Source organism: Piliocolobus tephrosceles, chromosome 1 (assembly GCF_002776525.5).
Source record: "Piliocolobus tephrosceles isolate RC106 chromosome 1, ASM277652v3, whole genome shotgun sequence".
Taxonomy (NCBI): domain Eukaryota; kingdom Metazoa; phylum Chordata; class Mammalia; order Primates; family Cercopithecidae; genus Piliocolobus; species Piliocolobus tephrosceles.
The window spans coordinates 212,765,798-212,816,971 of NC_045434.1; the positions used below are offsets into that span (position 1 = coordinate 212,765,798).

Consider the following 51,174-nt stretch of genomic DNA (forward strand, 5'->3'; position numbering starts at 1 on the left):
CTTCCTTCCTTCCTTCCTTCCTTCCTTCCTTCCTTCCTTCCTTCCTTCCTCCCTTCCTTCCTTCTCTTCCCTTCCTTCCATCCCTCCTTTCTTTTTTCCTTCCTTCCCTCTCCTTCCTTCTTCTCTCCCTCCCTCCTGTCTTCCATCCTTCCTTCCCTTCTCCCTCTCCCTCCTTCCTTCCTTTTTTCCTCCCTTTTAACTTTTTGTTATGAAAAATTTCAAGCATACAAAAGTATATGAACCCCACAGAGAGCCATCAGCGACTGCAGTGATCGTCTCGGGACCCAAGTCATTTCTGCATCCACCTGGGAGCTCTCTAAAGATACAGATGCCTGCCCTGCCCTATATGGGCGATCAGAGCCTTAAAGTTGACAGAGCTCCCCGGCTGTTTGGGAACCACTGTCACAGCCTGGCCCCTGTCACACCAGACCCCTAGTGACCACGCATGGGCTTCCAGCAGCCATTCCCACACACATGAGCGTCTGCCCATGTCTGCCCCAAGCCCTGGGCTCACACTCCTGTTCTCTTGCTCAGGCGCCACAGGAATTGGGAACAGTTGACTCCTGTTCCCTGTGCAGCCTCTTCCTGTGACTCTGAAAGCCAGAGTGAAGTAACACCCATCAGCCTTGCCCTTGAGCAAGCAACCACAGCCACGTTTTGCTGGCACCAGGCTCATAGTGTGGCCTCTTCCTGTGATGGAGGGCAGGCCCTGGGTTGGCAGTGTCTCTGCATTTAAGACTGAAAGACATTGTCAAGCTATTAAAGCTTGGTTCTGAGTGTCCAGAAAGATCCCTGTTATGAGCTGACTTGTCCCCCACCCCCATCTTTTTTTTTTTTTTTGAGACGGAGTCCCGCTCTGTCGCCCAGGCTGGAGTGCAGTGGTGCAATCTCAGCTCACTGCAACCTCCCACAGTGATTACAGGCACCCACCATCATGCCCAGCTAATTTTTTATATTTTTAGTAGAGATGGGGTTTCGCCATGTTGGCCAGGTTGTTCTCTCATTAGTCCGGCTCCTCTTCACCCAGGCAGCTAGGAACTGCAGGGCAGTGGTCACGCCGGGAGCTGCTGCAGTGGAAGAGCTGCCAGGACCAGGCTCTTTCTTTTTTTTTTGAGACGGAGTCTCGCTCTGTAGCCCAGGCTGGAATGCAGTGGCCGGATCTCAGCTCACTGCAAGCTCCGCCTCCCGGGTTCACACCATTCTCCTGCCTCAGCCTCCCGAGTAGCTGGGACTACAGGCGCCCGCCACTTTGCCCGGCTAATTTTTTTGTAGTTTTAGTAGAGACGGGGTTTCACCGTGTCAGCCAGGATGGTCTCCATCTCCTGACCTCGTGATCCGCCTGGGCCTCCCAAAGTACTGGGATTACAGGCGTGAGCCACCGTGCCCGACCAGGACCAGGCTCTTTCTAAGGTGTGTGCAGGTCAGAGGGCCGGGTGCACAGCAAGCGGGGGCAGCAGCCTTCAGTGTTGGGGTAGGGAGGGGCAAGGCTCAAGGTGATCAGGGAGAGGTTAAACACATCCCACTGAGACCAGAGGGCTCCTGGAGGAAAATACACCCACAAGATGGGGTCCCTTGAAGAGGAGGCTCCTGACTCCAGCAACAGTGCTGGCCAGGCTTGCCCTATTCTTTATCTGTGTGGCCCAATGATCACGTGAACATTCCCAGGGGTTGCAGGGCCTCCTTGGGGATGCTGGAGGTTCACCGTTGCTCTCTGTGATGGTTAATATTGAATGATAACTTGATCGAAGGATGGAAAGTATTGTTCCTGGGTGTGTCTGTGAGGGTGTTGCCAAAGGAGATTAACATCTCAGTTAGTGGGGTGGGAGATGCAGACCCACCCTCAACCTGGGGGGCACCATCTAATCAGCTATCAGCTCAGCCAGAATAAAAGCAAGTAGAAGAACATGGAGAAGGCCAGGCAAGGTGGCTCACACCTATAATCCCAGCCCTTTGATGCAGGTGGATCACCTGAGGTCAGGAGTTCCAGACCACCCTGGCCAACATGGTGAAACCCTGTCTCTACCAAAAATGCAAGAATTGCCGGACACAGTGGTGTGACTGCACTCCAGACTGGGCGACAGCAGGAGACTCCATCTCAAAAAAAAAAAAAAAAGAAGAAGAAGAACGTGGAGAGGTTAGACCAGCTTAGCCTCCCAGCCTACATCTTTCTTCCTTGCCAGATGCTTCCTGCTCTCAAACATCGAACTCCAAGTTCTTCAGCTTTGGGATGCAGACTGGCTTCCTTGCTCCTCAGCTTGCAGACGGCCTGTTGTGGGACCTTGTGACTGTGTGAGTTAAAACTCCTTGGCTGGGCACGGTGGCTCACGCCTATAATCCCAGCACTTTGGGAGGCCGAGGCAGGTGAATCACAAGGTCAGGAGATCAAGACCATCCTGGCTAACATGGTGAAACCCCGTCTCTTCTAAAAATACAAAAAAAAAATTGGCTGGGTTTGGTGGTGGGCACCTGTAGTCCCAGCTACTCAGGAGGCTGAGGCAGGAGAATGGCATGAACCCGGGAGGTGAGCTTGCAGTGAGCGGAGATCACGTCACTGCACTCCAGCCTGGGTGGCAGAGTAAGACTCTGCCAAAAAAAAAAAAAAAAAAAACTCCTTAATAAACTCCCCTTGGCTGGGCGTGGTGGCTCACGCCTGTAATCCCAACACTTTGGGAGGACGAGACAGGTGGATCATCTGAGGACAGGAGTTCAAGACCAGTGTCCAACATGGAGAAACCCTATCTCTACTAAAAATACAAAAATTAGCCGGGTGTGGTGGCGTGTACCTGTAGGCCCAGCTACTCAGGAGGCTGAGACAGGAGTATCACTTGAACCCAGGAGGCGGAGGTCACAGTGAGCTGCGATTGTACCACCACACTCTAGCCTAGGCAATGGAGCGAGACTCCATCTCAAAAAAACAAAAAACAAAAAACAAAAACCTCCCCTTTATATTTACATCTATGCTATTAGTTCGGTCGCTCTAGAGAGCCCTGACTAAGACACTCACCATGGTCCCCAGGCAGGAAGGAGCAGCATGAGTTCCCTCCCTTCATGATTCAGGCAGTGATCAGTGGCAGAGCCTGTACCACACTCACCTTTCAAACAGGGAAATGAGGAAGGTGGCTAGCCCAAGCTGAAAGTCCCTCTTCTGTTCCAGTTTTAAAACTACATTTGTGGCTTGTGACTTACGTTGGAGTTGACCTCAGAAAAATCATTTCAGATTCCTCCAAATGAGAGACACCAAACTGTCACCTCTATTGTACTTGTCAGAGGAGAATCTTGTGCCAGTTCCTGGGGTGAGAGGAGGAGGAGGAGAAAATCACCCAAAAACTAGCTTTCTCCGGGGGCTGCTCGCCACTGTGATGGGGCCTTTCTGGGTCTGGGCCCTAGCTCTGCAGCCAGACAAGTGGGGTGAAACGAGGTTGTGATGATGTGTGAGGACATGGGACACGGACCCCTTGGATGCTGGACATGGAGCGGCAGACAACTGCCAGCTGGCTTGGCACAGCTACTAGAGAAACAACTCAGGGCCCAAAGAAGATGCATCTGGGTTTCTTACCAATTCCCCCAAAGATGAGGCAGGAGAGGGGGTCCTGAAAGACCGGAAACTGAAAATGTGGCTAATGGGACATCCCACACCGTCTGGGGCAGGGATCATCAGAGACAGCTCAGAGCCTGGGGTTTCTCTAGGCTTATTCTTCTCAGTCAGACCTCCCCAGAGTCCCCCAAGGAGGAGCGGAGCCCCAGGAGCTCTGAGAGTCCCAGGGTCAGGAACCCCAAACTCCCTTTAGTGGAGACCATGCTGGGCTACTTGAGATCCCAACTGCGATGGGAGTCACAGTTCCCACCTCCTGATAAATGCCTGGACCCATCTAGACAACGTCCATGACCCTGGACAGTGTAAAATTAGCTTCACACTTAAATCTAAGCAATTTGAAGCTATATCATTGCACGTCTTTCACAGTTTTTCCCTAGGTGTAGGAAGTATGAAAGTTCTTTGAATGTTGTTTTCCAGTGCAAAGAAAGTCAAGCAATTTCCTGATGAAAATGGTCTATAAGCGAGGGTGGGAAGTGGGGGAAAAAACATAAAAATAAATGCTTGTAAAACAGCCAGCTGCTCACCTGGAGATTTAGGCAAAGCACTTCAATCTCAATAAAGCAGGAAAGATCTAGTCAAAATTGATCTGCTGACAAAGCAGGTTGCTACAAGACCTCTCCTGTGCCCCATCTCCTCCCCGCTCCTCCAGATACTCCAAGGATTAAAGGACCGAGCTCTGGGGAGGCAGAATGCATTCCAGACTCTTGTCTTGCCATAGTCCAAAGCCCCAGGCTGATTGCAAAAGCCAAACTTAAAGCTATTTCCATCAGTGAAAAGCTGAGAGGCTTCGTTGACAGAACTCTCAGCCAGGTTCTGTTTATGGTCTGGGGTCCTCTCAGGAGGAGGTCAGGGATCTTTTGAATGATCACAAGTGACTTGGAAGGAAAGCAGCCGCTCTTAGCTCTCTGCAGAACAAACTCCACAAATATGTTTGCTCGCACTGCTGAGAACTGTGTGTAGTAGCATTTTTTCTGATTAAAAAATAATCTATGCTTATTCCAGCATTGCTTATAATAGCCAAAACCTGGAAACAACCCAAATGTCCAAAAACAATAGAATGGATAAATATATAATTATTTATACAATGGAATTATTTATACAGTGGAATACTATACAGTAGCGAAAATGAGTGAATTGCATGTAGCAAATAGTAAGAGGTTGGAGGACTCTGACAAAAATAATGTTGAACAAAATACAGAAAACACAAAAGGGAACAGAGAGTATGATTCTGCTTACATAAAGCTCAATGACAGGCAAACTGCACTGTTTTGTTCAGGGATGCGTACATGGATGGGTAAGAGCAAGAGCCTCCAGTGGTGGCTTCTACCTGTAGTCCCAGCTACTTAGGAGGCTGAGGCCAGAGGATCCTTTGAGCCCAGAGTTAAAGACCAGCCTGGGAAAAAAAAAAAAAAAAAAAAAAAAAGCAAGGAAATGACTGAGGGGGAAGGGGTTTGGGAGAGGTTTGTGGTATGCTGGTAATGTTATATTTCTTGCTCTGGATGGCTGTTTATAATTATCTAATAAATTGTACATTTGTATTTTAGGCACTTTTCAATATGCATATTTCATAAAACAATTTTTAAATTTTTATTTATTTATTTTTTTGAGACAGAGTTTCACTCTTATTGCCCAGGCTGGAGTGCAATGGTGCAATCTCGGCTCACTGCAACCTCTGCCTCCCAGGTTCAAGCGATTATCCTGCCTCAGGTTCCAAAGAGCTGGGATTACGCCCTGCAACCATGCCCAACTAATTTTGTATTTTTAGTTGGGATGGGGTTTCGTCATGTTGGTCAGGCTGGTCTCGGAACTCCTGATCTCAGGTGATCTGCCTGCCTCGGCCTCCCAAAGTGCTGGGATTATAGGCGTGAGCCACCATGCCTGGCCTTTATTTTATTTTTGTATGAGATGGAGTCTCACTAAGTCGTCTAGGCTGGTCTTAAACTCCTGGCCTCTCAAGTGATTCTCCCATCTTAGCCTCCCAAAGAGCTGGGATTACAGGCCACTGCACCCGGCCAAAACACTTTTTTTAAAGTTAGATATACAAAGATAACCTTTGCTTTCTATGAACCAAACGCGAGATCAAACCTAATGTACACCAAAAACTATAAGACATCACTGAAGGAAGTTAAAGAAAAGCTAAATAAATGGAAAGACATTCTTGGTCCATGGATAAGGAGATCTCATATTATTAATATAGCATTATTCTCCACTTTTATCTACAGATTCAAAGCGATCTCTATCAATCTTTTCCATTTCTTTTGCAGAAATGGAAAAACTGATTCTCAAATTAATAGGGAATTGCAAGGGGCATCAGATAGCCAAAACAATATTGGAAAAGAAAAAAAAATGTTGAAGGGTGGGGCACGGTGGCTCAAGCCTGTGATCCCAGCACTTTGGGAGGTTGAGGCGGGCAGATCACTTGAGGTCAGGAGTTCGAGAACAGCCTGAGCAACATAGTGAAACCCTGCCTCCACTAAAAATACAAAAATTAGCCAGGTGTGGTAGTGGGCGCCTGTAGTCCCAGCTACTCGGGAGGCTGAGGCAGGAGAATCATTTGAACCTGAGAGGCGGAGGTTGCAGTGAGCTGAGATCCAACCACTGCACTCCAGTCTGGGCAACAGAGTGAGACTCCATCTCAAAAAAAAGAAAAAATAATCTTGAAGGACTCACTTCCCAATTTCAAAACTTACTACAAAGCTACAGTAACCATAACAGTGAGGTGCTGGAAAGAAACAAAACAGAGATGCAAACCTTCATGAGTTTGGCATAGGCAATGGTTTCTTAGACGTGACAACAAAAGCACAAGCAACCAAAGAAGAAAATGGACAAATTGGACATCCTCAAAAACCACTTTTTTCCTTTGAAGTACACTATCAAGAAAGTGAAAAGACAACCCACAAAATGCGAGAAAATATTTGCAAATCACATAGCTGGTAAGAGTGTAATAACTAGAATACATAAAGAACTCTTGCAGCTCAACAATGAAAAGACAAACCAATTTAAAAATAAGAAAGAAAATTGGCCAGGTGTGGTGGCTCACGCCTGTAATCCCAGCACTTTGAGAGGCTGAGGTGGGTGGATCACTTGAAGTCAGGAGTTTGTGACCAGCCTGATCAACACGGTGAAATCCCGTCTCTACTAAAAATAGGAAAATTAGCTGCGTGTAGTGGCTGGCGCCTGTAATCCCAGCTACTTGGGAGGCTGAGGCAGGAGAACTGCTTGAACCTGGGAGGTGGAGGTTGCAGTGAGCCGAGATCACGCCACTGCACTCCAGCCAGGGTGACAGTGTGAGACTCAGTCAAAAAAAAAAAAAAAAAAAAAAGAAAGAAAGAGAGAGAGAGAAAGAAAAGAGAAAGTTAGTTGAATAGACATTTCTCCAAAGAGGATATGCAAATGTCCAATACACACATGGAAAGATGTTTGAGGTCATTATTCATCAGAGAAATGCAAATCAAAACCACAATGAGGAACAACTGCACACCCACTATGATGGCTATTATCACAAAGATAATAAAAAATGTTGGAAGGCTGGGTGAGGTGGCCTCACACCTGTAATCCCAGCACTTTGGGAGGTCAAGGCAGGAGTTTGAGACCAGCCTGGGCAACATAGTGAGACCCCATCTCCAAAAAAAAATTTAGTAGGGGCTGGGCAAGGTGGTTCACACCTGTCATCCCAGCACTTTGGGAGGCCAAGACGGGCAGATCACCTGAGGTCTGTAATCGCAGCACATTGCAAGGCCAAGGTGGGTGGATCACCTGAGGTCAGGAGTTTGAGACCAGCCTGGCCAACATGGTGAAACCCTGTCTCTACTAAAAATACAAAAATTAGCAGGGCGTGGTGGTGCACACCTGTAATCCCAGCTACTCGGGAGGCTGAGGCAGGAGAATTGCTTGAACCTGGGAGGCAGAGGTTGCAGTGAGCCTAGATCGCACCATTGCACTCCAACCTGGGCAACAAGAGCAAGACTCAGTCTTAAAAAAAAAATCAGTAGGGCATGGTGACATGCACCTGAAGTCTTAACTACTGGGGAGGTCAATTTGGGAGGACTGCTTGAGTCCAGTAATTTGAGGCTGCAGTGAGCTGTGGTTGTGCCTGCACTCCAGCCTCGGTGACAGAGACCCTGTCTCAAAAAAAGTGTTGGAAGAATGTAGAGAAACTGTGACCTTCATACATTGCTGGTGCAAATTTAAATGAAATGTACAATCACTTTGAAAAACACCTTGGCAGTTCCTCACAAGGTGAAATATAAAGTTGCGTATGGCCCAGCAACTCCATTCCTAGGTATACACATAGGAGAACTGAAAACATACATCACAAAAAACTTGTATGCAAATTTTCATAGTGGTATTATTCATAATAGTTAAAAAGTGTTAACAACCCAAATGTCCATCGGCTGATAAATAATAGCTAAGTAAAATGTGGTACATCCTGCTGAGCACGGTGGCTCATGCCTGTAATCCTAGCACTTTGGGAGGCCAAGGCAGGCAGACTGCTTGAGCTCAGGAGTTCAAGACCAGCCTGGGCAACACGGTGAAACCCCATCTCTACTAAAATAGAAAAGAAATTAGCCGGGTGAGGCGGCATATGCCTGTAGTCCCAGCTACTCGCGAGGCTGAGGCAGGAGAATTGCTTGAAGCTGGGAGGCGGAGGTTGCAGTGAGCCGAGATCATGCCACTGCACTCCAGCCCGGGCGACAGAGGGAGACTTGGTCTATAGAAAAAAAAAAAAAAAAAAGTGGTATATCCATATAATGGAATATGATTGGGCAGTAAAAGGAATGAAGCACTGCTATATGCTATGATTGATTTGTTTTTCTAAGACCACCAGAGTGGGCACAAAAGAACCAGCGAGTAGGCAAGGCTAAAAGCAAAACTGCAAATTTATTCTTTGGTCATCTAGCTTCAGGGACCGGAGCTGGGTTGGGAGGAGTTTCTAATACAGTCCCGACAAGAGTGGGGGCTGAGAAAGCCCGCCCTGGGCGCATCTGCTGGGAGTGACTTTTCTAGGAGTGGAAGGGCAATAGGCGGGGCACGGGCATGTCGGGGGAGGGGGGCTCCGCAGGTGCCACCAGGTAAATCTTGGTCTCCTCGGATTGACATCACCTGGTGCATGCCTGATTAATCTTCACCTTCCCGGGCGTCAGCTGCATTCTCGCACACACGGGAAGAGTTGGTGGTGAAGAAGAACCCGGAAGTGAACCATCCTGCCTCCGTTCGTCCAAACAATGATGAACCTCGGAAACGTGCTAAGTGAAAAAAGTCAGACATAAAGGCCACAGAGCATATAATTTTATTTATAGGAAATGTACAGAACAAGCAAATCCACGGTAAAAGAGTGGTTGCCAGGGCTGTAGGGGAGAATGACTAAGAGCTAACAGCTAAGGGATAAGGATTTCTTTTTGGGGTGATGACAATGTTGTAGAATTAGATAATAATGATAATAGCGATGGTTGCACAAACTTGTGAACATACTACTGAATTGTTTAGTTAAAAGGGCCAATTTTGCGGTATGTGAACTACATCTTAATTAAAAGGTATGAAAAATTTAAACAACAAAAAGCCACGCCTGGCCTAGCATTTCATTTTTAAAAAATCACACCTAGTTAGCTATTTTTTTAAAAACAGCATGTTTATTTTAAGAAAAGTTGGAAACACCGGCTTCCCCAAGTCACCACCACCAACTTGTGAACACGTCGGGATCACGGCTTAAGGAATGAGGATCACACCCGCGAGTTACTTCTGTTACTAGTGGAAAGAACGCCTCTGATCCTCATGCCCTTCCACTCACAACACACACAGAAGCTGGCTGAAAAGAGGGGAAGTAATATGAGCCCTAAAAAGGCCAGTCCTTCCTCTCACAGGACTGGACGTCCCAGACACCTGGCAAGAGCAAGGGGGGGCCTGGCAGAGTGTGGAGGGACAGGTGCTGGGACCTGGGGGGCCCGGGGATTGGGCTTAGTGGCTTAGGGGCTTAGGGACGTGGTGTGAGGACGTGGGCGGGGCTCAGGAGCCTCGGGCACCGGGTGGAGCTTGGAGGCCGCAGGGGCGTGGAGGGGGCGGGGCTCAGGGCCCGGGGAAACGGGACGAGGAGGGGCACCTGGGCGGGGCTCAGACCGGGATATAGGGTCGTGGGCGGGGCTCAGGGCCCAGAGCCCAGATGGGCGGGGAGCGGCCGGGCGCGGGCGGGGCGGGCGCCTAGACGCGAGCCTCGGGCGTCTCGCTGCCCAGACGGCGGCGGCGGTGGCCGCACGCGCGGCCCCGGTTCTGCCCTCGCGGCGCTCTGGCTCTTGGTCCCCACGCCATGCCTCAGGCCCTGCCGCCCACCGAGCTGGTGCCGTCGGAGCGCGCCGTGGTGCTGCTGTCGTGCGCGCTCTCCGCGCTCGGCTCGGGCCTGCTGGTGGCCACGCACGCCCTGTGGCCCGACCTGCGCAGCCGGGCACGGCGCCTGCTGCTCTTCCTGTCGCTGGCCGACCTGCTCTCGGCCGCCTCCTACTTCTACGGAGTGCTGCAGGACTTCGCGGGCCCGTCGTGGGACTGCGTGCTGCAGGGCGCGCTGTCCACCTTCGCCAACACCAGCTCCTTCTTCTGGACCGTGGCCATTGCGTTCTACCTGTATCTCAGCATCGTCCGCGCCTCGCGCGGGCCCCGCACAGACCGCCTGTTTTGGGCCTTCCATGTCGTCAGGTGGGTGGCGGTGGCGCTGCTTTTCCAGTAGTCCCCGACACAGGCCGACCCCTCCCGGTCTTGCCTTCCCAGAGGCCGCATCTAGTTTGGACCCCCTACCCGCAGGGAGCAGCGTCTGCTCGCGCCCCCAGGGCAGCCCTGGGCCAGCGGGAGGAGGCCAGACGCACCCGAGATTCGCTCCCGAGGGAGCTCCTCTGTGCCTGCCCCAGGGCACAGCCCCTTGGGGTAGTGGGGTCAGAGTTTGCCCCCAGAGCCGGGCCCTGTTTCCGTGGACGGGGCTGGGGAGGACACTCTGAGTGCGTTGTGACCTGCTTCATTATGTCCTGGCCGTCTCTGCTGCCCATGGGGAAACAGGCTGGGAGACGAGTTGGGTAACTGTCCCGCGCTGGAGAGCCGGCAACTCCTAATCCCACGCCACTACCCCACCCCAAACCACAGTGAGCCTGGTGCACTCCGCCACTCCCGAGCTGCCCTGTCTCTGCTGTACAGTTTACGAAGGACTGTCCTTTTTATTCTGTCTTTGGTCGTTTCTAAACTCAGGCCCCAGCCCCTTGTATTTCTGTTCTTGGTGATCTTGACTTTCCAGAGTTCAGTTATTCTGAGATTGAGGTCACGGGCGGAGGGCTGCTCTGGGAGTCTAGGAGTCCTGGAGGCTCTCTGAGAGTGGGGAAAAGCCAAGACCTTCCTCTGCGGTTCAAGCATCTTTCACATAAGCCTCGCTGAAGAGGGTCGGCCCTTCCCTGGGGAATGTCAGGTTTTGAAAATCTCCTGGCGTCCTGTGCTGAACTGTGGGCAGGAATCCTAGGGGCTGTTTTCCTTTTCTCCTTCTCCCAGATCAGAGCACCAGATACTGCCCTAATTATAGGTCCTTTCTATTAAAAACTTCAGTGCCTTCCAAGGACTGCGAGCACAGTCAGCACTTTGGCAGAGACAGGTCACCTGGGTGTCACACGGTGAGGCTACAGGGCTGTAAGAGTCGCTTGACCTTCAGTTGTGCACTGAGGCCAGCTGGTTCTTGAGAAACGAAGTGACCTGCTTCTCAGCTGTGCAAGTAAAAACTCTTCGGAACACATCATTCAAACTGTGGCTCAAATGCTGCAGGGCCCCACGGAATAGAGCCCCGCCTTGCTTTCCCGGCAGCATCCCGTCTGACCCTGTCTGGGTCCCGTGATGACTTGGCTGGGTGTGGGCAGCGAGTACTTGGGAGATCGTGTGTACCTGAAAGGAGTCGAGGCTGTACCTATCTTTGCGAGAACCTGTTCTCTTTCCCTTCTTGTCTTTAAAAATATTTTTTAAAAGATAACAGAACCTGTTCCAGCTTCTGTGGAAAAGAAGGATTGCCCAGAAAACCTGAGTTGGGGGTTTTTCTGTTTGGTTCTCGTTAGGGACCCTGTAGGGGGGTTTTCTGTGTTGTTCAGGATGGGCTTCTTTGATGAAGAAGTAGGCCCAATGTGGTGGCTTGTACCCGTAATCCCAACACTTTGCGAGGCTGAGACAGGAGGATCGCTTGAGCCCAAGAGTTCAACTGGCCAACATAGTGAGGCTTTGTCTCTACTAAAAATTTAAAAATTAGCTGGGCTTGGTGACACTTGCCTGTAGTTCCAGCTACTTGTGAGGCTGAGGTGGGAGGATCGCTTGAGCCTGGGAGGTCGAGGCTATAGTGAGCTATGACTGCAGACAGAGCAACACCCTGTCTCAAACAAGAAAGAAAATAAAGAAAGAGAAAAAATAAAAGAAAAAACAAGCAACTTATTCATCTTGTCTGTTGAATGTGACCTGCCTGCCTCTTAAAAGAAAATAAAATTACCTGTATCCAAGCTAGAGAGGGAGTTTGACAATTTATTCTCTGGAGTTCTCAGCATTCAGACTTCGCTAGTCTAAGGGAACTGGTTAAACTTGTCTAACAGGTTCATCTGTTGACCTAGATCTTCGTAGACTGTATTGCCAATGACCTTACTAAGGAGTCTCCAATGTATTTGCAGTAAAATTTCTTTGGAATACTAGTTTATTGTTTGCAGGATCTATTGATGTGAGAAATACCACCTTCAGGCATAGACTACGTGACTATCCACTTTGTAACCATTTCATACTGCTGGAATTCAGTCTCTTCAAAGCTTTCCGTTTTGGAAAGTATTTTAAAATATGACAACACAAAAGTTGATATCCCTATTCTAATGTGCGTTTAGGAATTCAATTTTTTTAAACCCACAAATATCCTGAAAAATGGACAAATGACATACTCAAGCAAAATAGTAATAGCAGTTGATAAATATATATCATATACCATTAATACTCAAAGCAATGCAAGTTATAACACTAAGGTACCATTTCCTCATTTAATTAGGAGGAAAAAAATAGTAAGGCAGGGCTGGGCGTGGTGGCTCATGCCTGTAAATCCCAGCACTTTGAGAGACCAAAGTGGGTGGATCATTTGAGGTCAGGAGTTTGAGACCAGCCTGGCTAACATGGTGAAACCCCGTCTCTACTAAAATTGCAAAAATTAGCCAGGCATGGTGATGCATGCCTGTAGTCCCAACTACTCAGGAAGCTGAGGCAGGAGAGTCGCTTGAACCTGGGAAGTGGAGGTTGCAGTGAGCCACAGTCGTGCCACTGCACTCCAGCCTGGGTAGTAGAGCGAGTCTCCATATCAAAAAAAAAAAAAAAAAAAAAAGTAAGGCAGAATACAAACATGATAAATGCCAGTTTCACTGGCATTTTTCTACAGTATTATTGATGGTGTGAATTGAAACAGTCTTTGTAGAAGGTATTCGGTTCATACACCTTGATCCAGTAATCCTATTTACCAGAGCCTAGTCTAAGGAGATAATCTAAAATACAAAGCTTTGTACAAAGCTTTATGTACAAAGCTGCTTGTGAGGCACTTATCATGGTTTGGAAGTAACCTCCATGTCCAGAGAATTTGGAAGTAACCTCCATGTCCAGCAGTGGGGGAACAGGAAGTTAAGAGTCTACCCTCCCCTTCTGAAATGGTGTGCATCTCTTAGATAACTGGTTTTGAATTCTGTAAGTCTTTTTTTTTAATGATATGATACAATGCGAAGTGACAGAAACCATCACTAAAACTGATTACAGTCACATAAAGGCAGGAGGTTAGAGAGAATCCTGCACACGCACAAGTTCCTAGGAGAGCACCTGCGTGGCCGCCTGGGGCCCCATCATTATACCTACCATGGCCCCCTTTCCAGAGAGAGGAGGCAGTTTAGACCTCATCCTCAGGAAATCATATTTCAGCATGAGCTGTGTCTGGCCCCTGATGTTTGCAGAGTGCTGTTCCATTCATTAGCCCACTAATCACCAATAACCCAACAGGGCCAGGGGCGGTAGGTCACACCTGTAATCCTAGCACTTTGGGAGGCTGAGGCAGGAGGATCACTTGAGCCCAGGAGGTTGAGGCTGCAGTGAGCTGAGACCACCACTGCACTCCAGCTGGAGTGACAGAGTGAGACCCTGTCTCAAAAAAAAAGAAAAGAAAAAAAGAAAAAAAAAGTAACCCAACAGAATGGATGGGTGGGGCGATTACCCTCATAGTAGATGTGATGGCCCAGAGCTACATAGCTAGTAAGGGAGAGGCTCAGGGTTAGAATCTACTTCTGACCCAGCCCAGGACTCCTTTTAGGAGTCTGTGTTGTCTTTTGGCTGTAACAGTTTTTAAAAACTGAAATACAATTTCAACAATAATTTATTTTTAGGCTGGGCGCGGTGGCTCACGCCAGTAGTCCCAGCAGTTTGGGAGGCCAAGGTGGACGGATTAGTTGAGCCCAGGAATTTGAGACCAGCCTGGGCAACATGGCAAAATCCTGTCTCTACATAAAAATTTTAAAAATTAGCCGAGCGTGGTAGTGTGCGGCTGTAGTCTCAGCTTCTCAGGAGGCTGAGATGAGAGGATCGCTTGAGTCCAGGAGGCAGAGGTTGCAGTGAGCTGAGATTGTGCCACTGTACTCCAGCCTGGGCGACAGAGCAAGACCCTATCTCAAAAAAGTTAAAAAATTATTTTTAGTTTTCTAGATTTCCTAAATGTTAACATTTTACCATATCAGCTTTATCCTCTCCAGTTACTTTTTTCTGAAACCATTTAAGAGTAAGTGACAGGGCCTGGGTGCAGTGGTTTAATCCCAGCATTTTGGGAGCCCAAGGTGGGAGGATCACTTGAGGCCAGGAGACCAGCCTGGCCAGCATACTGAGACCTTGCCTCTACAAAAAAAAGAGAGAGAGAGAGAAAAAATTTAAACATAGAATAAGAGTGACATACTCAATACTTCAGTATGTATTTCCAGAAGCACAATTTCTTACTGAACCGCATGCATCTACCCAAGCAGGAAATTAATACTGAATTAATACTATTACCCGATTGGTGGACTTTATTGATATATGTGTGTGTGTGTGTGTGTGTGTGTGTGTATGTATATATATATTTTTTTCCCCACTCGAGACGGAGTTTCACTCTTGTTGCCCAGGCTGGAGTACAATGGCACAATCTCTCGGCTCACTGCAACCTCCACCTCCCACGTTCAAGTGATTCTCCTGCCTCAGCCTTCCAGGTAGCTGGGACTACAGGCATGTGCCACCATGCCTGGCTAATTCGGTATATTTAGTAGAGATGGGGTTTCACCATATTGCCCAGGCTGATCTCAAACTCCTGACCTCAAGTGATCCACCCACCTCAGCCTCCCAAAGTGCTGGGATTACAGGCGTGAGCCACTATGGCTGGCCTTTGTTGAGGTTTTTGTCCATGGACTAACAGTATCCCTGATAGCAAAGGAAAATCTTGGCTTGTATGTTGACTTAATTTTAATATACCTTTATTTTCCTTACATCTGAAACACTCCTCCCACCTTTCTTGGTGTTTTATGATTTTGACATTTTTGAAGAGTACAGGCCCGTTATTTTATAGAATGCCTCTCAATTCAGGTTTGTCTGGTGCTTCCTCATAATGGGTTCAGGTTCTGCATTTTTGGCAGGATATCCCAGAAACATGTTTTTCTTGTCGCTTTCTACCTGGTGGCCAACAACTTGGACGTATTCCCTTACTGGTGATGTTAACTCTGATCACTGGGCTAAGGCAATATCTGCCAAGTTCCTGCACTGCAAGTTACTAGTTTTCCTTTTGTAGTTAAGAAGTGTTGTAGTTAAGAAGTGTCTTGCTGAGAGACGCTGGTGACTCGAAACAGCCTATCACATCTCCAGCTTTCACCCAAGGTTTTCGTGTCCGTTGATTCTGACAGCATTTTGAATTTTTTGGTGGCAGTTGCTTTTTTTTTTTTGGCCAGGCTGGTCTCGAGACAGAGTCTCACCCTGTTGCCCAGGCTAGAGTGCAGTGGCACAGTCTCGGCTCATTGCAAGCTCTGCAACCTGGGTTTCTGCGATTCTCCTGCCTCAGCTTCCCGAGTAGGTGGGACTACAGGCGCCCGCAACCACGCCCGGCTAATTTTTTTTTTTTTTTCGTATTTTTAGTAGAGATGGGGTTTCACCGTGTTAGCCAGGATGGTCTTGATCTCCTGACCTTGTGATCCGCCTGTCTTGGCCTCCCAAAGTGCTGGGATTACAGGCGTGAGCCACTGCGCCTGGCCAGCAGTTGCTTTTTTAAGGTTGTGTGAGATACTCAGTGTTCAGGGGAAGTCCCTGTGTTTGAGAAGTCCCTTTCTACTGTGTCTTAGCTGGTGAGGCGGCTGCCACAGACGTCCCATCTTTGACTTTCATGTGGTGTGCCTGAGTGGCTGTGTGTTTACCACGCCCACCTGAGGGAGGCCAGAGCTGTGGGAAGGGGTCACTTCTCTGCCTCCCATATAAGGGGACCTCCTTTCCAAGAGCGGCGCAGCCCTTCCTCCCCACACGGTGGTGGGCGCCTGCGTGATGCCAGATCAGGGTCAGCAGGGGCGAGGTGACCACCCCCTCCCCAGGACCTCCATGGTGCCAGGCATCAGCTGTGTGACCTGTGAGCATGGGGGGGCAGCTAAAGGGTCGGGGCAGCTCATTTGGGGGTCAGAAGGAAGGGTCCTGGCTGACCCGGTTTTCCTCGGGCATCTCTGAGTTTCTTCTGGCCCCACTGAGCTAAAGGCGGGTGTGGGTATGACTCCAGCAGGGTCCAGCCCCCGTGCCTCTCACACACATGTTCATCCACCCTTTGGAGTTTGCTTAGGGTTACAGAGGAAGCAAGAGTCTGTGACCCCCATGTTTACCATAAAAACCCTGCTCTGGGGGGAGTGGGAAGTCCCAATATAGCAAAAAGGGGAAACCTGGGCCTGGAGCTGGAAGGTTCTCGGAATTCTCTAATTTGTTTTTTGTTTGTTTTGAGATGGAGTCTAGCTCTGTCACCCAGGCTGGAGTGAAGTGGCGCGATCTCGGCTCACTGCAACGTCCACTTCCCGAGTTAAGCCATTCTCCTGCCTCAGCCTCCCAACTAGCTGGGAATACAGGCACACACTACCATGTCTGTCTAATTTTTTTGTATTTTTAGTAGAGATGGGGTTTCACCATGTTGGCCAGGCTGGTCTCGAACTCCTGACCTCAAATGATCCACTTGCCTCGGCCTCCCAGAGTGCTGGGATTCCAGGTATGAGCCACCACACCTGGCCCGTTTGTTTTGTTTTTTTTTTTTTTTGAGACAGAGTCGCACTCTGTCGCGTAGACTGGAGTGCAGTGGTGTGATCTCTACTCACAACAGCCTCTACCTCCCAGGTTCAAGCGATTCTTCTGCTTCAGCCTCCCAAGTATCACAGGCGTGCACCATCACACCTGGCTAATTTTTGTATTTTTAGTAAAAACGGGATTTCACCATGTTGGCCAGGCTGGTCTCGAACCCCTGACCTCCCGTGATCTACCCGCCTCGGCCTCCCAAAGTGCTGGGATTATTTCTCACGCCTATAATCCCAGCTACACCTGGCCTGAGCTCTCTAATTTGAAATGAACTCACCGTGGCACTGCAAGGACGAGCCAGTGGCAGAGCTGGCCCATCTCCCCAGGCAGTGGCGTCTGAATGAGGGATGGATGCAGTGGCCACATGAATAGTACCCCATGTTGGCCACTAGTCCCAAAAATAACAATCATTGAACTGGTTTCGTTTATTCCCCATAAGTTTTCCGAGGTGACTGGTGAAGGTGGCAGTGCTGCATCCCTGTGTGCAGCAGGAAGCCCACGGCAGGGGGCTGAGCACCAGCAACTTGGCAGGAGGTATGAGAGCTCAGGCTGCCCCTTAACCTTCAGCTGAGCAGCCCATCCCTGAGCTGAGGGCTACAGACAGTAGCACTAGGGCATGAGTGTGTATCTGAGAGTTCCTTTAGACATTCCTCTCCCCTTCTGCAGAGTGACCTTGTAGTGGCCTGGCCCAGTGGCTGACTCCCTGAACTTCTCCCAAGTCCCTGACCCTCTGCCCCTGGAGCTGGACAATAAGTGTCCATTGTTCTCAGGGAAGAAACCTCCTCCACGCAGCCTCTCACCAGGCCTCACTCCCTGCGGCTGGGCTTCCCCCAGCCCTGCTGTGTCCTGAGGTTTTTAAATTGGCATATTGTTGCACAAGAGTTTGGTTCTCAAAGCATTTTCTGAGTTATGTTAACATCCCCAGGCCTCATGGTACCTACACCAGGCGTGGTATGTTTGGCCCAGAGAAGAGGCCTGCTTGTTTTCCCCCAGCAGGTGCCAGTCCCCAGAGATCTGTAGGAAGGATGAGGTTTGGGGTGGGGAAAAGGTACAGGAATCCCAGGGTTGGAGCTGGTGATTGAGCAGACCCTGCCTTGAGCCCGCTTCAGTCTGACCTCTGACCCCTTCCTGGCAGCGGGAATGGCGTTCTAAGGGTCTTTGCAAACCAGTGGGCCGCTTTCCAGTGTAACTGTCCATTTGTGTGTGAAGTGGAAGTGTGTCTCCCTCTCTGCAGGTGTCCCCACCCTGACTCCGCTGGGGACAGGTTCCAGAACCACACAACTGAAGATCCCCAGTTGGGCAGGGCTGGGAACTCCCAAGGACCCGCTCTGAAGGGCAGGGAAACCGAGAGCATTGCTGTCCTGGGGACAAGTGGCCCGGTCTGACTGACACTCGGCCAGCCGGGGCAGGTGGTTTTTTCACTGCTTGGCTAATCCCCGGCAGTACTTCCACTTCCTTTCTCTGGAGGACATTTAAAAACAGAAGGTGTCGAGTTCCAAAAAGGGCTGAGGTCCTGACGAGTATGAATGGCTTTTTGTCAGTTTCTCCTCCATGAGCTGGTGGAGGGTCCTGGCCCAGCTTTGCCAATCTGGGCATTGTGGGGGTAGGGAGTTTCCAAGTCATCCGTGACCTGTAAGACTGCGGGCCCTAGGAGCTGGGATAGTACCTGCTGCCGGGACACGTGTCTCTCCTGTCTAGTCTGTAAAAAACCTCTGCAATATTTACTCAGGCTTCCCTAACAAAGTACCACAGCCTGGGGGCTTAGCCAACAGAAATTTATTTTCTCCCAGTTTTGGAGGCTGAAGTGCAAGGTCCAGGTGAGGGCAGGACTGGTTCTTCCTGAGGCCTCTCTCCTTGGCGTGTATATGGCCATCTTCTCCCTGGCTCTTCCATTGGTCTTCCCTCTGTAAAGATCTGTGTGCTCATCACTTCTTGTTTTTGTTGCTGTTATTTGTTTTTTTTTTGTTTTAAGACAGTCATGGCCAGGCATTGTGGCTCATGTCTGTAATCCCAGCACTTTGGGAGGCTGAGGTGGGCGGATCACCTGAGGTCAGGAGTACAAGACCAGCCTGGCCAACATGGTGAAACCCTGTCTCTACTAAAAATACAAAAATTAGCTGGGTATAATGGTGGGTGCCTGTGATCCCAGCTATTTGGGAGGCTGAGGCAGGAGAATCGCCTGAACCTGGGAGGCGGAGGTTGCAGTGAGCTGAGATCACACCACTGCACTCCAGCCTGGAGACAGAGTGACATTCTATCTCAAAAGAAAAGAAAAGAAAAGACAGGGTCTCACTCTCACCCAGTCTAGAGTGCAGTGGCACAGTCATGGCTCACTACAGCCTCAACCTCCTGGGTTCAAGCAGTTCTCCCGCCTCAGCCTCCTGAGTAGCTGGGATTTCAGGTGTGTGCCACCACACCCGGCTAATTTCTATGTTTTTTTTTTGTAGAGACAGGGTCTCGCTTTGTTGCCCAGGCTGGTCTCAAATTCCTGGGCTCAAGCGATCCTTTGGTCTCTCAGAGTGCTGGGATTACGGGTGTGAGCCACCATGCCTGGCCTTTCCACTTACAAGTTATGACAGCAGAGTCGCGTTAGGTTAGGTTCCACTCTGATGACTGCATTTTAACTTAATCACCTCTTGAAAGACTCTGTCTCTCAAATACACTCACATTCTGAGGTTCTGGGGATTAGGACTTCAACAGATGAAATTTGTGGGGGACACAATTGAACCCTTAACAGCCTCTGAGTGGGGAGGAAGCCGACTTGGAGTCTGGCTTTTGTTTCTAGGCAAATACAAGTTGGAGCTGGGGCCTGGACACCTCTGGGAGAAGCTTGTAGGGCCCCTGCTACATCAGAGTTACACTCAAGTTACAGAGTTACCTTCTTCCATCCAGGCAGGCTCAGCCTGGCCTCCTCCTAGCCTCAGAGTCACAGGTTTAGAGAGGAGGGGCCTTATCGGTCACCTGCTCTAACCCACATCCCCACCTTGCACCCCCACCCAGCACCTGTCACGGTACCCCCTAAACATGGGTACTCACCTTCTCTTGGTGGAAGCTGCCTGTTCAGTCCCCGGGTTTAGGATTGGGCAGGACCCCGCCCATTCCTCCGGCATCTAACCACTTCTCCACCACCAGGTCCTCTTCAAGACTTTTTAACCATTTGAGGATCGCTTAAGGCCCAGCGTCTCTTCACATGCTCCTGAGGTGCCCTGGCACTGGTGCCAGCCTGCCCGTCTCAGGTTTAGAATGTGGGCTGCATATGGCCCCTCACAGGCAGACAGCACCAGCCATTGGCTGTTCTGAGCCACCCACATCTGAGCAGCAGCACGACCCCTCCAACCACATGAATTTCTAGGTTGTAATCAACTAAATCCCTTGGTCTTTTCCATGTGTGCAGTTATTAAGCCCTGTGTTACTTGTTCTGGCTTTATTTTTGGGGGGTGGTGGCTTCCCTTGTGAAGGAGGGAAAAACTGTTAGGTGTTACATGTCAGAACTGTGGGTTTTTTTGTTTTTTTGAGACGGAGTCCCACTCTGTCACCCAGGCTGGAGTACAGTGGCATGATCTTGGCTCACTGCAACCTCCACTTCCCAGGTTCAAGTGATTCTCCTGTCTCAGCCTCCCCAGTAGCTGGGATTACAGGTGCCCGCCACCACTGCCGGCTAATTTTTTGTATTTTTAGTAGAGATGGGGTTTCATCATGTTGGCCAGGCTGGTCTCAAACTTCTGACTTCAGGTGACCTGCCCACCTCGGCCTCCCAAAGTGCTGGGATTACAGGCATGAGCCACCGTGCGCGGCTACATGTCAGAACTGCAATACGCATTTCTAGAAAGCAGGATTTATGCCACACGTGTTTGTGGAGCACCTATCAGATTTAGACTACCTGCAGCTCGGAATGGCCTCCTGGCTGGAGAACTGCTCTGTTTATCCTTCTGAGAGTTCCAGAAACACCAACTTTCTCCTTACCCTGTAGTCGGGAACCTGGAGCACTGTCAGCTCCTTATCATTTTTATCCTGTGTCTGATGGTGTTGTGGAGCCAGCTTGAGAGACACGATTGTTACATTTTAGGGAATTTTGTGAGCTGATTGTTAGATACGACCAGTATTAAAAACTAGATTATATTAAAAACAAAGCTGGGCCTGGGGCTCCTGTCTGTAGTCCTAGCTCCTTGGGAGGCTGAGACGGGAAGATCACTTGAGAAAACATAGTGAGATCCCATCTTAAAAAATAATAGACCGGGCATGACGGCTCATGTCTGTAATCCCAGCACTTTGAAAGGCCAGGGTGAGATCACTTGAAGCCAGGAGTTCAAGACCAGCCTGGGCAATAAAGCAAGACTTTATCTCTACAGAAAGCAAAAAATAAGCCGGGCATGGTGGCATGTGTCTGTAGTACCCCCTACTCCAGAGGTTGAGGTGAGAGGATTACTTGAGCCCGAGATTTGGAGGCTGCAGTGAGCCATGACTGTGCCACTGCACTCCAGTCTGGGCAACAGAGTAAGACCTTGTCTCTGTCTCTAAAATAATAATACTTTTTTTTTTTTTCTGAGACGGAATCTCACTCTGTCACCCAGGCTGGAGTGCAGTGGCGCGATCTCAGCTCACTGCAACCTTCACCTCCCTGGTTCAATCGATTCTCCTGCCTTAGCCTCCTGAGTAGCTTGGATTACAGGCGTGCGCCACTATGCCCAGATCATTTTTTGGATTTTCAGTAGAGACGGGGTTTCACCATGTTGGTCAGAGTGGTCTTGAACTCCTGACATCGTGATCCGCCCGTCTAGGCCTCCCAAAGTGCTGGGAATAATAAAATAAAAATTAAAAAGCCATAAATATTCAAAGCTCATTGTGTCATAGCTATTTTGCTCTTTACACACTTGAGGTTGTTGCATCTATCAAATCTGTGTGAAGTAAGTGTTTTCAGCTTTTTGGGCCATGCAGCCTCAGTTGTAACTGCTCAACTCTGCCTGAAAGCAGCAGTAGACAATCTGTAAATGATTGAGTGTGGCTGTGTTGCAATAAAACTTTATCTAAAAAAAAAACAAACAGTGGGCCAGATTTGGCCTGAGAGCCATAGTTTGCTGGACCCCTGATCTAGACTTAAAAAAGTCATGGAGAAGACATTAAAGGTATAGATTAAACTTAAGTGTTACTCATCCCTGAGCTTAAGAAGAGATGGCAGCTGTTTTGGGGCAGGCAGAAAACCCAGTATGGAAAGAAGAGATGAGAAGAGACAGGATCATGGAGCAGAAAAAAATTGAGGAAACACTCTCCTAGTGTTGGGGGAAGAAAACTCATACCTGATTCAGCCAAGAAGTTGCTCGTGTCACTGGTTGGTGACAACATATGTCTTGTTTTCTATGTCTTCCTTATTTCATTTTCATCTTGTTAAGGGAAATGAAAGCATCAATTAACTTCATGCCACGGAGCTCTCTCATTTGCTGATTGCATCCACAGGTTGGCAAAATCCAGGGTTTGGCTGAAATCAACAAAAGCATTCTGTGAGCATCAGGTGGCTGCATGGAATGGACGATAAAGAAGGAGTATTATTATTATTTATAAATTGTATGCTTCACATCCTGCGGGTGAAATTTATACATTTATATGTGTTTGTGTAAACATGCATACATGCACCCCTGCATACGTCTACATTTTTCTGGAGAGCCAGTTGTGAAATGTTCCCAACACACCATTGTCCATGCCTGTACATGAGTCAGTCTGGCCCAGCCTGCTTTGCAGGATCATTGGACCATTCCACTCTCTTCATTCCCACCGGCTCCCTGATTCTACCTCTTACCGCCTCTCACTTCAATACCATTCCCGCCCCGGCAGCTTCTGGCCCTCACACAGCTGCTCCTTCTGTGTGTTCAAACAACCCCTCCCTGTTGATCAGGCCCACATTCTTATATTCTTTTCTTTTTTTTTTAGACGGAGTCTCGCTCTGTCACCCAGGCTGGAGTGCAGTGGCACAATCTCAGCTCACTGCAACCCCTGCCTCCCAGGTTCAAATGATTCTCTTGCCTCAGCCTCCTGAGTAGCTGGGATTACAGGTGTGCATTACCACACCCAGCTAATTTAAACCCATATTCTTAACCCTTTCAGAACCCTCTGCCTATTTGACCTTCCCTTTGGTTATTTCCCAGCACAAACTCAGTATCACAGAAGAAATCTACCGCTGTGTAGCTTTAGTATTGCAACCCTAAAGTTACAGAGTGCGGGTCTGTGTGGTCCCCCGGTTTCCCATAAGGCTTGTTGGGAGTGTAGAGGGAGCCCAAAGGAGTGCTGTGCCGACTGTGACCCTCCCATGCCCAACTCAGAGGGGAATCCCCTATTTGAGTGACCCCAGCTCCAGACCAGCCCCCTGCAGGGAGACTGTTCCTACATACAGTGCTCACCCCCTTCCCAGAATTCCTTAGCGGAATCCTGCAACTGTAAAGTAATGAGGAACAGCACATTATGACTGGAGGATTGGCTTGGTGGCACTTTAAAAGCCACTCGCTTTTTTTTTTTTTTTTTTTTTGAGACAGAGTCTCACTGCAACCTCCACCTCCTGGATTCAAGGGATTCTCGTGCCTCAGCCTCCCACTAAGCTGGGATTACAGGGATGCACTACCACACCCGGCTAAGTTTTGTATTTTTGGTAGAGATGAGTTTCACCATGTTGGCCAGGCTGGTCTTGAACTCCTGACCTCAGGTGGTCCACCCATCTCAACCTCCCAAAGTCCCAAAGTCCTGGGATTCAGTCATGAGCCACCTCGCCCCGCCCGTCATGAGTTTTAAAACAACACTTTCTTATCTTTTATGGGTGGGGTTTTTTTTTTTTTTTGAGATAGGGTCTTGCTCTATCGCCCAGGCTGGAGTGCAGTGGCATGATCTCGGCTCACCGTAACCTCTGCCTCGCAGGTTCAAGCGATTCTCCTGCCTCAGGCTCCCAAGTAGCTGGGATTACAGGCATGTGCCACCATGCCCAGCTGATTTTTGTACTTTTAGTAGAGATGGGGTTTCACTATGTTGGCCAGGCTGGTCTCTAACTCCTGACCCCAAGTGTTCTGCCCACCTTGGCCTCCCAAAGTGTTGGGATTACAGGCGTGAGCTACCGCGCCTGGCCTTTTGTGGTCTTTTTGCTCCAGTATCTTTGTGACTTCCAACAGGACACGCTGCCTCCTGCCACCGAGGCCACTGAGGGCGACGTGACTCTGCCATCAGCACTCCTGCCCCTCCCTACAGAGGCCAGTGGCGACTGGAGAACGCTGCAGAGGGGACGGTTGGCCAGAGCCCCTCTGTTCTGGAAGCATCCTGCATGAGGCCTTCCCAGTCTCAGGGAACTGACTTTTCCCTCTCATCTTCGTCCCTGCCCGGCCTCCTCTGCCAGCCCTGCAGCATTTGGGAGAACCCCTTGAAGCACAATTCTCCTGGCCTCATTCTGGCCTCAGATTCACATTGAATTTTGATCTCATAGTTATCATAGTATCATTCCTGTTTACCTAAGGCTTTGCCCTTCAGGCACCTGACTTAGGACAGGGGTACTGTGCCTTCTTCCCCGGACAAATCAGACGGGCCCCACGCAGCACCAGTGTCTGCACACAGGCCTGAACCCTGGGACAGCAGAACGTGACTCACAACACTCATGACAGCAGCAAACACTCACATACCTGCTTGGCCATGTGCTCTGTACACACATGTATTTATTCTCGTAACGACCCTACGATGACACCCTGCAGTCACTGTCGTCATCCACACTTTGCAGAGAACCTGGCATGTTGAGGCTAAATAACTTCCCTGAGCAGGGGCAGAGCTGGGACTTGGATCCAGCCCACTACACTGAAATCCAAGCTCTTAACTACCCCACTGGCTGCCTCTCTCAGGAGCCCTGTAGCCTTTGTGTGCTCCATTGCTGTGTAAGGAACAGTCTGGTTCAGAGACTGCAGGGAAGGGGCCTACCCCTGGCTGTGTGGCTGGCTGTGGGAGAGCACTCAGGAAACTGAGCCTGGGCCGGACATGGTGGCTCACGCCTATAATCCCAGAACTTTGGGAGGCTGAGGCAGGTGGATCACCTAAGGTCAGGAGTTCGAGACCAGGCTGGCCAACATGGTGAAACCCTGTCTCTACTAGAAATACAAAAATTAGCTGGGCGTGGTGGTGCACGCCTGTAATCTCAGCTACTTGGGAGGCTGAGGCAAGAGAATCGCTTGAACCCAGGAGGTGGAGGTTGCAGTGAACTGAGATTGTGCCACTGCACTCCAGCCTGGGTGACAGAGAGAGACTCCATCTCAAAAAAAGAAAAGAGAAAACTGAGCCCAACACTGCCCTTGGAGGGGCCCCTACCTGAGCTTTATGCTTTCAGAGGTCCCCGTTGACCCTTGCCAGGTTCCATTCCCCGCCATTGCATAAGACGTCCTCAAGGCCGAAGGGACGTGCTGCTCAAAGCCACGTTCCCCCTCCTAGAGCCGGCCGAAGGTAAGCAGAACCCTGGAATTCCCCACCCAGGCAACCCTAAGCCCCTGACGTGTGCACCCCAGACCCAAGGGCTGACCAAGGGGTGCTGATCGTTTGTGGCACATTTGCACGAGCGTGGACAGGTGTTCACACGCTGGTGTCCAAGGCTTCCCGGACCAGAAACCAGACAGGCCCTACCCAACACCAGTGTCTGCACCAAAGGCCTGAACCCTGGGACAGCAGGACGTGACTCAACAGCAGTCATGACAGCAGCAAACACACACATACCTGCCTGGCCATGTGCTCAGTACACACATGTATACAAAACTTTTTTCTTTTTTTGAGATGGAGTCTCGCTCTGTCGCCCAGGCTGGAGCGCAATGGCACAATCTCAGCTCATTGCAACCTCTACCTCCTGGGTTCAAAAGATTCTCGTGCCTCAGCCTCCCAAGTAGCTGAGATGACAGGCAGGCACCACCACGCCTGGCTAATTTTTGTATTTCTAGTAGAGACGGTTTCACCATGTTGGCCTGCCTCGTCTCGAACTCTGTACACACGTGTATGCAAAAGCAGCTGGGCACACGCTGGGAGCTGGCTGGCCCACGTCACTCCATTCTAATGCCAGTCCCTGAAGAATTCTAAAGTAGAGCCAGGCTCCTGGGGCAACACCTATCCCTTATTTTCCAGGGCCACTGTGCCATCCAGGCTCCGGAGAGCACCATTCCCTTTCTGAAGGGCGTCCTCTGTCATTTTTGTGAGGGCTGACATTGCTGGGAGCCATGGCCTGGCCCCAATGCCTCTTTCTCTCCTTCTTCTTCAGCTGGGGGGTCCCGCTGGTCATCACTGTGGCAGCCGTCGCCCTGAAGAAGATTGGCTATGATGCCTCGGACGTGTCTGTGGGCTGGTGCTGGATTGACCTAGAGGCCAAGGACCACGTCCTGTGGATGCTGCTGACGGGGAAGCTGTGGGAGATGCTGGCATACATATTGCTGCCCCTGCTGTACCTCCTGGTCCGGAAGCACATCAACAGAGCGGTAGGCGCTGCCCTCAGAACTCAGGGCCCTCCTCATGGCCTCTATGCCCAGGTGCAAGGCCTGGTGTTGAGTTTGACCACCCGAGGGGACAGGCTGCGTCTCTGGGGACAGAACCAGTGATGGGCCGGAGGGGACCAGGCACTTACTGTGCACCAGACACCATGCGACGTGCTGTATTACACGGATCGTGCATCGGTTCCCGCTGCCCCATTAGGAGCTGGGTCCTTTTGCTCCTTGGTAGATAAGGAAAGGGAGGCCTAGCCGATTAAGGGCCTGCCGATTAAGGGCCTGCCGGGGCGCAGGGCTCCTGCGGACAGAGCTGCCATGTCCTCAGTCACGGCCCTCTCCTGCCCCCTGGTGGACGGCCTGTGGTGGCTGCTTAAACTTGAGAAATTTAGCTAAAAGGGGAGGATGGACCCAAGACCCGGCTGCCCCAGGGAAGGGAGGACTGTGGAATTTCACAATGATGCAAATAACTCACCTAACTTTGCTTAGTGATTTATTATATCCTAAATGGCAGGGTTTTCCGGAATTCAGAAATCAGTAGGCTGGGCTGGCTGGAGAGCCTAGGAAAGCATGGCTTTCCTCTGACACCTTGGCCCAGTTCCTCCTTGTTCCTGCCTCCCAGTCTGCATATGTGAACTAGGGGCTTCCTCTTGGCTGCAAGCAAACGCCTGCAAAAGGCCACAGATAACCTATTCATTGATCCACTCGACTACTCATTCCGTATGTTATTTTAGTTTTGTTTGTTTATTTTTTGACAGGGTCTCGCTCTGTCGCCCAGGTTGGAGTACAGTGGCGCAATCTTGGCTCACTGCAACCTCTGCCTCCCAGGTTCAAGTGATTCTCCTGCCTCAGTCTCCTGAGTAGCTGGGATTATAGGCACGTGCCACTATGCCCAGCTAATTTTTGTACTTTTAGTAGAGGCAGGGTTTCACCATGTTGGCCAGGCTGGTCTCGAACACTTGACCTCAAGTGAGCTGCCTGCCTCAGCCTCCCAAAGTGCTGGGATTACAGGTGTGAGCCACTGTGCCCAGCCTCATTCAGTATGTTTTTACTGAGCATCTACTAGCACCGAACTGTGTATAGCATGGGGGTTTATCTTGAGGACTCAGACATGGATCTCACCCTTCTGGAGTGAGGCAGAAGTGCAGGTAACTGTGGGCAGAGATTCTATGTGAGGAGTGGCTGGGGCAGTAAGATAGGTCCAGAGGAAATGCTCTAAATTCAGACTTCCGGGTTCATCCTGCAGGCTTGCTGGTGTGAGTCCCTGTGTTGCTTTTTGCCCTCTGAGTTTTCAGGGCTGGAATTGTAGGAGGGTGTGTACCCATCTTGTAGGCCATTCTGTCCACCCAGCAGCCATTTCTGAGCCAGGATGCACCTTGCGGCTGTGGCCATCTGGACGCCTAATCTCCGCCCTCCACTCCCATTGTGTCTTCTTGCATCAAGACCTCTAGTTTTCTCTTCTTTTTACTTGGAAATTTAGCCAGTTCTCACCCGCCCTAGACCCCTCTTCTGCCTCAGTTGGACTCCTTGCTGGGGATGGCTGTGGGACTTCCCAATTGGTCTGAAATCCTTTTTGGACTGGGCACGGTGGCTCATGCCCATGATCCCAACACCAGTGTGGCCAACATAGCGAAACCTCATCTCTACCAAAAATACAAAAATTAGCTGGATATGGTGGCACACGCCTGTAGTCCCAGCTACTCAGGAGACTGAAGTGGCAGAATCGCTTGAACCCAAGAGATGGAGGTTGCAGTGAGCCGAGATTGCGCCTCTGTACTCCAGCCTGGGCGACAGAGTGAGACTCCACTTCAAAAAAAAAACTTAAAATTAAAATTAAGGCTGGGCGCAGTGGCTCACACCTATAATCCCAGCACTTTGGGAGGCCGAGGCGGGTGGATCACCTGAGGTCAGGAATTCGAGACCAGCCTGGCCAACATGGTGAAACCCCGTCTATAATAAAAATATAAAAGTTAGCCAGGCATGGTGGCAGGTGCCTGTATTCCTAGCTACTCATGAGGCTGAGGCAGGAGAATCACTTGAATCCAGCAGGCAGAGGTTGCAGTTTGAGCCGAGATTGTAGCATTGTACACCAGCCTGGGCGACAGAGCAAGACTCCATCTCAAAAAAATAAATAAATAAATAAATTAGCTGGTATGCTAGTGCATGCCTATAGTCCTGGCTACTTGAGAGGCTGAGACAGTGAGGCAGGAGGATCGCTTGAGCCTGGGAGTTCACTGTATTCCAGCCTGGGTGGCAGAGTGATTCCCTGTCTCAAAAAAAAAAAAAAAAAAGAAATTCTCTTTTGTCTTCTTATAGCCTTTTATTAACTGTTGGTCTCCTGCCTGGGTGATGGATGCCCTTCTCACCTCCTCTTCTTCTCCACTGTCCTGGGAAGTTTCCGGGACCCCGATGAAGGCTCCCAGGCACTGCACCAGGCCCTGCCCGGGACTCTCCTCTACAGATGCCCTTTGTGTGTCTTTCTTTCTGCCTTTCCTTTGGCAGGGCAGGAAGCCTGCAGGGCTGAGGCCGACCCCTGCGGGTGACAATGGGTCCTCTTTTCCAAATCAGCAAGTGTTTCAGAAAAACGGGGTAGCAGTGGGCAGGGAGCTGAGCATGTGCTAGTTGCCTCTAGCTAGGAAAGTGCCAAGAGTCGGTGAGCTGGGACAGGCACCGCCAGGAGCAGACTGCAGCCAAGCTAGTGGGCAGTTCGTGCAGCAGTCCCACCCTGGAGCTCCCCTACTTGTTTCGGAGGGGTGCAGTGGGAAGTCCAGCTCCCTGGGCTGCTGCTAAAAGCCATAGGAGCAGGAAAAGGAGGAGGAGGAGGAAGGCTCTGAGCAGGTGAGTTGCAGAGGCTTGGAGGCTAGAGATGCCACGGTGCACCAGTGACTCCACAGGACACCAGGTGTTGGCAGAAAACCTTGGGCACTTCCCCTCCCCTGGGCCTTCAGCGTCCCAGGCACAGGACCAGCTCAAAAATGCATTTTTTTGTTTTTGAGGCAGGGTCTCACTGTGTTGCCCAGGCTGAAGTGCAGTGGCGCGATCTTGGCTCACTGCAGCCTCCACCCCTGGATTTAAGCTGTTCTTCCACCTCAGCCTCCCGAGTAGTTGGGACTACAGGTGTGTGCCACCACGCCCAGCTAATTCTGTTTTTGTTTTTAAGGCAGAGTCTTGCTCTGTTGCCCAGGTTGGAGTGTAGTGGCAAATCTCAGCTCACTGTAACCTCTGCCTCCCGGGCTCAAGCAATCCTCATGCCTCAGCCTCCCAAGTAGCTGGAACCACAGGCATGCGCCACCACGCCTGGCTAATTTTTTTGTATTTTTAGTAGAGACAGATTTCACCATTTTGGCCAGCTTGGTCTTGAACTCCTGGCCTCAAGTGATCCACCTACCTTGGCCTCCCAAAGTGCTGGGATTACAGGCGTGAGCCACCGTGCCTAGCCTAGTTTTGTATTTTTAGTAGAGACGGGGTTTCACCATGTTGGCCAGGCTGGTCTTGAACACCTGGCCTCAAGTGATCTGCCCACCTCAGCCTCGCAAAGTGCTGGGACTACAGGCATGAGCCACTGCTCCTGGTCAATGCCCAGCTAATTTTTAAATTTTTTGTGGAGACAGTGTCTCACTCTGCTGCCCAGGTTACTCTCAAATTTCTGGGCTCAAGCGATCCTCCTGCCTTGACCTCCAAGAGTGCTGTGATTTCAGGCATGAGCCACCACTCCCGGCCAAAAAAAGCACATCTTCATTATGAGTGGTTTCATCTGTTTTTACAAATTCAGCTTTGATCTGGAAGGAATCTCCTCCTTCCTCTCATGAAAGACGTTCTCCAGGAGGAGGAAAGCCAAGACTGGCTCAAGATCACGTTTTTGTTCTCCTCCTGGAGAGGTGGGTGGGCTGGGGGCACAGCAGGCCTCCCTGTGCAGGGAGGAGGCTTGCATTCTGGAGGGGAGGACGATGATAAGCAATAAGCCCGAGGAACAAGGATGAATGATGTCCTGGGACTGAGGGTGAGACAAACTGTGGGAAACAGACTAAAATAAAGAGCGGAACGTGAGGATGGGACGATCTAGGAAGTGCCTGTGTAGTTATTATTTATTTATTTATTTTCTTACTTATTTTTGAGCTGGAGTTTTGCTGTTGCCCAGGCTGGAGCACAGTGGCGTGATCTTGGCTCACTGCAACCTCCATCTTCCAGGTTCAAGCGATTCTCCTGCCTCAGCCTCCCAAGTAGCTGGGATTACAGGCATGTGCCACCACGCCCAGCTAATTTTTATATTTTTAGTGCAGATGGGGTTTCACCATGTTGTCCAGACTGGTCTCGAACTCCTGACTTCAAGCAATTTGCCCGCCTCGGCCTTCCAAAGTGCTGGGATTCCAGGCATGAGCCTTCGTGCCCGGCCTCTCTGCAGTTTAAATAGGGGCATCGGGCCTTATCCAGAAGGTGCTGCTTGAGCAAAGTCTTGAAGTGGGCAAGGGGGGAGCCCCAGGGACAGATGGAAATGGGCATTCCAGAGCAAGGGAGCAGCCGGCGTGGAGCCCTGGGGTGTGGGTGCTGTGTGTCTGCAGTATAACAAGGGAGTCGGTGTGGCTGCAGGGTTGACCTCGCTGTGACCATAAGGGTTGGCCCCGCTGTGACCATAAGGAGCGTGTGGAGTGGGGAGCGCTGAAGAGCTCTGAGTGGAGGACTCGCTGGGGCAGACGGGTTTTCAAGCAGCCCTGCTGCTTCTGTGTTCAGAATGGACCGCAGTGGGGAGCACAAGGGAGTGGCAGGGGCGGAGGAGGGAGCCCATCCAGAGAAGTGGTGACACAGCCTGGACACGGGGGCAGTGGCAGAAGGTGGCAGAGGTACCCAGAGTCTGGATCTGTTTTGAAGTTAGAAGTCGGCACGGTGGCGGCTCATACCTGTAATCCCAGCACTTTGCGAGGCTGAGGCAGGAGGATTGCTTGAGTTCAGGAGTTTGAGATCAGCCTGGGCAACATAGTGAGACCCTGTATCTATTTTAAACAAACAAAGAGGGCCGCAGGACTTGCTGGGGTCGGATGTGGGCTATGGGATAAAGAAAGGGCTCAAAGCAGAGCCCCAGGGCTTTGGCGTAGGCAGCTGGAAAGCTGTTGTTTCCATGAGCTGAGACCAGGAAGGGAGCATTGGCCTCAGGGATCAAGATCTGTCTTCTGTCTTGGACCTGAGCTGTGTCAGATGACTTTGAGACCTCCACATGGAGATGGGGACTGGGTGGAGGATCTAGCAGTCAGGGTTCAGGAAAAGGATCCGGGCTCCACCACACATCTCCCCTACCTCCCTGAGCTAGTTCAGGTCCCTGGGAAGACCTGGGGAGCCTGGGTGGATGTAGCGGGAGGGTGCCCATCTGCTCAAGTCTGCCCTTGCTGTCCCCACACAGCACACGGCGCTCTCTGAGTACCGGCCCATCCTCTCCGAGGAGCACCGCCTGCCGCGCCGCTGCTCCGTGGCGGACAAGAAGCTGGTGCTCATCCCGCTCATCTTCATCTGCCTCCGGGTCTGGAGCACCGTGCGGTTCGTGCTGACCCTCTGTAACTCCCCCGTGGTGCGGACTCCGGTGCTGGTCGTTCTGCATGTAGGTCGTTCTGCCCTCCCTGGCCCTTGTTGTCATCCCTGCCCCCAGAGGAGGCACAGCCTGATTCCTTCCCGCAGCACAGTGGCTGCACCCCAGTGTCGGCCAAGGCACAGCTGCAGGGAGCTCCCTCCTGTGGTGTGCCTTCCTCTCTGCCCGAGACAGGGCCTGGAAGAGAGGAGACAGAGTGGGATCAGTGTGGTCCGGGGTGGGGAGGTGCTTACCAGTGGTCTAGGAGGAGCCCCAGGAGAGTTGACTGTTCCTGGGTCCTTCCCAGCCCAGAAGACCTGGAGCCCTGCTGGAGGCCCACTGCCAAGGTCATCCCAGATCAGCCATGGCGGGGAGGATGGGGGGAGGTGCTGGGGTACACAGCACTTCCCAGCCACCCCATGTGTGTGCATGTATGCGTGTGTGTATGCGTGTGTGTGTGTGTGTGTGTGTGTTTCTCAGCCATTTCTCTTTTTTGGGGGGGGCGCAGGGACAGAGTCTGGCTCTGTCACCCAGGTTGGAGTGCGGTGGTGGGATCTCGGCTCACTGCAATTTCCACCTCCTGGGTTCAAGCGATTCTCCTGTGTCAGCCTCCTTGTCGCTGGGACTACAGGTGCACACCACCACGCCCAGCTAATTTTTGTATTTTCAGTAGAGACAGGGTTTCACCGTGTTGGCCAGGCTGGTCTTCAACTCCTGACCTCAAGTGATCTGCCTGCCTCAGCCTCCCAAAGGGCTGGGATTACAGGCGTGAGCCACCTTAAGAGAACGTGTGTTTCTGAGACCAACTCCAGCCCCATGCTCACAGCTCCTTTTCTCCTGACAGGGTATCGGGAACACGTTTCAGGGAGGTGCCAACTGCATCATGTTCGTCCTCTGCACCCGTGCCGTCCGAACCCGGCTCTTCTCTCTCTGTTGCTGCTGCTGCTCTTCTCAGCCTCCCACCAAGAGCCCAGCCGGCACTCCCAAAGCTCCTGCGCCCTCCAAGCCAGGAGAATCTCAGGAATTCCAAGGGACCCCAGGGGAACTTCCAAGCACCTGAGCTTTTGTCCTTTCTAGTTCTGTGCATAGGTGCTGCCTTCCTGGGGGTGGTCGCTTCTGTGAGTGCCTGCTGCAGGGGCAGAAGTGCATGTCTGCTGCACCGGAAGCCCCGGGTATTGATCCTCTCAGCTCCACTGGGAGAGCAGCCGCCAACTCAGCTTCTTCTACCTCCTAGATTCTCAGGCAGCAAGTTCCACCTGTACCAGTGTCCTGGCGCACTGGGGTGGGTGTTCATCTGCATAAGGGTAGCAGTGAGATTCAGGGAAACCAGTGGTCCACGATTGCAGCCACGGTGCCTCCACCCAGTGGACCTTGGTGTCCTGAGGGCCACACAGCACTGTTTACAATTTGAGGGATCCACACCTGTGCACCTGTCTTCCGTGTGATTAAATAAGCTGTCGGGGGCCCCAGAGATGTGTCCCCATCCAGACATCATGGTGTTGAGACATCACGGTCCAGGTGTTGAGATTCTCTAGAGAGCCCAGCTTTCCTTGGAAAGTTTGCTCAACAGAGGAACCAGCTGCCATTCAGCAGGTTGAAGGTTCCCCTGAGGCTGCATGGTGATCACCAGGGATGAGCACAGCCCAGCACGGCTGCTTAGGGACAGCAGACTCCCCGCGCCTCCTGGCCTCTCCCGCTGTGGGCTGCTAACCCTTGCTGTAGCTTGGGTTTGAGTGTCAAGCACAGGCCAGAATCCACACTCCTGCCCCCACCTGTCAATCACTTCAGACACAGGTTCCCTCCTTCCAATTCCAAGGCTGGAACAAGGGCAGGAAGAGGCATCTCAGGGAACCCCTGAAGACCCCACTGTCTCCCCAGCTCCTTTCTGATAATCCTCCTGTTCTTGGGGAGACCAAAGTGGGTGAACAGGGAGGGATTCTGGCTTATTTACTTCTTAGTTTAGTTTTTTGTAAGTTAAAGTGGCCAGAGAGATAAGTAATCCAAATACAATTCCCCAGGCCAGGCACAGTGACTCACACCTGTAATCCCAGCACTTTGGGAGGCCGAGGTGGGCAGATCACCTGAGGTCAGGAGTTCGAGACCAACCTGGCCAACATGGTGAAACCCACTCTTTACTAAAAATACAAAAATTGGCCGGGCTTGGTGATGTGCACCTGTAATACCAGGTACTTGGGAGGCTGAGGCAGGAGAATCGCTTAAATCCGGGAGGTGGAGGTTGCGGTAAGCCAAGACCGCACCATTGCACTCCAGCCTGGGCAACAAGAGTGAAACTCGTTCTCAAACACATTCCTCCCTAAAGGTGAAGGTTTTAAGATTGAGATTCAGCTTTTTGTTTTGTTTTGTTTTTTGAGAAGGAGCCTCATTCTTTCGCCTAGAGCTTGTGTGGTGGTGCGCGCCTGTAGTCCCCACTCCCACTACTCAGGAGGCTGAGGCGGGAGGATCCCTTGAGCCCAGGAGTTTGAGGCTTCAGTGAGCTGGGATGGCACCACTGCCACTCTGCTGTTTCCTGCCTGGGAAACAGCGGGACACTGTCTCTAAAAAAAAAAAAAAGGATTCAAAACGATTCGGCTGTTTTGGTATTCAGTTGGGGTAAGTGGCGGCATGGATCATGGAGCAATTATTTACATTTAAAAGAAAATAATTGAAAGTAAGCATTTGTATCTCTATTTTTATTCTGTGGCTCTTCCACAAACGCTTTCATCTTATTTCAGAAGAAGCTTCTCTGTTCAGTCACAGGAGCCATTGGCAAAGAATGGGAAGTGGAGATGCTACCTCCAGGCGCTTGGCGAGAGAAAGTACAGCTTTACCTGTGATAGGTGATTTCCCTTGGAATCCATGGGAACTTGACAAAGCATGCTTTTCTGAGCTTAGTAAAATGGTTCTGGATCAAAACCAAAGTCACGTTGTGCTGTTGATCCTTGTTTGACTCTCAAAACCAAAATCTGTATCAGGAAAGGAATAATCATTTAGCGGACTGAGTCCAAAATGCTGATTTTTGGTTTCCTGTGAAAATGGATTTCTGTTTCTTTTTTTTTTTTTTTTTGAGATGGAGTTTCACTGTGTTGCCCAGGCTGGAGTGCAGTGGTGTGATTTTGACTCACTGCAACCACCGCCTCCAGGGTTCAAGCAATTCTCCTGCCTCTTAATTCCAAGCTGCTGGGATTACAGGCACCTGTCACCATGCTTGGCTAATTTTTTGTGTTTTTAGTAGAGACGGGTTTTCACCATGTTGGTCAGGGTGGTCTCGAACTCCTGACTTCGGGTGATCCACCTCAGCCTCCCAAAGTGCTGAGATTGCAGGCATGAGCCACTGTGCCTGTCCGAGAAAACAGATTTCTTGATGGAAATTAGCGAGACAGACATCCCCTTAGGATTGAAAGAGAGCTCTGGGCTGCTCCAGGGACAGCCACTTGGCAGAGATAGCCTCTGTGAGTGAGTTCTGGACTCCCCTAAAGACATTACAGCAAATCTCTGGGTATGTCTCCGGTAAAGACCCTCACTTGAGCTTCTAGAAGGGAGCAAAAATTCAGGAATTTGCTTGCGGCAAAAGAGAACATGATTTACAGATAAAAGAGAAAAGACAATACTAGGACACAGAGGAATAGTGTTAGAATCAACCCTGCTCAGCAGGGGCCTCCAGAGCCCTCCCTGCTCTGGGAGGGAGCAGGGCTGAGACGTGACTCCCCAAACGGGCTGGCCGTGGTCAGGAAAGGCCTGTAGAGGGAGCTGAGGGCTCAGAAAACACCTGCTCTGGGTGCCTGGGCTCAAGTTCTCATTCCATTTCTTTGATGCCACTGGCCACTCTATCTGCTTCTGTAAAAACCTCCAAGAAGTTACACGTCGGGTATCTAATTCAGCTTCCTCCGCTGCCCACCTCTTGCCACACAGATGAATGATCACTGTGAATGGTGGTGACCAGGTGGGCAGGGCAGGGGCTTGTCTGAGTGCCTTAGCCCAGGCCTCTGGCCCACCGACCTTGAAAACAGCAATATCGCCTCCTTCTTAGATCCAGTTACCAAGTCAGTCTAGCTGGGTGGGTAGTGCTCAGACAGAAAGACTGGATGGGAAGGAAGTCACATCCTAAAAGTCCAGGAGGGGGCCAGGCCCAGTGGCTCATGCCTGTAATCCCAGCACTTTAGGAGACCAAGGTAGGGGATCACCTGAGGTCAGGAGTTCGAGACCAGCCTGGCCAACATGGTGAAACCTTGTTTCTACTAAAAATACAAAAAAAAAAAAAAAAAAAAAAAAAAAAGCCAGATGTGGTTGCGTGTGCCTGTAGTGCCAGCTACTTGGGAGGCTGAGGCAGGAGAATTGCTCGAACCCAGGAGGCAGAGGTTGCAGTGAGCCGAGATCGCACCACTGTACTCCAGCCTGGGTGACAGAGTGAGACTCCATCTCAAAAAATAAAACAAGTCCAGGAGGGGATGTTACTTCTGTTACTTCTTTTTAATGTATTTCTTTTTGTGAGGCAGGGTTTTGCTCTCTGGAGCACCACACCCAGGCTGGAATGCAGTGATGCAGTCATGGCTCACTGTAGCCTCCACCTCCCAGACTCAAGCGATCCTTCCACGTCAGCTCCCTGAATAGCTGGGACCACAGGGCTGGCTAAATTTTGATTTTTTGTAGAGGCAAGGTTTTGCCATGTTACCTAGACAGATCTCGAACTCCTGGGCTCAAGCAAAGGGCTGTTGTTACCTCTGATCAGGGCAAAAGGGGCTGTGCTCCTTGGACACTTTGCACAGCCCCAGTGGGCTTCTTTCTCCTCTGTTAGTGTGGTTAATGTTTATCTGCGTGCATCCCCCAGTCACCCAAGTGTAACCTCAGCCATAACACGTTCTGCAGCCGGAACAGTGTCCTCAGCTCAGCGTCCCTCTCCCGTGTACTTTCTGAACTTTGGTCTTTTAACCAGGTTTACCAGCTGCTTTCTGCCTCTGTGCTTTTGAGGTTTTTTTGGTTTGTTTGTTCTGTTTTGTTTTTAAATAAAGATTATTATTTGACCCAGGCTGAAGGTACAAACAGAACTCTTCACGTGTCCACAATAAGAAAAATTGTTTTTACAAACTTCTAGTCGTGGCATCAAAAGTGTGAGTTTTTGCATCTGCAGAATTGTAACACAAGCCCTGATGGGGTGGAAGCTGAAGTCTTGCTGTTTTAAATTAAATAAATAAATTATTTTTCTCCTATATGTTCGGTAAACTGATTGCCTGCTGCTGTGTTGTGCAGGGCGGGGAGGGGGCGGTTGCTGCACAGGTGGTTCACATTGGCCTGTGTTGCTGCGGTTCCAGAGCCTACCGTGAGGCTGAGATCTGGAGAAGACAGCTCTGCCCTTCTCTCTTGGCAAATGTAGCTAAAGAGGCAGCCGCCCTGTTGGCATAGCCAGCTTCCCCTGAGTTTGCCTAATAAACACCATGGGGGTGGAGAGATAGGGAGAGGGTGTTAGAATACAGATTCCTGGGCTCTGTCCACAAAGCTGGTGCTTACCAGGGGAATGAAAGGCACTCCTATAGCAGGGTCCTAGTGTAACCGCCCAGTGGGTTCACCTTGCCTGCTGCCTACATAGAGCCGATGAGGGTCAACAGGTCCAAGTTCCACGCACCCATGACTTGGGGCTGAACTTGAGTAAGAGAGATGCTCCAGGGCTGAGCTGCCAACCCCTTCACCCTTCATGCATAGTTGTATCACGCACATGGTGACCCACTGCAGCTGCAGCTGCAGGCTTCCTGGTGGTCAGGGGCTGCTGGGACACCAGGGGCTCTTCTTGGAAGGGAGCAGCCTTCCAAACGCATCTATCGGAGGTGGCTGCCTTGCTTTGTGACTTGCAGGTCTGCACTGGCCATGCAGCCCCACCTCGCGGTCATATTTTTCTTTAAACTGCTCCACCTGGGGAATTTTGCTGCCAAAAGCTCCTAAACTTTCTTCCACTTTCTGGATTTTGTGCAGTTAAAACTGCGTTGAGGAGAATGGCTTGAACCCGGGAGGCAGAGATTGCAGTGAGCTGAGATCATGTCACTGCACTCCAGCCTGGGTGACAGAGCGAGACTCCGTCTAAAAAAACAAAACAACAACAAAAAACTGCATTGATGCCCCTAGAAGATGCCCCTAGAAGTGGCATCTTGAATTTGGTTATTAAGGTACAATATACACAAACTTAAGTAATGCTAGAACGGCAGTGCCTGGTCCTGCTTCTTCGAGGCGACCATCCTGAGGTTTGTTAAGTATTCTCTCCTGTCTTTGTCGTTGTGTCTCTAAACGTGATGCTATGTGCTTCTCTGGGAGAAAATGGAAGCATCCCCTCCCAGCCCTCTCCTGTGACCCTCCCCTCATTAACCGCCATGCGCCTTTCCCTTTCCATCTGTCTCCCCTCAGTGACCTTTTGTCACCTCTCCCCTGACCTCTTTTCCAGAGTTCTCTTCACCTTCCTCACCCCAGCAAACGCAGCATGCATTCAGAATCCAGGCTCCATGTTCCATACTGTTCCACACTGTTCCCTCTTGCCTGGCCTCCTGCTTCTGCCTGTATGCAGCCCACACCCCACAGGGTCACCTCCTTCTGCTCCTATAACCTGCTAAGCGGGTCTTTGGGATGCCAAGGTCTCTGCAGAGATCGTAAGTTCCAGGGACCACTCTACCAGGTATTTTCCCCAGAGCCTGCGAGGCTCCTGGCACAGAGGCTGTATCCAAGGGTCAGCTCAGCACGCAGCTGAGGCTTAGGCCTTGCACATAGGAAAAGCTATAGCAGAGGAAGGTTGGGGGAAAGATGGACCACTTTCTGAATGAAGCACGTGGGTCTAGAAACAATTACTCACTTGTTGGAGGAGAGTCCAGAATCTAGGCTCCATGAGGAAAAGGATTTGCCAGATGTGGTGGGGTTAGGACATTGTTACTAGCTAATAGCTGGCATTTCCTGAGTGCTTACCCTGTGCCAGGCCAGATATGAAGTTGCCCTTCTGTGGGCAGGATGCTGGAACCTGCACGGGTCACAGGCCCATGGAGTTGGCACTGCCTGTACACAAGACAAAGGTGGTGCTTATCAGGGGAGTGAAAGGCACTGCTATTGCAGGGCCCTAGTGTAACCACCCGGTGGGTTCACCTTGCCTGCTGCCTAGACAGAGCCCATTTTTCAAGACAGGGGAATTGCAGTAGAGAAAGAGTAGTTCACATACAGCCAGCTGTGTGGGAGACCGGTGTTTTATTATTATTCCAATTGGTCTCCCCGAGCATTTGGGGATAGTCCAGTGAGTCAGGAGTGCTGATTGGCTGGGTCAGAGATGAAATCACAGGGAATCAAAGCTGTCCTCTTGTGCTGAGTCAGTTCCTGGGTGGGGGCCACAAGATGAGATGAGCCAGTTTATCTGGGTGGTGCCAGCTGATCCATCAGGTGTGGGGTCTGCAAATATCTCAGGCACTGACCTTAGGTTTTACAACAGTGATGTTATGCCTAGGAGCAGTTTGGGGAGGGTCAGAATCTTGACTCCTCAGCTGCATGACTGCTCAACCATAATTTCTAATCTTTTGGCTAACAAGAAGGGGGCCTACTTTGAGAAAAGGACTGTTACCTTCTTTTTTCTAAACTATAAACTGTAAGTTCCTCCCCAAGTTAGTTCAAAGCCCATGCCCAGGAATGAACAAGAACAGCTTGGAGGTCAGAAGGGAAGATGGAGTTGGTTAGGTCAGATCTCTTTCACCATCTCAGTCATAATTTTGCAGTGGCGGTTTCACTAGCAGGGTCTCAGAGAAGCAGAGAACAACATTGGGGTATTTATTCTTTTTGTTTGTTTGTTTTTTGATACAGAGTCTCGCTCGGTCGCCCAGGCTGGAGTACAGTGGCACGATCTCAGCTCATCATAACCTCCAACTCCCAGGTTCAAGCAATTCTCCTGCCTTGGCCTCCCCAGTAGCTGGGATTACATGCATGCGCCACCACACCTGACTAATTTTTGTATTTTTAGTAGAGACAGGGTTCAACCATGTTGGCCAGGCTGGTTTTGAACTGCTGACCTTGTGATCCACCTGCCTCTGCCTCCCAAAGTGCTGGGATTACAGGTGTAAGCCACCACACCCAGTCCATGTTTTTGAAGATCAAAACATGTAGTTTCAGATAAGTCTTTCAGCCTCCTTGGAATTAGCAAGTCATGATGTAATCCTTTCACATATGTGAACACAGCATGATGAGGATTTGCTGGTGGTGAGTTGAATGAGTTTTGAGTCTAAGCTATCACTGGATGCTTTTTATTGAAGAGCTGATGAATCTTTCCAGGAAGTTCCTGGAGTTAACCATAAAGTTATTTGCAGCATTTGTCTTGCAGGACAAGAATCTCCTGGGCATAGTGAAGTGATATTGATGAAGGCATCTGTGTGTTTATCAAGTCATCTTATGGTAGACAAGCCAAGGGGATGGCTTTGAATCTCCAAGGAAAGGAGAAGCAGGTGGGTCCTGATGACCAGGTTTGTGAACAACGAGACTCTGGAAAGAGAGAGACTGGGTTCCAACTATGGCTCCATTGTTTATTATACTTGATCTTGGCCAGAAGGCTGATAAGTGGACTCCGTCATTTCTCCTTTTTTGGGGGAGTGGGGGATGGAGTGTTGCTCTGTCACCCAGGCTGGAGTGCAATGGTGTGATCTTGGCCTACTGCAACCTTCACCTCCTGGGTTCAAGCAGTTCTCCTGCCCCAGCCTCCCATGTAACTGAGACTACAGGCATGTGCCACCATGCCCAGCTAATTTTTGTATTTTCTAGTAGAGATGGGGTTTTGCCATGTTGGCCAGGCTGGTTTTGAACTCTTGACCTCAGGTAATATGCCTGCCTCGGCCTCCCAAAGTGTTAGGATTACAGGCGTGAGCCACTGCACTGGCCCATTATTTATCCTTGTATTATTCTGAGAAAATGTTGACCTCACTCAGCTGCAGGTTCATCTAAAATTGGGTGATATTGAGGCTTAAATGAGATCCAGTGCTTCTAAAACTGCCTTTGCAAAAATTATGACAGTGAGAGAAATCTGACATTGTTGATTCTGTCTTGCTTCTAAACTCCAGGCTGCCCTTGGTCATTCCTGAGTATGGGCCAAGCTAACTTTGGGAGAAATTTAGTTTAGAGCTTAACCTTAAAGCAAGGATGGTAATAGCCCTTCTCAAAACTAAACCGCCTTTGTAAAACTAATGAAAGTCCACAAGGTTAGGATTATGAGAGGGGCCTGAATTCTGCTAAGATGTAGGCACAGGTAAATTATTACCAGCCATTTTTCCAGAAGTCACAAGATTTATAACTTGCCCAATTACTCCCATAAGTAACATCACTATTGTAGAACCTAAGATTCACTTTTTGAGATATCTCAGACTTGTATTTCTGATGATGGCTAACTCTACCTGGACTCATGACTCAACCCATCCTGTGGCCCCACCCAGAGGAGGACTCAGCACTGTAAGACTTAAAGAAAGAAGAAAGAAACACAAAATGTGGCTTGACAGTTAAGGACAGGTTTATTTTAGAGAAAACAAACCTGAGAGGGGCTTCTGGACAAGTTAAGTCAGAGAGCTCTTCTCTCTTACAGACTAAGAATATTTAAGGGTTTTGAAAAAGGGGACTTATCGTAGGTTCAGAATGTTTCTATGTGAGGGAAAGTTTATTGCAGGTTTGGAATGTCTCTGGTCACAGGGGAGGCTATCTTGGGGTTGGCATGTTTCTTGTCAGAGAGGGATTTATCTTAGGGTTGGAATGTTTCTGGTTATGCTGACATTAGCCATTAGGCTGATGTTTTGGGGCTGGATTTAGGGGTTTTTTAATTAAGTGGAACTTAGGATGGTGGTGTTTGTTCAAGATGGTGATGCTCCTGCTCTGTCAAGCACCAGTACCATTTTCCATACCCTTATGATGGCATTCCCCAACCAATCAATAGCACCCATTCCCTAGTCTGCTGCCCACCAAACTATCTTTGAAAATCCCTAACCTTGGCCAGGGGCAATGGCTCACGCCTATAATCCCAGCACTTTGGGAGGTCAAGGTGTGTGGATTGCTTGAGGTCAGGAGTTGGAGACCAACCTGATCAACTTGGTGAAACCCGATCTCTACTAAAAAAATACAAAAATTAGCCAGGCATGGTGGTACATGCCTGTAATCCTAGCTACTCAGGATGCTGAGGCAGGAGAATCACTTGAACCTGGGAGGCAGAGGTTGTAGTGAGCTGAGATTGTGCCACTGCATTCCAGCCTGGGCAACAAAGTGAGACTTCAACTCAAAAAAAATTTAAAAAGAGAAAAAGAAAATCCCTGGCCTCTGAGCTTTCAGGGAGATTAATTTGAGTGGTAACTCCCTCTCCCTTAGGGCGTGGCTGGCCTCGCAGCAATTAAACTCTTTCTTTACTGCAATGCCATGGTTTCAGTCAATTGACTTTGTCAGTGTAGCCGGCAGGAAGAACCCATCCGGGCAATTACACTTCAGGCAATGACTAAGCTGGAGAAAGAGCTCTAGAGAAAGCTCAGCTGTCATTATCCCTGCTAGTTAGCCTTTCTTGCATTACCCAAGTGATCCTGAAGATTGAACTCCCTGTCCCCACCCCTCCTTTGTTCCCAGGGCCCCAGGCCCACCCTCAGCAGTCAATAGGAGACCTGGGAGGGACGATTTATTCTTGTTGGGCAGTACCTGTTAATGAGGAAAGCATTTCCAGCAATTTCTTAGGACCATGATGCCAGAGATGGGATCAGACCGTCTCTCCCTTTAGCTTTTCTCCCTGGCAGAAAGCAGAACCCTGAACTTGCCTGGGCCTGTTGCATCAGGGAAAGCTTCTCAAATACCAGCAGATAAAACCTCTCTGCAGCCAGCACTTGTCTTCGCCTGGAGGGGAGCAAACCTGCCCCGTCCTGCACCACTGTCACTCCAGTGTAAACCAAAAATAAAATTCTAAGCTCCTCCCACCCCCACCCGCCCGCACAACCATCTGAATGAACTTCTCTCAGCCAGGGCTCTTAAAACTTAACCTGAGAGACTGTTTCAGGCCATAGTGGAAGTGGGGTTCGAACATACCTCATCAAATCTCTCCAGCATGAACAACACAGACTTTAAAGACGATAAGAAACATTTTGCAACTTATTCTCTCTGAAACCTGCTAGCTAAAAGCTTCATCTGCATGATAAAACTTTGGTCTCCACAACCTCTTATCTTACAGACATTCCTTTCTGTTTAATCCCAGGTCTTTAGACAAATTCAACCGTCAACCAGAAAGTGTTTAAATTTACTATAGCCTGGAAGAACCCTCCTCTACCTTCGAACTGTCCCGCCTTTCTGGACCAAACCAATGTATTTCTTAAATGTATTTGATTGATGTCTCATGCCTCCCTAAAATGTAGAAAAGCAAGCTGTACCCTGACCCCCTTGGGCACATGTTCTCAGGACCCCCTGAGGGCTGTGTCACAGGTCATGGTCACTCGTATTTGGCTCAGAATAAATATCTAAAAATATTTTACAGTTTGACTCTTTTCATCAACACCAGCACCACGTTATCCCAGGAGGAAAAGCAGACGCGGGACAGAGTCGGAGAGCAGGCACAGAGTGCTGTCGGCAGTCAGCCAGTGCCCACATCAACACCAAGGAGAGCCCTGGGGGTGCTGTGCAAGGCCAGGGTTAAGTCATCCCTGGTTGGGCACAGAGGCCTTGGGGCCAGAAGGAATCACTGGTGTGCCGCATTCAGGAAAAGCCCAGAGCAGAGCTTCTTGAACTTAAAACGTGAGCTTGAACCACCAGGGATGTGGCCAAAATGCAGGTTCCGATTCAGCAGATCTGGAATCAAGTGGATTTTGCATTTTTCTAACCAGCTCCCAAGTGATGGGGCCGTTGCAAGTTTCCAGACCAACAGGGGCTGGAGGATGGTCTGGTTCCAGGGTCGCCAAGGGTGTGGCCAATGCTCACGTGGTGTGGCTGCCCCCATAGGGCTGCTGGCTTCCATAGCATGTTCCTCAAGATCCCAGGTGAGATGCAAGATGTGTTATCTGGACCTGGTGCCCGATGTAGTACCAGAGTCCGTGATGTGCTGGAAAATGTTCAACAGGCTGGGATGGTGGGCTGGGTGCTGATTTATAGTGTGAGCTGATTTGTGTAATGTTTCTGATGCCAGTGGGCTAGGGGAGGTCCCCAAACGCCAGTGGGACCTTAACCCCAGGCGGTGTCCAGGCTCTTGACCCCTTTGCTAGAAGGAATTCAAGGACAAGTCAGAAAATAGTGAAAGTACAGAGATTTATTGCAAAGCAAAAGGTACACACTCAAGAAAGGAGAGTTCGGGCCTACGCAAGAGAGAGTTGCATCCAGCGGGGTTTGGAGCTGCCACCTTTATGGGTTTCTTTAACCAAGGGGTGGGATATTTATGAAGATTCCTGGAAAAAGGTGAGGGTTTCTCAAAATTGTGGTGTTACCTGTTTTTATGCCAAATATGGATGTCCCAGGAACTGTCATGGCACTGGTGGATGTGGGTTTAGTATGTTTTTGTTTGTTTGTTTTGAGATGGAGTTTCACTCTTGTTGCCCAGGCTGGAGTGCGATGGTGCTATCTTGACTCACTGCAACCTCCACCTCCTGGGTTCAAGCAATTTTCCTGCCTCAGCCTCCCAAGTAGCTGGGATTACAGGCATGCACCACCATGTCCTGCTAATTTTTTTGTGTTATTAGTAAAGATGGTGTTTCACCACATTGGCCAGGCTGGTCTTGAACTCCTGACCTCAGGTGATCTGCCCGCCTCAGCCTCCCAAAGTGCTGGGATTACAGGAGTGAGCCACTGAACCTGGCAGGGTTTAGTATGTTAATGAGCGTATAATGAGGTCCTACATGAAACCTAGGTCAAATCCAGCGCTATATTGGTTTCAGTTGGCCTTAGCCAGCTTGGCCCACATCCTGTTTTTCAGGGCCCCTACTTCTGCAGCTATTTCAATGGTTTCCTTTTGCTAGTCATGCAAAACTGCTGCCTGGAATTTTCTATTCTCCTGCAATCACCCTGTATTATTCCTGTCTCATTTTCACCATGGCAGAGTTCAAACCATGGAGGAAAATGTGCACTTTAGTGGAAAATTGCATTGCTTAAAGCATATTCTTCCCGATTCAGCAGGGCCCTGCCCTTGCATTGCATTTGAGCTTACAGTTCTGTAAGTTGTAGATAAATGATGTCCCAGCAAAGTAGTTGTCTTTAAAAAAAATTTTTTTGAGACAGAGTCTTGCTGTGTTACCCAGGCTAGTATTGATTTCTTTTTTTGATTGAGGTGAAATTTACATAACATGAAATTAACCATTTGAAAGTGAACAATTTGGCAGCATTTAGTATATTCACAGGGTTGCACAATTAATGAATAACTTCATCTATTTCTTCACCCCAAAAGGAAAAGGTGCCTATTAGCTGTCACTTCTCATTACCCCCACCCCAGCCCCTGGCAACCACCAATCTGCATTTTTTTTTGTCCTGTTTGCAGTATCATACATGATCATCAAACTGCTGCTAGAATGCCCACAGCTCTTACTACAAATTCAAAATCCAGGAAAGACTTCTGGGAATTTACTTAGGTCAGGATTGGGCTGCCTGGTACAAGGCTGCACACCCACAACTGGGCAGGTTCAACAACGTAGGAGCCTTTCCCCAGACCATCAATCTGCATTCTCTATGGATTTACCTATTCTGTATTTTTCACATAAATGGAATCGTACAATATGCAACCTTTTTCTGTCTGGCTTCTTTCACTCAGCATGTTTTTGAAGCTCATGTAGCAAGTATCAGTACTTCTGTTTTTTTTTTTTTTTTTCTTTTCTTTTTAGAGACAGGATCTCCCTGTGTTGCCAAGGCTAGACTTGAACTCTGGGACTCAACTGATCCTCCCACCTCAGCCTCCTGGGGAGCTGGGACTACAGGCATGCACCCCTGTGCCTGGCTCATTTCTTCTTATAGCTGTATAGTATTCCATTGTGTATGTGCCACAATTTGCCTATCTGTTCATCAACTGATGGACATTTGGGCTGTTTCCCCCTTTTGGCGATTGTAAATACTGCTGCTATGAACATACATGCACGTGTATTTGCTTGAGTACATGTTTTTCATTCTTTTTGGGTATACATCTAGGAGTAGAATTGCTGGGTTATATGGTAATTCTATGTTTAACTTTTTGAGGAACTGCCAAACTGTTTTCCTCAGTACGTGAACCATTTTACATTCCCATCAGCAAGGTACAAGAGTTCTAATTTTTCCACATTCTAATCAACATTCGTTTTATTTTATTTTTTGGAGACAGAGTCTTGCTCTGTCTCCCAGGCTGGGGAGCAGTGGTGCAATCTCAGATCACTGCAACCTCCACCTCCTGAGTTCAAGCAATTCTCATGCCTCAGCCTCCCAAGTAGCTGGGATTACAGGTGTGCACCACCACACCTGGCTAATTTTTCTATTTTTAGTAGAGACAGGGTTTTCTATGTTGCCCAGGCTGGTAATGAACTCCTGGGCTAAAGTGATCCACCCACCTCAGCTTCCCAAAGTGCTGGGATTATAGGTGTGAGCCAGCTCACCTGACCACCAACACTAGTTAATTTCCTTTTTAAGTATTATAGTCATCCTAATGTGTGAAATGATGCCTCATTTTGTTTTTGATTTGCATTTCTCTAGTGAGTAATGATGCCAAGTATCTTTTCAAGTGCGTCTTGGTCATTTGCATATCTTCTTTGGAGAAAATAATCTATTCAAGTGTTTTGCCCATTTTGAATTGGGTTGTTTGTCTTGTGTTGTTGAGTTGTAAGAGTTCTTTATATATTCTGGATACCAGACCCTTATAAGATATATGATTTCCAAATTTTTTCTTCTGGTCTCTTGTCTTTTTACATTTTTTTTTTTTTTTTAAGAGAAGGAGTCTATCTCCACTGCCCAGGCTGGACTTGAACTCCTGATCTCTCCTGCCTCAGCCTCCCAAGTCTCTGGGAATATAGGCACGTGCCCCTGTACCCAGCTCATCTTTTTACTTTCTTGACAATGTCTTTTGAAGCACAAAAGTGTGGGTTTTGTTTTGGTCGTGTTTTTTTTTTTTTTTTTTTTTTTTTTTCCTGAAACAAGGTCTCACGCTGTTGCCCGGCCTGGAGTGCAGAGGTGTGATCACAGCCCACTCCAGCCCTGACCACTCAGGCTCAAGTGATCCTCCCACCTCAGCCTCCTGAGGAGCTGGGAACAAGGGCATGTGCCATCACCCACAGCCAGCCTTTTTTATTTTAGTATTTTTTGTACAGATGAAGTTTCACCACATCGCTCAGGCCAGTCTTAACTCCTGAGCTCAAGTGATTTGCCCACCTCGGCCTCTGAGGTGCTGAGTTTGCAGGCGTGAGCAACCTTGCCCGCCGGTTTTTCATTTTGATGAGGTTATTGGCAACCTGAAATGATCTAAAGAATCAGAATCCAGTTGAAAGGAGTGTATTCATGGCCAGGCGGAGTGACTCACACCTGTTGGCCCAGGTGAGAGGGGTTAAAGGTCCTATAAGCACCTTCCTTTAAGACTCAAAATAATTCCAATTTCCAACAGCTTTGATTTTGAATTATTTATTTTCACTTTATACATAAGCTGGCTCCTGCACACCACTGGATATTATTTATGGCCTGCCTGGTCTCATTTTCTGTGATCCAAGAGAGTGGTCTCATTAGGAAAGAACTTGAATAGACATTTCTCTAAAGATGTATGGATGGTCAACACGAATGTGAAAAGATGCTCAACATCACTTATCATTAGGGAAAAGCAAATCAAAACCACAATGAGAGATCGCCTCCCACCTGTTAGGATGGCTACTACCAAAAACAACAACAATAACAACCACCACCATCCAGAAAATAACAAGTGTTGGTGAGGATGTGGAGAAATTGAAACTATTATATACTGTTGGTGAGAATGTAAAATGGTGTAGCTACCATGGAAAACAGAATGGTGATTCCTAAAAAAAATTAAAAATTTGAATTACCATGTGATCCAGCAATCCCACTTCTGGGTACATATCCAAAATAACTGAAAGTGGGGGCTCATCGAGATACTTGTACACCCATGCACATAGCTGCATTTCTTACAATTGCCAAAGGTATTAATAGAGGCAACCCAAGTGACTGCTGACAGATAAATGGGTAAACCAGATGTAGTGTGTGCACAATGGAGTATGATCCAGCCTTAGAAAGGAAGGCAATCTTGTTCCATGTTACAACAGGAAGGACTCATGAAGACATGCTCTAAGTCTTCAGAAATCAGTTACAAAAAGACAAATACTGCACGATCCTACTTACATGAGGTATCGTGAGTGCCCAATCTCGTAGAATCAGAAAAGTAGAATGGTGGTTACCAGGGGCTTTGGGGAGAGAAAATGGGGAGTAGTTGTTTAATGGGGATGGAGTTTCAGTTTTGCAAGATGAAAAGGTTCTGGAGATCTGTTTCATAACAATGTGAATATACTTACCACAAATCAACTGCACATTTATTTTAAAAAGCACAGTTAAAATGATAAGTTAAAATTATGTTATGGTGCTTTTAACAAGAGGGGTATCGGCTGGGCATGGTGGCTCACGCCTGTAATCCCAGCACTTTGGGAGGCCGAGGCGGGCAGATCACCTGAGGTTGGCAGTTCAAGACCAGCCTGGCCAACATGGTGAAACCCCACCTCTACTGAAAATTCAAAAAATTAGCTGAGCATGGTGGCTCACGCCTATAAACCCAGCTATTCAGGAGGCTGAGGCAAGAGAATCGCTTGAACCCACGAGGCAAAGGTTGCAGGGAGCCGAGATCACACCACTGTACTCCAGCCTGGGCAACAGAATGAGACTCTGTCTCAACAAAATAAACAAATAAATCAAAAATAAAAAGAGGAGTGTCTATTTAGGGCAATGTGTAACCGACAGAAGCCCCTTGAGTCCTGAAGAGCCTCTGCTGCCCCGGCTTTCACGCCTTCTGCCTGTGCTTCTCCAGGAGCACGCCCTTCCTGGGCACGTGCACTCTCTGATAGGCGAGGTCAAATTCTGTTCTTGGTAAGAAAACACATAGGCACTTTGTCATGTCTCTGAAGTTTACAACCCAGGCATGTCAAAGTGTGATCAGCAACCTCTCTGCCTTGGGGACATCTAGTAGGAGCTTGGAAGGGAGCTCAAGTGAGGACAGAATAAGGAACTGGCTCCTGAAGGAAGATACACTCGAAGGGGCACGTTTTCTGGCCCCTCCCTGCAGACTTGGGTTCCCGCAGCCAGGTGGCATGCCCAAGGTGGGGTGTGGCTTTTCACAAAAGAGGAAGAGGGAGACACCACGTGAGCACCGGGGTTGGGAGGTCCTGTGTCAACCAACTGGATGCACCCCTCTCCCTTCCCCGGACAAGAAACACTGCCTGTGCCAAAAGCAAAGCAAGAGCACTGTGGGGTGGTCAGGTCCACTGTGACCTGTTAATGATTCCTCCCTTACCTAAACCTGGAATGTGGGAAAAGAAAAACAGCCGAGCAGTGTGTGCCCTGTGAGGTTCGCAAAATTTATTAGGCCCAGAGAGATGTGAGTGGGACCTTGAGTCACTTCCCCACCCACGTCCAGGGCAGTTATTTGAAGATACTTTGTTCCTGATAGCTGCCTCGCCCATTTTCTTCAGGGTTTTGGAATTCATGGTACAAAGAACAATGTAGAGTCGATCTACAGTTTACATGGTTTTTATGTAAATTCTTGGTAAAGAACTGTCTCCTCTTTAAATAAAATGTTTTTCAATAGTTTTGGGACATACGAGTGGTTTTTGGTTACATGGATAAATTCGTTAGTGGTAATTTCTGGGATTTTGGTGCACCCATCATCCAAGCACTGTACACGGCACCCAATACGAGTCCTTTTTTTTTTTTTTTTGAGACAGAGTCTCGCTCTGTCGCCCAGGCTGGAGTGCAGTGGCCGGATCTCAGCTCACGGCAAGCTCCGCCTCCCAAGTTTACGCCATTCTCCTGCCTCAGCCTCCCGAGTAGCTGGGACTACAGGTGCCTGCCACCTCGCCCGGCTAGTTTTTTTGTATTTTTTAGTAGAGACGGGGTTTCACCATGTTAGCCAGGATGGTCACGATCTCCTGACCTCGTGATCCGCCTGTCTCAGCCTCCCAAAGTGCTGGGATTACAGGCTTGAGCCACTGCGCCCGGCCCAATATGTAGTCTTGTATCCCTTACCCTCCTCCTGTCCGAGGCATGGGAACCAGAGTGACTCCATCTTGAATAGGGACTGAGTAAAGTGAGGCCATGACCTACTGGGCTGCATTCCCAGGAGGTTAAGGCATTCTTAGTCACAGGATGAAATAGGAAGTCAGCACAAGGTCAGAAAAACCTTGCTGATGAAAGGATGTGGTAAAGAAGCCACAAAAACCCACTGAAACCAAGATGGTGATGAAAGTGACCTCTGCTTTTCCTCACTGCTCATTATATGCTAATTATAATACATTAGCCTGCTAAAAGACATTCCCACCAGTGCCATGACAGTTTACAAATGCCATGGCAACCTCAGGAAGTTACCCTATATGGTCTAAAAACGGGAAGAGACCTCAGTTCTGGGGAATTGTCCACCCCTTTCCCAGAAAACTAGTGGGTAATCCTCCCCTTGTTTAGCAAAGAACTAGAACTAATTATAAGTATAATCAGTTGAGCAGCCCAGACCACTGCTCTGCCTATGGAGTAGCCTTGTTTTATTTCTTTACTTTCTTGATAAAATTGCTTTCACCTTACTCTATGGACTCACCCCGAATTCTTTCTCACACGAAGTCCAAGAACCTTCTCTTGGGGTCTGGATCAGGACCAACATTCTCATTGCCTGCCCCTTCCTTCCTTCCTGCCTTCCTCCTTCCCTCCCTCCCTCTCTCCCTGTTTCACCCTTGTTGTCCAGGCTGGAATGCAATGGGACAATCTCAGCTCACTGCAACCAGGTTCAAATGATTCTCCTGCCTCAGCCTCCCAAGTAGCTGGAATTACAGGTGCCTGCCACCACGCCGAGCTAATTTTTTTTGTTTTTGTATTTTTAGTGGAGATGGGGTTTTGCTATGTTGGCCAGGCTGGTCTCGAACTCCTGACCTCAGGTGATCCACCCACCTTAGCCTCCCAAAGTGCTGGTATTACAGGTGTGAGCCACTGTGCCCGGCCTTTTCCTTTTTTCCTTTTTTTTTTCCTTCCTTCCTTCCTTCCTTCCTTCCTTCCTTCCTTCCTTCCTTCCTTCCTTCCTTCCT

The 51,174-nt window shown here is 49.5% G+C and overlaps 1 protein-coding gene and 1 non-coding gene across 3 annotated transcripts; one reads left to right on the forward strand and one right to left on the reverse strand.

Annotated features, from left to right (window-relative positions):
• The first annotated feature begins 9,754 nt into the window (after positions 1-9,754).
• On the forward strand, positions 9,755-37,161 carry GPR157 (G protein-coupled receptor 157). Of its 2 annotated transcripts, XM_023215328.2 has the most exons (4): positions 9,755-10,279; positions 26,184-26,397; positions 31,796-31,990; positions 32,802-37,161. In XM_023215328.2, exons 1-4 carry the CDS (start codon positions 9,897-9,899, stop codon positions 33,015-33,017), a joined length of 1,008 nt encoding a protein of 335 aa, XP_023071096.1. In that variant the 5' UTR covers positions 9,755-9,896; the 3' UTR covers positions 33,018-37,161. The 2 variants fall into 2 exon arrangements, with proteins under 2 accessions (XP_023071096.1, XP_023071097.1); XM_023215329.1 differs by lacking the exon at positions 31,796-31,990 and having other exon boundaries at positions 9,806-10,279; positions 32,802-33,105.
• An 8,249-nt stretch (positions 37,162-45,410) lies between these two features.
• Positions 45,411-45,595, reverse strand: LOC111544685. The gene has a single exon (XR_002732248.1).
• Between the last annotated feature and the right edge of the window lie 5,579 nt (positions 45,596-51,174).

Bases quoted from the DNA above. Each gene is read 5' to 3' on its own strand.
- GPR157 (XM_023215328.2), top strand. From the start codon at position 9,897: ATGCCTCAGGCCCTGCCGCCCACCGAGCTGGTGCCGTCGGAGCGCGCC. The intron at 10,280-26,183 runs GTGGGTGGCGGT...CTTCTTCTTCAG, and splicing joins TGGGCCTTCCATGTCGTCAG to CTGGGGGGTCCCGCTGGTCA. The intron at 26,398-31,795 runs GTAGGCGCTGCC...GTCCCCACACAG, and splicing joins GGAAGCACATCAACAGAGCG to CACACGGCGCTCTCTGAGTA.